This window comes from Quercus robur, chromosome 6 (genome assembly GCF_932294415.1).
Source record: "Quercus robur chromosome 6, dhQueRobu3.1, whole genome shotgun sequence".
Lineage (NCBI taxonomy): Eukaryota > Viridiplantae > Streptophyta > Magnoliopsida > Fagales > Fagaceae > Quercus > Quercus robur.
This window is the reverse complement of record NC_065539.1, coordinates 32,208,115-32,280,203: the sequence shown is the minus strand read 5'-3', so window position 1 is coordinate 32,280,203 and position 72,089 is coordinate 32,208,115. Positions and strand designations below refer to the sequence as shown.

Sequence of the window (72,089 nt, the reverse complement as noted above, 5' to 3'; positions counted from 1 at the left end):
TACTGGGAGATTCGAACTTGGTCGTCTGCCAGGTCAAAGGAAGTTTTTCCTTAAAGGAGCCTAGCCTAGCCCCGTACAGAGCGATGGCCCAGAGAATGGAAGAAAAATTCTCAACCTTTGAGATAGAACATGCTTCGAGAAATGAAAATCGGTTTGCGGACGCATTAGCTGCATTGGGTTCGCAAATAATCTTTAAAGGGAATAACACTAGTATAGAAGTCAGCAAGAGGGAAGAATCCATCATTGAAGTGTTGAAGGAAAAGTTCCGGGAGTAACAGGGCGAAGGGGATTGGCGAATCCCTATAAAGGAAACCTTGGTGAAGGGAGACGATGCAGCAGAATTGAAGATATTAAAAGACTATGTCTTGGTAAAAGAAGAGTTGTACCGCAGGATGCCAGGTGGGGTTTTATCCAGATGCGTGGGGCAGGAGGAAGCCCAGAGAAAATTAAAAGAAATACACGACAAGACTTGCGGGTCTTGCGGGGAAGTCCATCTTTACCGCAGACTCCAGAAGGCAAGCTTCTATTGGCCAAGCATGGGTAAAGACGCAGATCAAGTCCAAACCCAGTGTGGGACCTACCAGCTTGCGGCAGACAGGGAGGAAAGTTACGCTGTGTTCATCAGCGAGGATTGGAGAAGCCTTTTCATGCAGTACCTAACAAAAGGTGTCCTGCCACAAAGGCACAGTGAAAGGTACAAGCTTAAGAGGTTGGCAACACGTTACTTCTTGCATAACACGGTCCTTTTCAAAAAAGGATATGATGGAGACCCTTTGAGGTGTTTGGGCCCTGAAAAGGCTAAAGAAATGATAAAAGAAATACATTCAGGGGAATGTGGTGAATATCAGGGGAAGAAAAAACTTTACAGATGCCTGTTGCAGATGGGTTACTACTGGCCAACCATGAAGAAAGATGCGACAAAATTTGTAAAAAAGTGTCACAGTTGTCAGGTACAAGCCAACTTGATTCATACCCATCCACAAGGCTTGCACAACATGGTCACCCCATGGCCCTTCCACACTTGGGGGCTAGATTTGGTAGGGCCAGTCAACCCACCATCACGTGGATACATATGGATATTAGTGGCTACAGAATATTTTACTAAGTGGGCAGAAGCAGTGCCACTCCGCAAGGCCACAGGGGGAGCGATGACAAACTTCATCAAAGAAAATATAATTGTGAGGTTTGGGGTGCCCCATAGGATCATCAGTGACAACGGCACACCATTTGTCAACAGTGATGTAAGGAGAATGCTAGAGTTCTACCAAGTCAAGCACCACAGGTCATCACCTTATTACCCTAAAGGGAATGGGTAGGCAGAGGCAATAAACAAAACTCTCATAAAAATCATCAGCAAAATGAGCCAAGAGTATACGGGAGGATGGGCGATACACCTGCTAGATGCTCTTTAGGCTTACAGAAAATCACCAAAGTCAGCCACAGGCTTTTCACCCTTTTCCTTAGTCTACGGAACTGAAGTAGTGAGTTCGGTAGAAATAATGACACCGTCCCTAAGGGTCATGCAGATGCGAAAAAAAGAAAAAGAGGGAGAAGTCTTCGTGGCAAAAAGGTTCGAGGATCTAGAAGAGCTGGATGAAAGGAGGGAAGAAGCTCAGGAACGAAGTCGAAGGTACAGGCAAAAGATGACTGAAGCTTACAGCAGAATGACCAAGGAAAGAGTGTTTGCGGAAAGACAACTAGTGTTAAAAGTGGCAGACTATGTCAGGCGAAGTCTGGCGGGACCATCCAAGTTCGCACCAAAATGGGAGGGACCCCTTGTGATAAGGGAAGCGTATCAAAGTGGGTATTATCGCTTAACTCAAATGGATGGCAGGGACTTGATGGATCCCATCAATGGAAAATGGCTGAAGCGTTATTTTACTTAGAGAAGAAAGTTATGTGGTTGTCCCTTTCTTTAGTTTTTTGTTTACGTTTCCTTCATTTTTTCTTTTTTTTTTATTCCTCCAAGTGACTGTCACGGAAGAAATTGTAACGTGCTTTCATGAGTATGCAATGAAAAAGTACGAAGTATTAACATCATGTCATAGCAATAGTAAAGAAAAAGTAGCAAAGTGTAGCATTATTACAAACCCAAACTGTGGCAACCACAAGCCAAGTAACTACGGCAGGAAACATACAAGTGTTTTGTGTGACATAACAAAAACAGAGAAACAGAGAAACAGAGAAAAAGAAAGGAAACCGCGCCATCATCAATGAAGTCCGGAAATGAGACTCTGATCTCCAAAGCGACTAGACCCACTAACGCCGGAAAGAAGACGCTCACGGCGACCCTCCAAATCCACCACCTCTTTCTTCAAAAGCTCGATTCGGGCGTCTATGGCATCAACGACTGGCTGAACTCTCCTCATGAAAAAGGCTCGGGCAACCTCATGTAGATGATGAAGAACAAACTCCACGACGAAACCCACACTAATTAGCTCTTGAATCACGGCCCTCTACTACAGGATCCTCTCGGCAGAAACAGAGTCAATAAAGTTATGCTCAATGTCGTTCAGCACACACCTCAGCATTTTCATGAAATGCTCCCTAGCAGAACGAACAAGGCGAAACTACTGCATAAAGTTGCCGTGACGGCTGTAGATCATCACTAAGTGAGAGATGCAGTCCTCAGGGACTCAGAAGCCATAAAAGTCTACATAAGGAGGACCGAAAGCCCAGAAGTCTGCCGGACCAAGGTCGTTAACCTCCGGCTAGTCAAAGCAGGCAAGGAAGGTCACAGCATCATCCGGGACGGCGGCAGAACTACTACTCGCCTCAAACTGAGAAGGGATAGTAGGAAGTGGACCTATAAAAAAAGGAAACGCAAGGCAAATAAAAAAAAAAAAAAACCATGGCACGGGAAGAGAAGACTTGCAGAAAAAGAAGATGAAATAGGAAGAAAAGGAAATTTGCCAAAGTTACCAGGAATGGGGGCTACGGGTGTAGCAGAAACAAGTACTGCAGGCACAGAAGAAGCAGGAGTAGTAGGTACGACTGAAATAGGTGCTGAAGGTGCGGCAGGAATAGGCGCTATAGGTGTGGCAGAAGCAGTCATTCCCACGCCTGCTGCAATTTCTGGCCCCTTAGAAGTTTCTGCAAGCGGGGAGATAAGTATGCAAATGAAACGCAAATACAACCAAAAAAAAAAAAAAAAAAAAGAAGGGGAAGGAAGACACATACCTATGAAGTCAGGCTCGTGCGAAGCACTCCCCTCTTCATCGGAATCAGAAATTCTCTTTTTCAGGACGGGTGCATCATCAGGATCCTCAAGAATGTCATCGGATCCCTCTGAGGATAAGTCTGTATTAGGACCACGGGTAGCGGAATCGGGAATGGAGGAAGGAGTAACAACAAGTGAGGCACCTCTCTTTACAGCCTGGGAGATAGCTGCGAAAGGGTCACTAGTCGAAATCACAAGCGGCAGAACGGGAGAAGTGACCTTGGTTTGAACAGCGGCAGGAGGAATGGCGCCCTCTGAAGGAGTGGGTCTCTCGGCAGGCAAAGGTGTAGTCTCACCAACCCCTTCGACATGAGTACCCTCTCTAGGTACCGGCTCGGCAGAAGGGGTGGGAGTTTTGGCAGGAGCCTTATGTGCAGCAGTAGAAGGAGCGGGCATTGCGAATATTGCATCGGTCCCATCAAAAAAGCCTTCCATGGAACCCATGGAGGCGGAAATCTCCTCGGTAGTGGGGAGATATATGGATAGAGGCTCAGGCTCCTCCTAAAAAAAATTTTTTTGTTAAGCAAAAAAAAAAAAAACAAAAGACCCATGGCAGAGGCGTGCGAAAAAGAAAAAGAGGAGAGAAGTGAAGAAAAGGGACTCACCTCAAATTCAGGCTCATCAAGCAAAATGGGGCGGGTAACTGATGAGTCTTCCTTATGCTTGGACTAAAAGAAAAAGAAAAGGCAGAGGAAATTAGCAAGTTAGCCGCAAGAAGGTTAAGAAGTATTGTCAAAGAAGAAACAAAAAAAAAAAAGGGGAGAAGTAACTTACCCTCCGTTCAGCGGCAGATACGAGGTGAGGAGTAGTTTTCCTTTTGCTACCATGAGTTCTGCTAGCAAAAGGAGCACCTGTAGGAGGTAGTGGTGTGGCAGGCTTGGTTTTGCGGCGGACTTGGGTTTGGCAGACGCTTTCTTGCTCGGTACGGAGATGTTTATTACTTTAACTCTTTTCTCCCAACCAAGGGGATAGTCACCAGCATGCCAGAACCATCATTTCTTCTCTACATCCCATTCAAAGATGGCTGACCAGCTTTGTTTTCTAGCATACGCCAAAACAGACTTAGAAGGAAGCAGCAGGTGAGGGTTAACTGAGACAACCATACCTAGCCCTTCAGGAGGAATAAGGGAGAAGCCACGACTCCCCGCTAACTCAGTCACAAATGTAGCCATCACTGCATGCCAGTAACCGTGCATGGGAAAAGTACAGACACCCTCCCTTAGTGAACCGGGAACTGTAACGGCGTTGAAACGCTTCCTCCAAAACTCAAAGGCAGTGTGCCGCATGAAAGGACGGACTGACGTAGGAGATTCCATGAGGAAAGAAATGTCATCGGGGATGTCTTGATCCAACCCAAACTGCCTTCTCACCCGGTTGGCAGGATAGTGAACAAACCTAATGCCTTCATCAGCTAGGTAAGGCAACCATTCGGCATTGGTAGCAGCAAGATAGGTAATCCTAGTTTCATCAAAGCTAACCAATGGGGAAGTAGTCCTAATGGTGTCAACAAACGAACTCATGGCAGAATCCGCACAAGTGTAATCTGCACCCAAATTTCTATAGGCTCTCCAAGAGAAACCGACGCCCTCATCAAAAGATTCAACCACAGAATAGCCAATTGGCTTCAAACCAGACCAACGAAAAGCAAGTGGAAAATCGGATTCAAACCTGCCACAAAAATCGGTAATCACTCTCGGACATGTCTGGTACTTCTCTCTGGTAAACCGAGCGGGTCTACACTTTGTCAAGTACTGAGCACAACGCTCAAACAACAGCTGCTGAAGTATTGTACAGTGAACGGAAGAGGTAACAATGTGGCAGGACCCAGCCTGACTCTCATCACTACGGAGAATATCTAATTGAACATACAAGTGCCCCAGGAACATGGGGGCCAGCGGCAGGCTCACTCCAGCAGATATTTTGATAGCCAAACGAAAGTATAAAGGCTTTATGGCGTAGTGGGGGTGGGACCCAAAAACAAACTTGCAAAGCCAAAATGCAATAAAAGCCGCACGGCGGGCAGCAACAGAAAACTTAGAGGAAGAACTCACCCAGTAAGACAACTTGGCGTTTTCGACCATCATTTTCCTCAGTTTAGCCTCAATGGTCTCTTCCTTCGGAGAAAGCTCTAGGGTGGCAGGTCATGGTGAGTTCGTCGCACGAGAAAAAGAAGGTGTGGGTGGTGGTGCACCATCGCCGGACCAAATGACGGAGGTTATAGAGGTCCTGAAAATTCAACAAGTAGTGAGATAAGACTATAGCCTTCAAGACGCCGGCTTGCTACAACAAACCCATAAAGCCCGTGTCGGAAAGCTCACTGTCAACCCATTCCTTCCAACCCGAGGCTATGCCGGGACCCAAATTCAAAATGAAGGGGTACGGGAAGCGAGGTACCTTGGCGAATGGACAGATCAAGGATTGAAGATGCTAAAGGAGCCCAAGAGATGTCGGGGTTTCGCCGGACAAGGGCAATCAATACACGACCCGGCGGCGGCGGTACATAGTCACCAGGGATTTTTGGGAAGTGAGGATTGAATTTGTACCATGGGTCGATTAAAGGAGCGCATTCGTTGTCGGGGTCGTGCTGCGTCTCTTCCTCAGCGGACCGCTCCGAATCGGAACGTTCCATCTCCTCGCCCACATCAGGAACGGCGAGAGAATCGGAAGCAATCGCCTTCCCTTTGCGGCGGGAAGAGCCTTAGCTTTTCACTGGTGACATGGTGAGGAGGCTTAGTCAGAGAAAATGGGTATGGGTGTTTGAAAAGAAGAAGGAGAGTAAGAGACGGAGAGTGTGTGTTCTGGGAAAAGAAAGAGTTTGTGATTAAAGTGCAGAAGGATTCTTCCTTAAATACCCAGGTCATTAATAACAGCACAAAAGAAGGTGACGGGTCAGCCATCAGAATGGGATGAAATTAAAGAAGCGGCGGCTCTGTTTCGAAAATAACTGCCAAACTGGGAAATTCGAAGAGACAACCCTGTTCGCGGCAGGAAGGAAAATATATATATGTATAAGAAGGGGTCCACAGCTTAAAAAAGACCCGCAAAAAAGAGAAGAAGAAAAAAGATGAGAGAAAGGCAAAAACGCCTTTTCATTCACATATGAATCACAAGAACATTTCATATGTTCAGGGGGCTAAATGTTGAGGGCCATTTGTGGAAGCCCAGGCAGACAGAAAGAAAGCCCAATAATGAACGCAACAAAGAATTGACAAAATAGATAGAAAAACCCATTAGACCCAAGCGGCAGGAATAATGGATCACAGGCCCAACAAATAAATAAATGGGTCTTGAAGAGACAAGCGGGCTCTAAGAAGCCAAGAAAAGAAAGAAATAGCATCCCATGGGCAGTGTATGAGGTAGAAAAGTGAGAAAGGGCCACTGCAGGCCCAAGGCAATGCAAACTAAGAAAGTAAGGGGCTTATGGCAGGCCCATGAACCCCAAGGATAAGAATAAGGTTATTGGGCCGGGGAAGCCCAATGAAGTTAGTAAAAAGCCCATGGGAGTGTGGAATTAGCAAACGAGCCAAGGAAGCCCAAAGAAAGCAATCGGGCCGTGGATGCCTAAAGGAAAAAGGGACATAGGAGCCCATAAGTAAGAGCAAAACAGTGCCCGTGACAAGCCACTGAGAAAAGGAATAAGTGGCTGGCCCAAAAGAGGTCCAACAGGATTAAGTTATCACGGTAGGAATAACAGTTCAACGTTGCAGGAAATAAAGAAAATCAAGAGTAGACCAAAGAAATGTAAGGCCCATCATCAGAAAAAGCCCAGCTCTTGAATGGAGCAGGAAACCAAGGAAAAGCCCACATGAAAGGTTAGAAAACACAGATGGAGAGTCTCCAGATCACGGCAAACACATGAGCAGCAGGCAGACTCTTGGACACATCTGAAAGGGAAGCACGCGCAAGGCCCAGGCACCACCAGCCTGTACCTAGCCAATATAAGACGTGGTGGGGCCATGGGCTAAAGGTAAGAGGTAAGGGGGGTATGGTTTGGTGGTGGGGAGAGGGGAAAAGATCTGTTTTGCGGCTCCTGCCTAAGCCCTTTTGGGAGGTACGTCCTGCTGGGATGACAGACTACCCAAAAGAGGCAAGTTTGAGGGGGAACCGTTGGGTGCATGCCTTGAGAGTAGAGAGAGAAAGCATTTATACTGTGGCAGGAAAGAAGTGTTACGGTAGACTGAGGAACAAAACAAACCTGCCTCTGTCTGGCAAGAGTGAATGTCGCACAGACTTGGTGGTTGGCAAGTACGCCCAGACCAGACAAAGGCGGTTAAGGGGCAAAATGGTAAAAGATCGATCACGGCAGGCACTATAAAAGGGCTCTTGCCGTGCCCTGAGAAAGAGATCGAAAAACAGAGCATTTACGGAGTAGAAAGAAAAATAGAGTAAAAAGAAGAGAAAAAAAGATAAGAAAGAAAACAAAGAAGAAAATAGAGAAAATTAAGGAAGAATGAGAGGTAATACAGTGGGCATGCATCGATAGATCGGTTTCCCTCTCTCCCCCTTCAAATCTTGCTCTCTTCCAAAACGTAAACAAGGACTCCTTTTTGGGCAATAACCATTCAGGTCCGACTCCCTCAAAGCCATTAATCCCTACGGCAGGATCTTTTTCCTGGGAGATTATTTGCATTGAGAAGAGGCATTCTCCCCTCTTTGGCTTTGCTTCGGCAGACTAGACTTAAAACTTGATTTATGCCCATTTGATTAGTTCATATTATTTTCTTTACTTTTTCTGTGATTGACATCATCATGACTGTAATCATGCTTTATAAGTAGGGATTACATAGTCATTTATTTAAATAGTTAGAATAATCTGTTTTGATTATTATTATATATCTGCCTGCCGTAACTTGTCTGCAACAGTGTTGCTTGCCGTAAGTTTACTCCTGGCAAACAAGGCATAAGTTTGTACACAAACCGGCCCAAGTTGAGTTACAATTGGACCGGCCCCAACTCCCTTACTCAGAAACATTCGGGCCCATCACCGTAGGAGGCAGCCTAGCCCAACACACCATACACAAAACAGGCCCCTACACTATGTTCATATTATTGTTGATTGTTTATGTTATTATGCTTGTTTCCTTAGATGGGTATTGGAACATCTCCTATGACTTGTGTGGGAAGTACTCTTAGGGGGAAGAAATCTCATCTCACCTAGGCATCTAGGGATTTTTACTATTCTTGCTTTTAATTTATGTCATATCATTTATTTTCCAAGCAATCTTTTTCCTCTTTTACTTTATTGCACTTATATATATATATATATATATATTATACTAGACTCTTAAATAATTTTTTTTTTTCTCTAAAAAGTATTTTTTATTTCATCCCTCTTAAATGGTTTTTAAACCACCAATAAAGCACAATATGGGTATGTCTTCTAGGAATGGGTGATGGCTTAGAACTCCCATTTCCTTGTGTATAAAATCTAAGGCTTGAAAGAAATTAAAATCTATTTAAGAGAAAAAAAAAAAAATTTCAATCAGCCTTTACAATATTTCAACCATTTATTTCTATGCTCTTTACTTTTATGTCATTTAAATTTCAGCTCTTTATTTTTATGTCATTTAAATTTTAGCTCTTTACTTTAATGTCATTTAAATTTCTACACTTTATTATTGTTGTTTCTTTACATTTCTCATTTTTAAAGTTGCCATAAAATAAATATGCTTGGGTAAAACATTATTTATTTATTTATTTGGTTAAGAGAGATCTTTATTGAACTTAAATAGCCATGAAAGGCAAAGTATTGGCTACACGCCTTACATAGTACAGACTAGTGGCATCTTCATTAACTAAAGCTACAATATCAGGGGTAGGGGGATTAAACAAAATAACAAAATCTTTTTGCTGCATACATCCCTCCTTTGCCAATCCATCAGCTGCCCTGTTTGCTTCTCGATAGGTGTGATTCACCCTGGTTTGTTGGAACCTGCTGAGAAGGTACCTATAATCATTCAAGAGAGAGTAGTAGTCCTTGTTAGTGACTGAATTAGACAAAACCAGGTCTACCACCACATTATTGTGGTTTCTTTACATTTCTCATTATTAAAGTTGCCATAAAATAAATATGCTTGGGTAAAACATTTCCCCTACATACTATTCTAAAAAATGCTTTTTCAAAACCTTTTCTCACATTTTTCTATAAAAAAAAGTTTTTCCTTCTTCTTCTTAAAATTTTTCAAAACAAATATAATTTTTTAAAGCTTTTCCTTTTTTTCAAAATAGATTTCAAAGCAAATTTTTTTTTCATGCTTTTTTCCTTTTTTTTTTAAGTTTTCAAACATTTTTTTTTTTAAAAAAGGGCAATCCCGAAATCTTTAAAAAAAAATTCAAAGGATTTGAAAAGAAAATGCTTTCAAAAAACAAAATGTTCTCAAAAAACGTTTTCATACATAAAAGGTATTTTTTTTTTATTCTTCAAAAAATAAATGTTTTCAAAAACTTTTTACCACGTTGAAGAAATTTGTTTTCAAAAAAAAAAAAAAAAATTGTGATCTTTTCTTCCTTAAAGGGAGCCGAATTTTTGCCAAAAAGAAATGTTTTCAAAAATAAATGAATTTTACCATGTTGGCTTTTCACACAAAAAAAAAAAAAAAAAAAAAAATCTTTTGAAGAAAAAGTGTTTTTACCACATAAATTTTTTTTTAGAGAATTTGTTTCCAAAATCTTCTTCCTTTCTTTTTTAAGAAATCTGAAAATTGTGTTAAAAAAAAAAGAGAGAATTTTTCTTTAAGGAAAAAAGAATTTCTTTTTTCCATGTTGGATTTCCTTTAAAAAAATATATATAAACAAGAGTCTTAAAAAAATGTTTTTTCTGAAAACTTCTCCATAAAATCTTTTCTAAAAAAAGCATGTTTTTTCAAAATAATAAAAGTTAACGTTGTAACTTTTTATTTTTTATTTTTTTTATGCACTTTAATTTCAAACCTTTTTCTTAGAGTAGTTGTAGATTTAGGATTTGTGTTCAAGGCTCATTCTCTTGAGTCCTTGAACGCCCATAAAACTTACATTGTCCCTATCATTTCTTGACACTAATGAGTTTCATTTGTCATCTTTTTTACATGATAAAAAATAAGAAAATTGTGAATGACAATAAGGTGCTATTCTTCCAATTCCCTCTCTTTTTTACGTTTTAATTTATTTTTGTGTAGTATTCATTGTAAGATTTTAAGAAAATTTTATATGGCCCACATTTAAATGATAAATGAAAACTCATGTTTTAATGATTTTATTTGTGAAAGACGTTATGATAAATAACAATTTTTAAGTAACTCTCAATTGGTATAACCCATTTGGTTAATAAAAACCTTGAAATTACAAGTTTTAAACTCCTTGATGAAAAGAGGGTTATGGAATAAATCTTAATTTAAAAGGGTTCATAGTCTAGCTTATAGATATTGCCTGTCTCCATCAAAAGGAAATATGTGAGGTAAAGGCCATAGACTAGAAAACACTTTTTATATACACTATCATATAGTGAATCTTGTTTTTCTCTAAACACTTAAACAACTATAGCTAGAGCCTAAAGGTATGTTTATGTTATTTATTTTCCGCTACAACTTTAAATTTTATCTTACATTCACATGATAGCTATATAGTAAATAAATACTCACGTGCTAATGTATAGTTTACTTGCATGATCTTTCATATATTACCTATGTATATACCTCACATGTTTTGATTGCATATATCCTTTGGAATTAATATTCACATGTTAGCCACACGTAAATTGTGCACACCCAATATATGGTTAACAGGCTCAACCTATATTTGAGCTCACAATCTATTTATATTGGGGGCTTTGAGTTTCCTACTATGGGTAGTCCTATGCTTGGAGACCCAGTTGCACACTCTTGTTTTGCAAACCCTTCTCTTTTTTCTCACAGAGCTGCTCCCTTTTCTCTTGATATAGTCGCTCTTTTCTCTCTATTTTCTCTCCAAAATTGCCAACCCCCTAACCTCTCACTCTATCCTCCTATTTATAGCTTGAGGTAAGTGGAGGTGTTATGATTATTTCCTGATCTCACTCATGCGGATGGGGGTCCAATTCCATCACTTCTAAGTGGATGTTCTGTTGGGAACAGTGGTAATGGCATTGGAACTGGTTCCTGCCTCCAAAAGGCTGTTCAGCAGCGATATTCTCCAAGGCAATACTGGGCCGTCGAGACCTTGTATCCCCGAGCAATCACACTCCCGACCAAGTTGAAGTTGATCGGGAGGGGCTCACTTTTGACGTTCAAGACATAATGGTCCCATTATGGTTTTTGGGTTCAGATTGGGCTCTAAGGTGTGTTCGGATCAAGTTCATAGGTTTGACAAGGATAGGGCCAGGTGTTGTATCTCAGGGCTAGGGCCTAAGGCCTAACGAGCCTGGGGCCCTGCCCCGTACGGTACCACAAGGCTAGGATCCAAAGCCCAATGGGCCCAGGGCTCTGCCCCATACATAAATATTTACTCACATGCATATATACGTATATTATTTGCAAAAACCTTTTTAAAAAAAATTCAAAATGCCAAGTATTCTATTTCTTCATAAAAAGTTAACATTTGAAATAAATTAAAAGGAAGTATTATCTTCGGATAGGCGTTGTGGGGTGCCTAACACCTTCCCCACATGTAACCAAACTTCCGAGTCCAAGATTTTTTATTCAAAAACTTTTGGTATACCTTAATTAATGAACCTTTGAAATTTGGTTTAGTTAATTAGATAACTCAAAATAAATTAGACATCTAGGTGACCAATTACACCTAATACAAATCCAATGATTGGTGGTGACTCCTAAAATAAAAATAAGAAAAGTGGACTTCCCCCACCCTAGAAACACAAGTACACAAGAGTCAAGTTGCCAAAAACCTAATGTATGACCAAACCTAGAAATTCCCTCACCCATAATTTTTCCTAAAAGGGTGGCATCCACACTATTGCTAAGGACCACAGCTAAAAACACACTTTGCTACAACTCATCTATATTGTAGTTGTGAGTTGTAGGTTGGGTTGTAAAGAAAGCTATATAGTGGGTGACTACTAAATAGTTAGTCTCAGTCGCAACTTTAGGATTTTTTTTTAGGTGATCATTAAAAAATTTAAGTTATACAAAATTTAATAAAAATAGAATTTAAATATATTGACATCCAAAAATAAAAAAACACATACACATAAATACATGAAATTCTCAAGCAACCCAAGTCCTCTAGATGGCTAATCCCAACGATATCCACCAATATCCCACTTCTGAGATTTCCTTTAATGTATTCTTTCCTTCTTCTTGAAAAAATTCGAAGATTAAAATGAACACATACTAAATCTTTAGCACCTTTAGGAGTAGTTTTGTTCCTCTTTAAACAATAAGTAAAACCATGTGTGCTCCACTTCCTCTCAATGCATGATGACAAACAAGGTTGTCCAAGAAACTTTACAGCTATGCTTTAAAGCATAGGTAATTTGGACCCATGGACTAACCACCAAAGCGATGAATCTAAGCTCCACCTTTCTTCCCTGCAATCATCATCATAGCTCAAATGTCTTGAAAATAAACCAAACTCCACATTCACCTTCTTTTTATCATTAGGATTAGGAAAAAAAAATCTTTTGAAACACTTGTTTCTCTCCTCTAAAATTTCAACATCCTTTTGTGGAAAAACACAATCTTTTGCTTCATCAATCCATTGAATGATGGTATAATAATTAGTTAAAAATAAATAAATAAGTAGTAATAATAACAATAATATTAATGAGTTTTATTTCAAAAGGTTGAAAAGGAAAATATTAAAAAGATAGAAAACTAACTTAGGATTCAAGGAGCAAGCTAGGCAATGAAGTGGTGTGTAATTTATGTTCCACCAATTAATGAGTGTATTGTGTACCACCTCATAAAATGGAGATGACTCATATTCTTGATTGCCTTCATGCTAGTATATTTCATTCTTCACTTGTTCTGTCATTAAATCCCACATTTCATACACCTTATGAAGAATAGGTGCATTTGTGTCAGCCGCTCGAAGCATCTCATAAATAGGTCTTGTGAATCGAAAAATATTGTCAACCACCCACCACGTATCATTCAAAACAAAATCTCTCACAGTTTGAACTTTTCCATAATCATCTTCTCTATAAGACATCCATTGGTCATTAACGACCATGGCTCTAAGATTTCTTTTTACTTGTAATCTTTTAAGCATGGTGATTGTTGAAGCATATCAAGTTTCAACAACATGATGTAATTTCAAAGGGGAAAATACATTAAAATTTCCCAATCTCATTGAATGATTCATGATAAAAATATGAATTAAAGATGACTCATCAGCAACCTACACAATCCATTGACATTCATTATGTGTGACATCATTTTGCGGAGAGCATTTAGGTGCACTTATATTCTTCAAAGCCAATTTGAGGGTATGCACAACACATGGTGACCAAAATATATTGGGATATTATTATGATCCTAGAGTCCTACATGTATTAAATGTAATCTTAACCATGTGTATATAAGTTCTTAGACACCTTCCTCTTGCAAGCCAGTTTTTAAGGGTGAGTTCTACCCATGAGTTTGTAATTGTATCACTTGGTATCAGAGCCAACCACCACGCCGAGTAATAGAACATAACTTATTGAATATGGAGTCAAATCAGTTGCGACTTTGAGGTCGAATCTCAGATGGGACGACGTAGAGGCTAGATTAAAACAACTGATAGATGAATGGAGTCGCCAAAAAGAGAAAGGACTACCATCGAGTAAGTGTCGATAGAGTGAATCGTCGTAAATGTCGACTGCGGAGCATGGTGGTATGTTATAATCCTAATGTCCCACATGGATTAAGTGTAAGGTAATCCATATGTATATAAACTCTTGGACGCCCTTCGCTTGCAAGCCTATTTTCAAGGGTGGATTCTATCCATGAGATTGTATCATTATCAGATATCTAACTTCAATAATAGATCTAACCGACTTCATAACAACTGCATTATCAGTAATGATTTGGACAACATTTTGATATCGAACCTCAGGTAAGACCTCTAGAAACAACCTAGAAATGTAGTTCTTGTCTTTGTACTCTTTGGTACCATCAATGGCTTTTATAAAAAGGTAGATGGAGCCATAAAATTGATAAGTTGCCTTCTTTGGGCATTTGTCCACCCATCACTTACTATGCTTAAACCCATTTCTTTCCAAGTTTCTTTAATTGTCTTCAACATCTTGTCGATAGTGCCATCTCTTTTTGCAGGAAAGTTGTTCTTAATTTAAGGTAACTTAGAGGAACATAGGCTGCTAAATTAGTTACTAATTTAATCATCTCACAAATATGTGTTCTTAGCAAAGTGAAAAAAGTAAACAACCAGAAAAGAATGTCATAATAACAAAAGATTGCAACATAGTTTGAAAAAATGTGTTTTTTGGCTATTTTTTCCCTTGAGGCCTTCCTACATATCAACTTGAATCCATAGCCTTTTATTACTGGCACATTTATTGATCAATAGATGCCACTAGCCACCCCTGTTGAGGTTTATAAAACACCTTGGTCCAGCCTAGGTGGTGAAGGCCCAATTGTATAGGCGTGTCCTTGTTAGTTTAATCTTGGTCTCCTATTCCAAATAGAAATAGGGGAAGGCAATGATATATAAGCGACGCTAACGTAAGAGCAACCGCATCAGAGGATGTAAAATTTCTATCTATCTTGCAAAAGAAACATACTTGTTCTATTTTACACACCCATTTTTATAAAACACTCACATCAGTTTATTTATTCTAAACATTTATTCAATAAAATATTCATTCTTTTACATTTTTTTATTATTTCCTTCAACAATGCAAAAAAGAGAGTGAGGCGAAGGAGAGAGAAACAAATAATAAAATATTAAAATGCACGGTTACTGTAGCACTTTTGTATATATGCACAATTTTGCAAGCACTGATGTGCATGTTTTAAAATGTGTAAAATTAATCACTTTTTGTATTTTACAAAATTTGGCAACTTTTTATGCGATTACTTTAAAGGGGGTTTTATGAAAAAAGGAGAGGCAGTTGCGTAAAGAGAGAAGTAAAGTGTTCAACCTAGAGTGAATAAAGAAAAAGAAGAGTAGCCAGGTGTATGATGCAGTGAGACAAACACAAGAGAAGATTAATTTGAGATTTTCTCGAGGGATAAGTTTTTTGGATACTACAACCACGAGTAGTTGTTTTATTTTGAGTGTGACTAAAGATTTTAGGTGAGTTTATATTATTCCTAGAGTATTATTGTATTTGCTGTGGATCTTAAATTAGACATAAACTTGAAAGGATTTGGTAATTGATTTGATAATAGTGAAATATCTACAGCTCTGTGGACAAAGGTACATTATCCAACCACGTAAATCTTGTCTTGTATGACTATTTTCTTTAGCACATATTTATTTTTCACATCTCATATATCTAGAAATTGGGTTAAATATCTAAGAACACCCCACCTTTAGAGAATAACTTTTTTCTTCTTCTTATTTTATCCCTTTTGGAATGCCCATTCATCCATTTGTTAACACCCCATTTTGTAACCTGCATTTAACCTCACATGGAGGGTAAAAGGATAATTTTGCCTTGACAATATAGATCTTGATTCTGGTCATTAAATCCTTAATCTCATTTCACCAAATTGGTCTTGATGTTGTAACGATCAAATTGAGTGGTCATAAGCCTTGATCGGACCATCAGATTGAAAGTTATCATCAAATCAAGTTTTAATGGCCGAGATACACTATCACAAATTGAGTCTGACTATATGTGATTATGAACAATTGATTCGAATTGGTTATAATTATAATCAATTTGAGATTAATGACGTGTCATAACTTGATTGGATAGGACTACATTTTATGGTAAGGTTGTACACACTTAATTAATTAAATAGTTAATTATTAATTATTTAATGAGTAATTCGTGCAATTATCTTTTTAATTAGGGTAAATTTGGAACTAATTATTTGAAATGGGAGTGATTGGAGCCTATTAATGTTAATTGGAACTAATTTAGGATCTATTAATGTTAATTGTGCTGAAATTGATTTCTAACAAATGATATCTGCTCACCATTTCGTTGATATCTATTTTAATATTTTGAATTTATGAATGAGGTTAATTTTCCCAGAAACTAGACATCCAGGGCTTCAATTTGAACATAAGAAAGAGACAATTTCGATCATAATTGAGTAAGATATGATTTTTTGAATTTGGCTCTACAGGTTGTTACAGTAGTTACGGGAAAACCAAATTTTGATTGCTCCTCACTCCCACCAATCTTTACATTTAATGCACTCGATTTCCTCAAAGACTAAAATAAGGTTTAGGTTCATGATTCTTTGTCAACCTTCATTAAATGACCTCCCATTCATATTCTTTCCACCAATACTATATAAATCTCACTCTCCTCCATTCCAAGATACTAAAAAAAAAAAAAAAAAAACTCCTCTCTTCTCCTCTCTTGAGTTCTAGTGAAGTAGAGTAGTTTTGTTATATCTTAGTCTTTCGGAGACTCAAGGTATTGAGTGAGACTCATTCTCCCTCTCCTAGTTCTTCTTTTCCTTCCACCCTTAAGACCTCCACCAAGAGTCTCTTCCTCCACTGTATGGATCTTGCATGAATGTATAATCTATTTCTCTAAGGGTCTGTTTGGATACCGTTTATTGTTGAAAATTGAAAATTTATTACTAAAAACACTGTAACAAAATAATTTTTAAATGTGTGAATAGTGCCATGAGACCCAATTTAAAAGCAAAATTTGTCAGATTTCGTACTTGCAAGTCCCTTGAACAGTGCATGAGACCCAGGGAAACGCAAATACAGATGCAAAAAAGCAGTATGCAAACGCACACTAACTTGTTTTTTGTGTTGTCATAATGAGAATTTAAGATTAAAGCATGATAGTAATTATTTAAATTCCCTTGAATATGTTTGAATGTTCTTAAATGTTCTTATATGTTTTTCATATGTGCTTGGTTGTTCATCATATGTTTATGCATAACACTAGTTTTGATCTTAAATCCACATCAAAAATATGAAAAAAGATGTTTGTTTCACAATTCTTTCAAATCCTTGAATCTAGGATATCACCAACCACCCACATACACTAGAGTTTATTTTTTAATCCAAATGCAATGCTTAGTAAATTAAATTAGAGTTTATCACACACACACACATTTTAAATTCAACATGCTAATTGATTGACATATTGGATGATATGATATGAATGTTGGCCACCATAGTATAGAATACTGTTTTCACTAGGCAGGGTGGGTGCCTAACACCTTTCCACCTTGTAACATAGCCTCTGAGCTTAGATAAAGGATCAGTAGATCAAATGTTTATCCATGTAATTTTCAATTTCTAGATTGTAACTAGGAAACAAAGTCATGTACTTTATCTTAGATTGTATTTAGGACCAAAGCCATGTAATTTCCTATGATCAATGTAAATTCATTTGCAAATCAATAAAATGAAGAATTTTTCAATTTTGGTTTTCTTATTTTTTCCAATAATTAAATAAGTGGTGACTCCATTGTAAAACCCTTAATCTAAAGGGAAAAATATAACTAGTTGAACTTCCATTTTGAGAGGTAATAACATGACTCCACCCATTCATGTGGGTTTGGCCCAACATTCAAAAAGGGGCCGGGGGCACGGTATCTTAAACCATTTTAACACTTTCATTTATTCTATGCCTAGTTTTATGAACATATTGTTTCTTGATAGCCCAATAATTTCATATTGTTTGGTGGAGGCCTAGTGGGCCAAGTCTAATATATTGCAAAGGTAGAAGTCATGTTGGGCCAAGTCTCAATTAACCTGTTGGTGTTGGAATGCCATCCTTTAAGAGAGTAAAGTTATGTCCTTACCTTCTTCTTTTTTTCTTTTCTTTTTTTAAGAAAATTGTGTCCTTACCTTTAGCTAAGCTTTATGGGTTCTAATATCACTTATGAGATTGAGAGCAATTCAGCTCCTAGAAAGAGCTGAGTCAATCTCTTTAATATAAATTTTCTTTATTCACCTAAACTAAGACTTTTTTTTTTTTAAATAAATAAATAAATAGTTGCATTGAGATAATTAAAGATATGGATATTGAAATTTTATTTTTATTTTTTTAATTATTAGAAGAAAAATGACTGCGGATTTTTTGGTTGAGAGACTTAGAGATCAATATGGCATTTGTCGTTCATGCAAAATAATGTTTTTCTTTAGTTTTTATTATTCTTGTGTTTTACTTATATTGACTTACATATGTTTAGAAATAAATAAAATTAACCACCGCACACCCTTGGTGCGATGGTCACTTCACAAGTATAAGTGCTTGTGGGGTGTGGGGGGTAAGGGCCGGGGTTCAAATCTCCAGGAGGGAGCTTCACACACATATACACTTAGATTAGGCTAGAGTAGAAATTCTATCTTGTATCAAAAAAAGAAATAAATAAAATTAAGTTTATTATTATTTAAATTATTCAAAATTCATTAGATTTTTATATGTTTCAAATTGTTTAGATCTCTTAATATACTCTAATTGTGTAACCTATAATTAATTTTTTTTTTTAAAATCTTGATCTAAAAAGTTTAAAAAATATCCATATGATTTAAAAGATATTTCATAGCTTACAAATTGGTTAAATAAATAAAAAATATTTTTAAGTAATGTAAAAATACTAACTTTTGGGAAATAACATGTGTGAAAAAAAGTATATATATAATAAATAAATAAAGAGGATTCTCCTCTTTCAACTGAATTTTTATGTGGTTCAAAAATACCCTCATTAATGAAGGGTAACTTCATTTAGAAATATGGTCATAAATGTCAAATAAAAAATTTCATTTTGAATTCAAAAAGAGAACTCCTAAAATTTAGGATTTTTTCCCTTCATATTCAAAAAGAAATTACAGTTACTATTTATCTTTAAAGTTCATCATTTTTATTTGTTTGAAAAAATATATATATATATATATATATTTATAAATTATAATAGATAAAAATTATTAACTTTTACAAAAAAAAAAAAAAACAAAAGAGCCTTTGAGTGCGTGCTCTATATATATATATATATATATAAAACCAAAGCCTCTGAAACTTCCACAATTTTCCACGTCAGCACAATATTTAAATAAAATTATTTTTGTTTAGTCAAAACTTAATAAGGATTGAAACTCTATCTTTCTAACAAGTCCAACTTAAATCAAACTCAAACTTAAACCGAAGTCTTTGACTTTTTGTTGATCTCTCCAGAACTTGTCACATCATTATTTTTTTTAAACAAAATTATTTAAATTTTTTACACCTCATTATAATTTATTTTATTTTTTAATTTCTTCAATTAGATTGAAAAAAAAAATAACAACTAAAAAATACAAACATAAATTGTATCAATCCAAAGTAGAGTTCTAACGAACACAAAATTTCATGAAAAAAAAAAAAAAAAAAAAAAAAACCAAATAACCGTGTAGATATATATACATTCTCCACTTAAAAGGAGTCCAAGTAAAAATCAAATACCTCAAAATTCTTGAACTCTACGTTAATACTGTGTATATATCAAACATTTTGTTTTTTATTTTTGGAGGGGGGATATATACAAATGGAGAATGTATATAATCAGGTTTTTTTTACTAAAGATGTAATAAAAAACTGGATAATACTTCGAAAACCACTTTTTTGAAACCCTAAGATTGAAAGGGTAAAAGCAAACCAACATCAAAATCTGAATCATATTATTAAACAAATAGAAAGAGTTTTTTTTTTTTTTTTTTTTTTTTTTGTGTATATAATAATTGAACTCTTCGAATACTAAAAGATCGTGATATATTAGAACTTTGGGAGACTAACTACTTGGTGGAGAAATTATTGGCACCAACAAGCATAGATGGCTCTCAGTGGTGACTGCTTGATTGGTGAGGAAGAAAAAGAAGTCGCATCATATATATATATATATATATATATATTGAAGATAACTAATATTTCTTTATTGTGTAGCCATATATATTTTGTTTTGTTTCAACAATTCCTAGGTAATGAATCTTCTGATTCGTGAATATTTTAAGTTTTGACTTCTTCATCAAATTGTAACACAAATTCCAATCAGATAGGAGCAATTTATGTAATTGTATAGTTTTATAATAAATTTAAGTTCCCGTGCATTGCACGGGTTAGCGGTTAATATATATATATAAAACTGAAACCTTTAACTTTTGGTTGACCTTTCCACAATTTTTCACATCAGCATTTTTTATTTATATATATATAATAATAAAAATAAATTTTAAAAAACATAATAGGTTTTTCTTGCAGGAAAAACAAAACTCGTCGGTTTGTAATTAGATAACTCTCAATGTTTTATTTCTAAAGAACTTCTCAAATTTATACAAATACATCAATGTTTCAAAAGCATAAAAATGGGACTTCCGACTAAAAACAAGGACTCCAAAGTCCATCAACTTCTAATTCTTTATATATTTTGTTCCAACCGGTTTGGTTTAGATTTACGTCTCTTGTTAGGACTCTCACTTATATAAATATATATATATATATATATATATATATATATATATAAATAAAGCATTTACCTTTATTTTCTTTGTGCTTTCCTTTGATTTGATCCCTTATGTGCAGCTTGTATTCTACAAAAACATTTTGCTCTAATGGAAGACAATTGCATAAGAACAAGTAGACTGATCTCACTAGATTTTTTATAGAAGAATCTCCTTTGGGATAGACCTAAAAAGAGTTACAAATAACAGTATAACAGTTGCTAAGTTCAGAAAAGCAAGATTTTCATTTTTATAACAATGTTTGTTTTTGGTTTGTGTGTGCTGCAAATACGTTTGGTAGTCTTCTCTTTGATTTATGCTCTATGGAAATTCGTATTTGGTTTTGGTTTGTTAGTTTGAGTCACAGATAAATATCTCTTTGAAGGCATTGATAAGCAATGTAAATTTCTCTTTGTTTTAGGTGCAACACTTAATTTTTGAATCTGTGAGGGAGAGCTATTTTGGTTTGGGTATTTTCTCCTTGATAGTCTCTTGTATTGATTTTGGTTCTTAGAGCACTTTCAAAACAAAGGTATGTAAAGAAAAAGTTTTTATTTTAATTTGAAAAAGTTCAAGGAAACATAAAAAGAAAAAGAACTAAAGAACGCACAATCTATATATATATATATATATATATAGTGACTGTATTAGGCAAAGTTTTTTGGTGATTTTTGTTTTTATTTTTGGAATTCTTTTAGTTCATGTGTATGTATGTATGTATTGGGTTTAATAAAATTGGAATTATCTTTGAAACTTTGATTTTGATTGAATAATGAAAGAAGAAGTATGTTCCAATATTTGGAGTCTTCTGCAATCCGTATATGTATTGTTGTCGTTTAAACTTGGTATTTGAATTGTTAAATTGTTAATTCACAGTTTCATTATTCATCTATTAATCATGAATAATAATATTGTTATTTTCAACCATCTCGATACGGTATCAATGATGTGATTATTCCGAATTCTTTTCTTTAGAGTTTAGATAGAGTTTGCATGCAGTTTTGGTGTTGGCATGTGAGTGTATTCCCTTATCTTATCCCTCTTCCCCTATATGTGTGTGTGTGTTTATCAAATAAAAAAAAAAGAGTTTAGATAGAGTCTATTTTATGATTAAAAAAATTTATAATTAAAAGACTTTTGAAATTAAATTTTTTTAAAAACAAATTATTGGACACGTTAGATCTTAAATGATTTCTATTAAACTCCATCCTTTATGGTATCATTAAAAAAGAAAACTCATATGGACAGGCATTAGGATATTATTTAGAACAATCATAATATATTACACACAGCTAACTATAATATTCTATGCTATAAAATAAAAATTGGGCCTATAGCTATCTTCACTTTTAGGTGAAATAGAAACTCTATTAACTAAGTTTTAAGAAATTTAAAATTCTATTTCAAAAAATTTCCAGAACATTAGATTTTGTTTTAATTGTTTTAATCATCTATCATAATAACATAAATTAGATTGGTGGTGGATAGTAAATTTAATTGCAGTTGAGTATTGTGTGAAATCATCACCATAGAATAGCTCACACAAGTATGTGTTATGTATACATAACACATTCCAATGTTATGTAAAACCAATGATATGAAAGAAAAAGAATTTTTCTAAACCATGATATTGAATAAAAAATTACTTATTTTCATTCATTTTCAAGTTATACATTTTTTTATAAGTCAAGTCATAGACCTTTAAGCAAAATAAATAATTTTTATTTTTATTTAACTATTCCGTGTATAGCGCGAGTTAGTGACTAGTATACTATATAATAAAAGTTGGGTTTATACGTCGTGATTGTGCCAAGTGGTTGCATCAAATTACAAAAAAAATCATTAAATTTTTTTTAAAAAAATAAATTTAGTTGGTTGGTGTCATACAACCACTATGCTTAAGAGAGAACTAATATATCCAAAAAAAAAATTGTTGGTGAAGATAAAAATTTGACATGTGGAAGTTTCATACATATGATAGAAACTTAAGATTTTTTTTTTCTTCTCTTTTAAAAAGTTTAAACGTCCCATAATTTTTTTTTTTTTAAATATAGAATTAGAGTCCCACCTAAATTGTTAAATTTGAACAACATGCATAATGGTATGTAGCATATCATATACTATATAATAAAAGTTGAGCTTAAAAGCCGTGATTGTGCCAAGTGGCTTAACCAAATTATAGAAATTTTGTTAGATTTTTAAAAAATAAATATATAATTTTTGTCCTTATTTTCTTCTCCTACAATTTCTAAGTTGATAAATTTTTTAATTTGCTTACAACTCTAATCCCTTTTGTGTTCGTTGTTTGCAGTAAATTATTGGATGAGTCAAACAGTGCAATAAAAGCTATGAATGAGAAGCAAAGGACGGTGAGATAGGAACAGTATCTATCCAGCAAATATTTTTTAACTAAACCAAATAATCCATCCAAGTTTAATTAAATAATAATACTCCATTAAATAATGGTAAGGACTCAATTTGTAACGATCCCAAACTGGTATTGGGTTCGTACATTAAAGGCCCAAACAATAAAATTTGTAGAGCGTGGGCTGGAAGGCTAGGCCTTGGTCACCGAACAGTGGTTGGTCATGGTGTTCATGGCGGGCGCACAGAGGTGAACTAAGTTTATTCAAGGATCTTGTCCATGAAGCTTCATGTTCTTACTATTCCTCTCTCTATTTGGATACCATGGTTCCAGCCCCCTCCCTTTCGGCGCATTAGCCCTTGCATTATATATCCCTTCCCAGTTGATCTTGACCTTCTATCTGTTAATCAGGCAGATACCTACTCGAGTGCCTGTCCCATCAGCTGCCTCCCCCCACTTTCTGTTAGTTGCAATAACTGAAGCCACACTGTTCAGGGGTCTTTTCCCATCAATGTGGCTAGGACGTTTGTTGGCGCATTCAATGCGAAGGTGACGTCTTCTCCTTGAACCAATCCCACACTGTACCCCCGTGCGTGTCCCATTCTACTCGCCTTTTCTTCTGGGAGTGCTTTGGAGGCTGCCTTTGATGACGTGTCGTTCTTCCCTTTTAGGCTTTGGGATGCCGAGGACATGGTCATCCTCGGCTGCATTCCTAGACTATTTGGTATTTTAATACTTGTCCTCGGCAACTATTCTCCTCGACGTAAGCCTTAGGCCCTAATGGAAAGTGGGTTGGGACCACAAATTCTCTGGCCCCACAATAGCCTCTCAAAATCCTGCTGTCCGGATCCTCGGACGGAGAGGAGGGTTTTGATGACATCAGGCCTCTGTCAAAGCTTGTCAATCCTTGTCATCTATCAGTTCTAGAGACTCTTCGTCTGCCCGAGACACGTTTTTGGAGCCTTGGAAGGTGAAACGTGTCTTCATTAAATGCAGGCGGCTCTGTGCTTCCCACGTTCAACGGCGCGATGGTGATCTAACGATGGAGATTTCCTTACCTTTATGGGCGGGAAAATTCGTGCAGCTACTTTCGATGGGAGGTATAAATAATTTTTGGAACGGATTTGTCTCTTCACTTTTGCACTTAAGAGTTCTAGCGCACATATCCTAGGTTCAGCCAAACTTTCATCCAAATTCAAGTCTATCTCCAGCACAAAAAGTCTATCCGAGGAACCTTTCCTCTTTTTTGTAAGTTCTTTGCCTTCACTAACTCGTGCTTTTTCTTTTCTGGATTTATTTTTCTCTTGTTCCTCTCCTTCTCTCGTCATCTTTTGAGTTTGTTTAGTAGTTCTTTAGAGATGGTTAAATTGAGAAAATTGGTTGAGACTGAAGAGGCGATGGAAAAGTTTATCGCCGACTATAGGATTCCCCCTAATGTAAGTTTGAGGCACTGCAAGGTAGGGGAATGGCATCTTCAGAGAAGGACGGGCGAAGTGGTAATTCCCATTCTCGCCTTCGTAGAGGGGGGTGTGAGAATCCCCATGGGGCCGGTAATGAGGAGTTACCTTAGGCATTTCCGATTAGCTCCCACCCAGTGCGCTGCTAATATGTTTAGGATTCTGGGTTGTGTGGATGCCTTAAACGAAAAAATGGGGTTAAGACTAACCCATCATGATGTAAATTGGTGCTACAATCTCCAAAATTTGAAGGGCAAATCCTACTACATGAAGACGAGAGACGATAGGGTTCGGCTAATCCAATGCCTCCCCGACTCCAACAAGGGGTTGAACAAGGACTTTCTTATCGTATCTAGAGAATGGCATGATGGCCTTCCTTGCCCAATGGTGGAGGGAGAACCAGGTGGGGTATAGAGAGTAGGAGGGTGTCAATCCTTTGCGTCGTTTTAATTTGGTGTAGATTGGTTACTAACCATGTACATGCCTCTTTTTGCAGATCCAAACGCCTTTCACCGACACTTTCATCTGGTTAACCGGGTTGATTTGGAGACAGTTCTTCAAGTGGCGGTTTTTGTAAATGACGAGGATAGTCAAGTCAGAGCCGCTCACAAAATCTTAGGGTACAATCCCATCCAGAAGTCATTTGCCAACCCAAAGCACGTGATCAGCGCTAACAATCCTCGGCTTCCGAAAATCACCATAGTCGAACAAGGGTTTTTGATCTCCGAAGGATCTCCTATCCCAGAGGGCATCCCATTGGTGGACTCCTCCCCGTCTTATCAGACAACGGAGGACGAAGGTGATTTGGGTCTGTCCGAGGAGGGATTTGGGGCATTTGACCAAGCTGACCCATCCGAAGATCCTTCTGGTGATCTGGGTGAACCTGACTTATCCAAAGCGGAACTGTTGTCAGTGGGAACATCCTCTAGAGTCGAGATGGGTCTTAAGAGAAAGCCCCCGACCAGCTTATTCGACCTCATTGAGGGTCAACCAGGGAAGGGTGCACAGGGAAAACCGCAATCCGGTGCTCCAACTCCCCCATCTCAGCCCCAGCCCGTCTAGACTAGGTCCTCATCTACTAAGTCGCAGCCACAATCTCCCCGCCCCAAACTTCCTGCTCCTCCTCAATCAGCTCTGCCTCCTCGGCCGGAACCCGCTAACTCAAAGAGAAAGAGGAGTCCCAAGGGTAAGGAACCCATGGATGGGGGAAATCCCCAATCCTCTCAGGAGAGGGACGAAACCCCGCGAGCTCAAAAACAGTTAAAGATTGGGCACCAAAGCAAGGGGAAAGGGATTGAAGCCCAATCCACGCCGAGTGCTTGGCTTCCTGCCTCAATGCTCCACGGGGAGCCATTACTGGAAAACGCGTCCATTAAGAACCTTGGAGACGGCAATGGTGGTTATGTGGCCGACGCGTTAGGGAGAACCATGCTGCTTCCTACTGATATGGAAGAGTTGAAGAATATGAGGATGAAGGAGGTTTTCCTCAGCGTGAAGAGGTACCTGGGTATGGTAAGGCTCCTAAAATTTATAACTCCGTCAATTCTTGCTCCTAGATTCTCGTTCATAATGTGTTTGTTTCAATTGACAAGCTATCCAGGCTACCTATAGGATGGAGGAAGAAGTTAAGGGGTAGAGTAAGACCGCCGAGCTTGAGCGCAGTAAACGAATAGATGCTGTGCGGACCCTCAAAACTTCCGAAACTGACCTCGCGAAGGCCAGGGAGGACTTAAAAGAGGCTACTCGAGCCAGGGATAGTGCCGCGGCAGGTTTGACTGATGCCCAAAAACAGGCCGAGGAACAGACAAAGTGCCTACTCGCTACCAAGGAGCAATTGCAGATTGCTAAGGAGCAAATCAGTGATTTAAAGAAGAAACTTATCGAGGCAGACAATGCTAAGGGCGTGGTGGAATTTGCCAAGGACGAAGCCGTGAGGGCCAAGCAGGAGGCTGAGCTTGCCAAAACTGAGGTCGAAGCTACTAGGAACAAGGCCGTGGAGGAGGGTTACGAGGCGGGGGTGGCTGAAACCCAGGCCTCCCTTAAAGCTCAAATCCTTGGAGTATGCAGGCTATAATGCTCCTAGGTTTGGGAAGAGGCCCTCAAACGAGCTGGGGTGGAAGTTTCGTCCGACTTGTGTTAGGCGGAAAGCGTATTTTATCCTCCAGCCATTCGTGAGACCGCCTCCGCCAGCTCCGAGGCTATGAGTGCTCCACAGGAGGCTGAGGCTGCTCAGTCAGAAGTTGCTCAGATCATCGTCACTCTTAGCGAGTCGACTGAAGGAGGAGAGCCTCATGATGTGACAGAAGCACCTGGAGGTCTGAATCCTGAGATGCCTAAAGAGGGTGCCGAGCCTACGGTCAGTGCTCAGATCTCTGGTGCCAAGGAGCCAGCCATCTTTGTTCAGCCCCTACAGGCCATTCCCCTTAATGATGTCCCCAAAAGCACCGAAACTGATCCTGCTCAACCTTCCCAAGAAGGGGATGTCTCCCAGGGCCCCGAAGCTAGTCCTGCTCGGCCTTCCCAGGATGTGGCCAAAACGAGATCGAAGAAGTAGAGGCCCTAGCCAACTTTTGTATTTGTTTCTAGTTTAAATGTTAACTAGTTTCGCTTTTTTTTTAGGACTTTAGAGTTTGCTTGCAGTTGTACTCTTTGACCACTTATATGAAATTCTTTTCTTCCTTTTTCCTTTAAATTACATGTTCGTTGCCCTTGCCGATATTTACTATTGTTGCGAATCTCATGGTTTTTGAACTAGTTATTTTAACATGTATGAATGGTTGTGCATATGATTTATTTGGGATTACATCCCGGAATTCTAACTTACCCATGCCTATGAGGCGTTGAACTTGTATCTGACCATACTTCTGGGGAGCCAATGGTATCATCCGAGGTGTTGAGTGTGTTGTTAGGCCGAGTCTGGTACTTAGGTTTGGTTCTGTCCAAAACTTAGATTTTCTTTAAGTTTCGAGGATTAGCCCCTCGGCCAAGGTGTGGGGCGTTGAACTGACGTTGGAAGCCCCTAGAACTGCCCGTGCCACTGGTGCTTCGAAGTGTAGCCCCTAGTGGAACTTTATATTAGGGTAACAACAGCAAGCTGTTGGAAGTGATGGAAGGGCTTCCGCAGACCCTTGTTTGACAGGAGCTCGACCCTACCACCACTTGGGCCAACGCACAAGCCTTTCCCACAGACGGCGCCAATTGTAAGGACTTAATTTGTAACGATCCCAAACTGGTATTGGGTTCGTACATTAAAGGCCCAAACAATAAAATTTGTAGAGCGTGGGCTGAAAGGTTACGCCTTGGTCATCGGACAGTGGTTGGTCATGGTGTTCATGGCGGGCGTACAGAGGTGAACTAAGTTTATCCAAGGATCTTGTCCATGAAGCTTCATGTTCTTACTATTCCTCTCTCTATTTAGATACCATGGTTCCAGCCCCCTCCCTTTTGGCGTATTAGCCCTTGCATTATATATCCCTTCCCAGTTGATCCTGACCTTCCATCTGTTGATCAGGCAGATACCTACTCGAGTGCTTGTCCCATCAGCTGCCTCCCCCCACTTTCTGTTAGTTGCAATAACCGAAACCACATTGTTCAGGAGTCTTTTCCCATCAATGTGGCTAGGACGTTTGTTGGCGCATTCAATGCGGAGGTGACGTCTTCTCCTTAAACCAATCCCACACTGTACCCCCGTGTGTGTCTCATTCTACTCGCCTTTTCTTCTGGGAGTGTTTTGGAGGCTGCCTTTGATGACGTGTCGGTCTTCCCTTTTAGGCCTTGGGATGTCAAGGACATGGTCATCCTCGACTGTATTCCTAGGCTATTTGGTATTTTAATACTTGTCCTCGACAACTATTCTCCTCGGTGCGGGCCTTGGGCCCTAATGGAAAGTGAGCCGGGACCACAAATTCTCTGGCCCCACAATAATAATACTAATAATAAATACAACCCAAATTCTTCATTTAATCATTTTTTTATTCTTAATATTACAATCCAAAGTCTTTAACATTTAATTTCTTATAAAAAAAACATTTAATTTAATTTATTTTTATTTTTTAAAAACACCCCATGATAGACACAAAATTATAATTATTCTTATCAACTTTTTCTATACATCTCTATCAATTTTTTAGATAAATATAAAAATTTAGTTATTGTTATTGAAGAGGAAGAATATTGGAGGTGATGGATCAGATTATATGGACGGCCTGCTAAACAAATGGGCCAATAATAGACGGATCCTACATGGACGGACAAAAGGGGTGGACGGACCAAAAGGCCACATGGCACTTAGTTGTTCATTATGTGGGCCCCAAGAAATCCTAAATGGAAACAACTTGTGTCTCACGGTTAACCCTAATCTATAGAATCCCAATACGAATAGAATTCTAATACAAAGAAGATTCTGGAAGATACACTCATTAATGAAGATCTTTCCTATATGGAAAAGACTTGCTACGCAAGCATAATAGTTCAATTCTACACCACTATAAAAATCCAAAGACCCTCAGAAAACAAGTACGTATAATTCACCTCAGCTCTGGCACTCTAGAGTTGCGAACGCTCGGTGACATTTTTCAAAAATGTTTTTCATATATATAATATTGTATATCTATATTTAAATAATTTTTCAAAATATTTTGGAGTTCAATAGAAATTATGAAATCAAGAAATTAAGGGTTACATAAGCTAGGAACATGACAGTGATATTAATCTAGTCCTAGTGGCTTGTGGGAATATAGTATGGTGGAAGGACATATATATAAAATTGTAAGCAATAGGACCTCATTTGTAATTCTCTAATCTTCAGGGGTCAATTGCAATGTGTTGATGGATATTATTGCAATCTGTAGAAGTTCAAATATTTTCTTGATATAGTTGAGAAAATTAAGGAATAATTTTGAAAGAGTTTCAAGATAAGTCAATAACGTTCAAAAAGTTATTGATGAATCCTTTAGCTGAAGATTAGGATCCCACATCCAATCTCTCTCTTGGGTTTTAGAAGTCTTAAATAAAAAATAAGATTTTAAAATATCATATCAATTGTTGGCCATTAGAACTATTGAGTGATACTACAATCTTCTGAAAACTCAAAAACAAACAGAGGGAGAGATGTGAATACCTTGGGAGGCAACACGCTTGGGTTGCTAAGAGAGGTATGCAATTTTGTTCTATTTAGAATCCATGGTTGTGTGTTACAACGATTTTTAAATGAAGATATAAATTTTTGTTTTATATTGCTTCCGCAAAACTTTCACAAAGGCGACATGCCCAAATCACCATACACAACCCCAATGCTCTGAAATGCTAGCTTCATTATGCTTCCCCAATCCAAGGCCTGCACTTAAACACTTCAAATATCATATTTGAAATGAAATAATAACAACAATAATAATTGGATTAGTTTTTTTTTTTTTTTTTAGACTAACTTATTACTTTATTGCTTATCTAACATTATATTATTCCTATAATTTTTAAAATAGGCTATATATATCATAAGAATAACAAGATAAACGAAAAGTTAAAAAGTGAAAACAAAAATAATACCTGAGAAGATCCAGGGGCTTGATTGGTGGTGAATCTGTCAGCGTCCAAATCAAAAGAATCAAATCTAACAATATTTTTCCAAGAGAGTTTTTTACATTTGAGACCATTGTAAATCCCAGGTTGATCAACTTCATGTTCTTGTTCTTTTTCTTCTACATGATTTTTTTCTTGTGAGCTTTCTTCTTCTTTAGCATCAACACCCTCCATCTCACTCAAACTTACAATCTTATGACCTATCTAAACTCAGGAGTTAAAATTGAAATGAGAAAGCCCTTAATTAAGCAAGGTAATTTATAGGCTCTAATTGCCGATTAGTTTCCACAAAATAAAAATTAAAAATTAAAATTAAAATCTCTATACCATTGAAAGCTTAAATATATATCCTACCAGTAACTAGTAAGTCCTAGACTTCTAGTCCTACTACTACTAGTAATCTTTGCCTAAAAAGTCTACTCTTGAACATATATGCATCAACTATTTAAACAGAAGGATAAATATTACAATCAAATAATTTCGAAAATTACAAAAGAATAATTAAAAGTTTTTTTTCTCTCTAATGTAGAGGATTGAATTTCGTATTTTTTTATTTATTATTTATTTAAGTTTAAGGCTAATCCTGTTTCTTTTAGTTGTATTTGCTTTACTTCGTGGAAGGGATTGACAAGAAAGGCCTGGTTATAGATAGAAGTTTATATTTATGGCTTGCGTGATGATATCAAGTAGTACGTTTGTGATAAGCCACACTGAATTACCAGGGTCACACACACGGTTTCCACACATAATTTTAATTGGTTCTTGGTTTCTTAATCCACACAACACAATGCCACTCAAATATGTGTTTGAATATAAATTCAACAAGTTGTGTATATATTTGTGTTTTTTGACATATGTATTGAAATGAAGTATTTCGAATTTTTCATCTTTTATGCATATCTTTAATTTGTTAGTATAGTACCTAAATATGGTGTTTGAATTGCAAAATAGGTTAATAAAAAATTATTATTTAAAAAATTATTATTTTTTTAAATTAAAAAAATTTTAATAAAAAAAATAACCTATTGCAATGAGATTTTCAAACTAAATCGTTGCAATATATGGAATTTTGCAACGAAAATCTAGTGTTGCATAAACTTATTGCTTTTTTTTAATAAAAAAAATAACCTATTGCAATGAGATTTTCAAAGTAAATTGTTGCAATATATAAATTGCTGCAATATATGGAATTTATTGCAACGAAAATCTAGTGTGGCATAAATCTATTACCTCGGAGTTTATTACAACAGCTTGCATTGACTTTTTTGTCGGTGCAAAAACACCTTTTTAAAAACTACAGTGGCTGCAGTGGCATCAAACACTACATGGTATTTGAAATGGATTTTCATGCCATTAGCAAACCAAGTTGAAAGAAAATCACAACAAACTGATCAAAAAGTCTAGACCTCATAAGTCATCCCCACCTTGAGAAGACGATTGTGAGGAATCATGAAAACTTCATCTGCTTGTCTCACACATCTTTTCAACCAATTATAGGCCTAGTTTATAGCTAACTTCTTCAAAAGGCTAGACCCCATTGAAGCCATCACTTCATTTTCACCCATTAGATAAGGGAAATTCCATGGACAAGCTCAGTGTAAAATAGGGCAACACCCGGAACCTGATGGATGCTAGGATTAGAGGCTACCTCCACCAATTTACGAGTAGAAACTTTGTTTTCTAGTTCATACTTGTACTTCTTCCGGTAGCCATAGTTCCATAAATACATAATGGTCATAAGAGTCAAGGTAAAAGATAGAGGAAGGTACCCTCCATCAACAAACCTGTAGAGTACTGAGCTAAAGAATAGGAATTCCAAGAGCCCTATAGTTAGAGCATACATGATGATCAAGTAGATGTTTGTCTTCCATATCATGACCATCACAAGGAGAAGAAATGAAGATGTGATTGTAAATACAAATGCCACTGCAATTCCTGTTGAAAGAATATCAAGAAAAAAAGTTGGAAAAACTTGCACATGTAGAATTCAAAAGGAAGCTAACAGAAAATGATTTCATTCTTCACAACACAACATAGTAAAATAACATATTGATACAAAGAATACAACTTTAAGTGTTCGTTTGAATGATTTGTATGATGGAATTAAGTTGTTTATTATGTTTATTTAGCTTATGTACAATGTTTTGAAGCAACTTTTTCCTCACTTAATTTTAGAACCTAAAAAGTCAATGAAAATAAACTCTCATAAACAAGCACAAAAGACATTTTTTGACTACTTTAACTTCATTTTAGGACACTTCATTGCTTTGAAACATCATCATCATCATGGGAAGAGGATTTTGAATAAGGTTCTCTCCAGGTAATGCTTGACGCTAAGCCACAAGACTCTTAATATTTTTATGGCTTTTGAGTTTCGACAAGTCTTAATTCATATCAACATCCAAATAAATCCAAAAAATTGTTCAATTGTCTTTTACTACCTCTCAGAATTCTAAAATTATATTAAAAGATAAAGAAAAGTTTGAGGTGATTTACCATAAGCGTTCCCTATCTTCAATGTATTTTTGAAGCCAAGAGTGACACCCACACAAGCCAGCATGAGAAGGTTGTTGATCTCTAGTACATAAACTTGCCCTTTGTATTTAGTGGATGTGTGCACTACGTTAACCCATGGGAAATAGCCAAGGGCCAAAGATTGTTGGATGATGGAGAAAGAAGTGGAGATTAACGACTGACTAGCAATGATGGCTGCCATTATAGCCACAATAAACATTGGCCAATACAGTGGTTCTGCATAAGAGAGAGTCATATGAAAATAAAGATACCACCTCAATATGATAGCAAGAGGGGAAAAAAAAACACCATATTATAAGGAATAGTAAACGTACTTGGAACAAAACTATAGAAGGCATTGCTAGCATCCTAATTAGGTTTTCAGAGATATGAAGCTTGATCAAAGTAGGCAAGAACAATCGAGGGAAAAACTATAGTGCATGAGCTTATTTGAATTGAACGAACACTGAAGTGACCAAGATCTGCAAACAATGCTTCAGAACCTGACATTGTTTGACCAAGTTCACCACATAAGTAGCATCTATAGGATTAATCCTAAACAAATAAGCAAAACTAATATTTTTTTAGTTTACAATAGTAAAAAAGAGCATGAGGTTTAGAAAAATTTCAAATGGATCCATTATACTCTTGGTTTAGTGTTGTTGGTTCTTAAGATATCAAGAATGACAAAATTGATCCCTTCATCACTTCTGTCAATTGTGACAATGAGACTAATGTTCCTCAGTAGTCAATAACATTAATTTAAAAGTGCGAAGAGACCTGTTTGAACTTAACTTAAACCTCCAATGAGTCTGTTTTGCATATTTCCATAAATTTATTGGTTTATGAAACTTCAAGCAATACTTAAGAGAACAATCATCTGTTAGGACTATTCAAAGTAAGTTCATAGTCTTGGACAAGACATTTGTAGAAAATTCAAAGCATGTTCTTAATAAAGGAAACCATTATTTGCGATGAAAGCGCAATCAGGGATAATTTGGGATTTGAGATGGACTGATAATGAAGTTGCACTTAACCATTTTACTAGGAGCATTGTGCTTGGATCATCAAGGATTTTTTCTAATCAAAATTTACTATAATTTTAGAAATAATTCCAATCACTACTGTAAATTGTATGTTTCTAAAGCTGAAACCTGAGACAGTAGCTATGCAACAACCTAAGTCCATTACTACATCTCATTTCTGTACATTCAAAGTGCTTAAACAATGAAATGAGATTATGATACACACCTGTTAGGCATAGGATGACGCCTCCAAGAGAAATCCATGCATTGTTCTTATTCCTAATGAAATTGTCAACAATATACATTGGATTGATTGCCTTGATAACCCCTGGATCATGCTTCACAAAGTTGTACATGCCAATAGTTCCGATGAAAATAAACCAAATTGTTAGTATTGGAGCAAAACTTTTAACCAATTTTAACTATCCCAAATCTCTGAACTTGGAACAAAATACTCAAGATTCCTACTGAAATCCACATGATCATATTATCAGTAAGCGCACTAGTAGCTTCCTTAACTTCCCCCCACTGCTGACAATACTACATAAAGGAGGAAATCATAATGTAAATTATTATTCAGAATATTAGATACAAAGAATTCATGAAATGTGAAGTTATAAATAATTGTAACTAAGCTAAATGAATTGAATAAACAACTTAAATTTTACACCATCTTAACCAACAGTAAAGAGATAAGTAGGACTTAGGAATATCACTCTATTGTACCTGATATGCATAGTGTGAGGATGCCATCTCTCCAATCACCATGGAGGTGCCAAGCGTGGTCATGAACAAGATGAAATACTTTAGTATTTGGTTACTCTCAAGCATAGATTTGATAAAGGATGCTCTCTTTAGCCGTCGGTTTGGCACATCTAGTCGGTAGTTAGACACTTCTTTGTCTTCAGCCTGCTAGTTGGGCGTCAAGCTGACCTTGGCATAGCGGCATATGAGAGAATATAGAGCGAAAGTTCCTCCTGCAACAATACAATTTCCATTATAAAATAATGAATAGTTTGATGACAATGTATTCCTTGCTAGCAATTCAATATGTAACATATCAACACCATTCAAAGTTCAAAGCATTATTATTGACACACTAATATAACATCACCCAATGTCATTTTTATTTTGTGTGCAAGTCTTATCATCAAGAAATATTAATTTCTTTCTAATTATCATCTAGCAATAAAAATGAAAATCCAAGAACTACAATAACTAATCTATTAAAATAAATTGCTAAGCATGAGAGAAGATTATCAATTTCCATCGCCGTTATCGTTGGCTGTCAGCACAATGAAAACATACTTGATCAAAGTAATTAACATGAGTGAGTAAAAGATTAGAGACAACACACCAAGTATATCATCATTGTGCTTAACCCCAGTAGGAAAAATGCTCGATAACACATACAAAGGCGACGTGCCCAAATCACCATACACAGCCAATGCTTTGAAATTCTAGCTTCATTTTGCTTCCCCAATCCAAGGCCTGCGCTCAAACACTTCACATAAATAAATGATTTATTTATTTTTAAATTAAAAAAAACATTTTTTTAATAAAAAAATAACCTATTGCAACGAGATTTTCAAAGTAAATCATTGCAATATATGGAATTTTGCAATGAAAATCTAGTGTTGCATAAACTTATTGCCTTTTCTTTAAAAAAAAAAAAACCTATTGCAACAAGATTTTCAAAGTAAATTGTTGCAATATATGGAATTTATTGCAACGAAAATCTAGTGTTGCATAAATCTATTACCTCAAAGTTTATTACAACAACTTGCATCGACTTTTTTGTCGTTGCAATAACACCTATTACAACGACATTAGTTGTTATTGCAACAACTTTTTTTGTTGCATTAAGTCTTTTTCCTTATAGTGTATTGTAAGAATAATAAAATTTGAGAGAGAGAAATAAAATACCTGAGAAAATCTAGGGACTTGATTGGGGGTGAATCTATCAGCCTCCAAATTGAAAGAGTCAAGTCTAACAAGGTTTTTCCTAGAACGCTTTCTACATTAGAAACCGTTGTCAGTCCCATGAATTGATCAACTTCATGTTCATGTTCTTCTTCTTCTACATTATTTTCTTCTTGTGACCTTTGTTGGGTTCTAAGACTTTAGGTTTAAATGTATTAGAATTTCATTTTGTAATGTTGGCAAACCATGATCAAAACGTTTAGTCTTGTTTTAGACTTGCTCAAAGTATGTTTATGTGTAAAACTGGAATCGAGTGTACTACAGGATTTACTGTGTAAATCCACCTGGCTCGATCGATTGAGAATTAGACTCGATCGATCGAAGCTCATGCAGATTATTTTCCTGCAAAATTTTCCAACTCAGCCCAAGCCCGTTTGATGTGTAGGGTTTTATGTTTTGCCTTAAGTATAAAAGGAAAAACTCTAGCCACATTTTATAGTTGTTGTTTATGCTGTGTATGTGAATCTCTTGTAAGATCTAGAGGTGTTTGCCTTCACATATACTTAGGGTTATCAAGAATCAAGATTATGTCAAGAACTTGATGATAGTTCGGTTGCTGCATAAAGAGCTTAAAGATACACAAGCAGGAGTGCTTGTACTTGCTGTGAATCCAAGAAAGAAGTAGTCCGTGGACTCGGAGCTATCATGTGGCCGTGGTAGTAAGTTTCCTACTCGAGGTAGCAATAGGATGTTAGTGGTCTAAGTCGCTATTGTGTAAACTTCAATTCTTTCATAGTGGATCTCTTTTACCTTGAGGATAGCTAGGTTAAATCCTCCCCAGGTTTTTTATTGATTTGGTTTTCCTAGGTTATCATATCGTTGTGTTATTTATTTTCCGCACTTTACAATGATATGATATATTTGTGTTAACCTAGATTTGAATAATTTGACTAAGTAATCACTTGGCTAATTGACTAGGTCAATCTGGTTGTGTTTTAAGAGGTCTAAAAATGTACAACCTTTCTTCTATGAAGTCACTATCCTCTATCCCAGTCGAAAACACAATATTTTGACCTATCTAAAGCTTCAGGACACAGGACTTTTGATGGAAATGAGAAAGTTCTCAAAGCAAGTTTATTTATGGGCTCTAAAATCCTCCAAGTAATAGCCTATTAATTGATAAGTCTATTTCAATTTAGTGATATTTTTTGCTTTTCTTTTTAATCATAATTTCTGTAACTATCAAATTCTTATAAAGAAAAATAGCAACCTTGTTAGATATTTAAATTTTGCACTAGCCTACATGGTAGAGATTTAATTCTGTATGTAGTCTAATATTTGTTACAATAAATAAAATAATATTATGATTTCCAAAAGCGACTCATTTCTTGTATTCTACTTTAATTGCTTTACTTAAATGCAAGGGGTTGAGAAGTTATGGATAGGAGTTTTTATATGGCAAGCATGGTATATATATATATATCAAGTTGTGCTCCACCAATTGTAAAATGCCATAGGTCCAACTTTTATGGGCAGAATTTTTATTCCTTTTTCTCAATTTCTCTTTATTTATCAAATGGATAGATAGTGGGAGAGAGGGGGTGAGGTTTGAATCATATGCATATGACACCATAACGAATGTCATTATTATTGAACTATAACTTTGTTCAATATTTAATGTTTTACTTTATACTAAACTAATTGTATAATGATATTTTTCTCAACCAAAAAAAAAAAAAAATTGCATAATGATATGTATCCGATTTTTTTTTCTTTTTTCATTTTATACATTGTTTATTTTATGAAGAAAGAAAAAATAGTATGCAACAAGTTTATTATATAAAGTGGAGTAAAAATTAAATTTAAAAAAAAATGGAACACGAAAAATTGGATAGAGAATTTTCATTCTACCATTGACTAGTCATGATAATACAAATTATTTGTATCACTTTTTGTACTCCACTTTATTTTTTTAAAAAAAAAATTGTATTCCACTTCGTACTCCATTTACAACTTTATCATGTATTCTTTTTACTTCCCTTATAAAATCATTGAATTTAAAATTAAAAAAAATAAACACATGACATACCACAATTGATATAGTATAAAGTAAAACATAAAAAATGGCAAGGTAAATTTGTATTCAGTCCCACACACACGGTTTCACTCAAAAATTTTAATTACACCTTGGCACTTTGTTTCCTAATTTTCACCATGCTATTCTTTTTTTCTTGTGCATTTAGATACGTTTATCTTTTTATTAAAACTCTCTCAAAAAATGGAAAAAAGAAAAAGAAAAAGAAAAAAAAAGATACGTTTATTTTCATATATAAAATGGCAGAGAAAAAGGGCCCTTTGGCCTTTAAAAAAAAAAACCCCCTCCTCCTATATTTGTTAATAAAAAATTTAAAATTTTGTTTAAATTTTACTCAATTAACACCCACATATTTTATATAAAAAAATATTAATTTTTTGTTTTTGCATATTTACCTCATATATGAATGGAATTTTCATCCTTTTTCTCAAAAAAAAAAAAAAAATTGACCACCTCATTTTTTTTTATATAAAAAAAAAAGTTTAAAAGCTCAGGAGCATTAATGTCTAATCTTTTTCTTGATAATATTCACTTTTATTCTACCATATATAACTCATAAATTTCATGAGTTTTTAAAGCATACATTCATGAAAATATATGAGTAATGCTACAAACACAAACTATTTTACAATATTATTACAAACTACTGATGTGGCTTTAGAATTTTCCAAATAGCTATTATAAGTAAAAATGAGATGTTAGTGATGGATCGATCCATGTTAGAACAAGTAAAAATTTGCTACATCAGTATTTTATAAAAATGTTGTGAAATAGTTTGTGTATGTAGCATTACTCAAAATATATAAGTATTAATAGGCCTCTTTTTATATATATATATATATTAAATGTATTAATACTCATTTAAAATTAATTAAATCGTACTACTACTCATTTAAAGTATTAATATCTCACTAGCTGCGTCATTTTGTGACTATCTTTTGTCTTAAGACTACGCATGTAACCAGTGTCTTCCTATCTTGAGACTGTGCGTGTAACCAGTTTCCTCCTAGTACTCCCAGTGACCATCTTTTAATGGACAACAACATCAACGTCAGAGAGTATGTATGGACTGACAGTAGTGACTCCAATTTCAGTACTGATTTGTTTGAAGAAGAAATGGAGTCTGATCTACTATCAAGCGATGAAGATGAGGTGCCTTTTGCAAGGCATGGTCCTTTGGTTATACTTGATGCAAAGGATGTTGCAAGTCAAAGGGAATTCTGGAACTTTTGTGCCATTGGGTTTATAATGGACTATAGAAAATTCTCCGTTCATCGTTTACAGCACATTATCAACCATGTATGGCGGATCAAAGGGAATGTAACTATTGTTGGTAGGGATTCTTACTTCTACATTTTCCATTTTGAGTTTCTGGAGGATCTTCACCACATCTGCCATGAAGGACCTTGGGCTGTGGATGGTGCCCTTTTGGTGGTAGAAAGGTGGAGACCTAATCTAATATTAGGGAATTTGCAAATTAACTTCATTTTCATGTGGGTTCAGTTACACGGATTGCCTTTAGAGTACCAATACCCTAAGTTAGTGGAGAGAATGAGGCAGATGATGGACAGAGTGGAGCATGTGGATTGGGAAGATACTCTTCCTAGGAATATTCGTTCCATGAGGATCAAGGTTCGTATTGATCCGTGGCTACCATTGATTGTTGGGTTCATGCTCCGTTTGGATGATAGGTCAAGGGTTTGTATACAGTGTCATTATGAGCGTCTCCATAAGTTGTGTACGAGATGTGGGCTAATCGGGCATACAAGGGGGCATTACTCTCACAGTTTGGATGATGTGGAGGTAATATTGTTTAGACAGAGGCTTTGAATACAAGAACTATATCAAGTCCAGTACAGGTTTGATGAGCTTCAACCTCAATTCACAAATGAACTTCGTGCTTTTCATAATCATCGGAGAAGATGGACTACTCAAGTTCGTTTTGGACAGGTAACCTAAAACCCTCATCAAGCTTATAATCATCATCTCTTTAATGAATACCCTGATCCCAGTACACCTAGCACATCCCATTTCCAACATGCAACCAATTTACCATCTAATCCGATTCAAGCCAATCCCACTTCCATCATACAGACAGCAATTAACGTACTGAACCTTAACATCACGGACCAAAATATCCAACCCTCTCAGAACATACCTATTGAACCACCCACTGTACCCCAAACCCCTATTAACTCCCCTACCACAATGGAATCCAACCAAGAGCATTTAAATGACATTCTGGGTAACCATAATACCCCTGTTGACACCAAAATACCACTCATCTCAAATAGAACATCTTGGCAACCACCTACAAAATCTAATTTACAACGGGCTTGGATCAGGGACGGACCAACACTACGCAAGAGGGGGGCCATTCCCCCCCCACAATTAAAAAAAAAAAAGTATAAAAAAATTAAGATTTGCCCTTATATATATATATATATATATATATATATATATATATATTTGTCTATTCTCCTCTAAAATATTTAGATATTGACCTACAAGAAAATAAATAAATAAATAAAATTCATGTCCCTTTAACTACAAAACCAAAATAAAAAAATATGGACTAAACAAAAATCGCACACAAAATCTTATTTTGTATGTTATACTTTGTTAAAGTGTTTTATAATATAAAATGTTTAAGAAATACTTATTTTGTAGGTAGTATTTTGTTGAATATGAAATAGATGTTAGTTTTTATTTTCATAATTTTTTTTTTTTTTTTGGTTTTAAGCTTTGCCCCCCCCCAGGTATGAATCCTAGTTCCGTCCCTGGCTTGGATAAAGGGCAATGATCCTTTCATCACTAATGGACAGAGCTTTAACCCACATTTTGTGGACTCAGAATCAGGTAGTGATACTACTACAATCCTGTTCAACCTGGATAGATTAAATGAGACTCGTCCAAAGGTCATGCAGTGCCATGGTTGGGAGAAAGGATGTATTCCTGAGTCCCCAGACTCCTACATTGAAAACCTAGTTCAACGGGTAGACAGAGGGAGGTTTAGATTTGAATTGGGGGATTTAAGTGATGGGCCTAGGTTGATGACAACACAGATAAGAAATTCTGGTCAAGGAGTGACACAGGAAGGCCTTCAGGGTGGGAATTTGGGCAGTGATGTACCCATTGAGTTAGGGCCCAATGTAAGAGATTTGGGCCCATTTGAACAATTGACCTTGGGTGCAGGACCTCTCACTTCACACACAACACCCACCCCCACTATCCAAACACCTAGCCTCTGGTGTAATGAGTCTAGACCTATGCTGGATGGAATGGAGACTTCAAAATCTTGCTCTAGGAAGAGAATTAGAAAGGAAATTGGCAAATTTGGAAGGAATATCAAGCAGAGAATTCTATGTGTTGTGTTTGACAAGGAGATGACACATGAGGAAGGGGATTCAGATCGAATGGTATCTTTTGAGGCAAAATCTAGCTCTAGTTCAAGGCTTCGAGAAGCTGGCCTTCAACAGCTTCCCCAACAACCATGAAGGTCCTAAGCTAGAACTATAGAGGGATGGGCAGCCCCTCTACAGTTTTGTAATGCCAAAAAAAGGCCCAAGTAAGCAAACCAGATATCATATTTTTGATGGAGACACGGCTAAGTAAGGACAAAGGCAAACAACTTTTGGAAAAATGTGGCTTTATGGAGGGTTGGGAAGTCCCTAGAGAAGGCCTTAGTGGTGGACTACTTCTGGGAAGGATGTCACCTTACAAGCTAAGCATTCAATACAGCTCCAAACACCTGATCCATGCAAATCTCCTTGATAACAGACGTAACCCACTATCTATTTCCTTTATTTATGGGCATCCAATTCAGTCTAAGAGAGACATAGTTTGGTTAGATTTAAAATCTATTAGTAGAATTGCTCAGAAGAACTGGCTAGGGATTTTAACCAAATCCTCTCCCAAAATGAGAAGTTTGGGTTTAAATCTAGAAAGATTGAGGGTGCTGAATTACTCCAACAAACTTTATTTGATTTGGAGCTTTGTGAATTAGAAGCTAAAGGCCAGAAGTATACCTGGACGAATAGGCATGGGGATGATACCTTTGTTATAGAAAGGTTGGACAAAGCCTATGCTTCTATTGATTGGATTAATACTTACCCTCACTATGACCTTCAAAACCAACCTATTATAAGATCTGATCATGGGGCCATTTTGTTAGATTTTGATCTAAGACAACCTTTTAGGAAGAGACCTTTTAGATTTGAGAGGATGTGGCTCACTCATGTTGAATGTAAAACTATGGCACAACATGCATGGACTACTCACACACAGGGGTCAAGGGCCTCCAGACTGCAACAATAAATAAAAAATGTTAGGAGGAAGTTCATTAATTGGAATAGGAATACCTTTGGAAGAGTGGTTAGGGATTTAAAAGAAAAATAAAGGAAATTGCAAGAAATCCAAAATGCAATCTCCTCTATTAAGGATATTAAAGCTGAAAAAACTTTAAGGGAAGAGATTGAAAATCTCATGATTAAGGAAGAACTTATGTGGTCACAAAAGGCTTGTAGTGATTGGATCATCCAAGGTGATAGGAATACCAAGTATTTTCAAACCTTAGTGAAACAGAGAAGAGCCAGGACTAGAATAACAATGCTGAAGAAGTCTGATGGACAACAAATAGAAGATTTGAATGAAATTGAGGCACTCTTGGTTGATCATTTCAAATCCCAATACAATGAGTCTGATTCAAAGGATATGCATAGCATTTTAAGGGAATTAGAAGCTCTTTCAATACCAAAACTAGACCAATCCCAAAAACAACACCTTGATAGGCAAGTGACAAATGATGAGATTGAAGAGGCAGTTTTTCAATTGGGATCCAAGGCTCCTAGCCCTGATGGATTACTAGCTCTATTATATCAAGAATTTTGGAGTGTTGTAAAGAAGGACATCTTTAACTATGTGCATGCTTTCTTTCACTCGAGCACCATGCTTAAGTCCCTTAATCAAACCTTCATCACCCTCATTCCTAAGACCTTTCCTATTGAGGAGGCTACTCAATTCAGACCTATTAGCCTCTACAATGTTACCTACAAGATCATATCCAAAATCCTTGTCTTTAGACTTAAACCTTTGATGGATCAGCTTATAACTCCATATCAGAATGCCTTCATTAAGGGTAGGATAATTACTGATAATATTCTGCTTGCACATGAGATTTTTGACACCTTGAAAAAGAAGAAAGGTAGGAAAAAAGGATATGGATCTTTGAAGATTGATAAGGCCATTTTTCTATTCCCTTTCTAGCGTCTGACCACTTTTCTTTTATGTGTGCCATAGACTACGCTACTGTTAAACGTAGCGAGGCGCAGTTTAGGTTGAGGCATCTGGGTCAGCAGCTCCTCCCTCCCGTTCGGCTCCATCTTGATCTGCTCCATCCATATTCGCTCCCTCCTCTTCTACGAGCGATGTGTCACTCGGAGACATCATGGCGCAGCTTCAGTGCATGGATGCTCGCCTTGATAGACTCTCTACAGAGCTGTATCAGGTGAACGTTCGTGTCGGCTGTATTGCACTGCAGCAGGCATGGGTGGCTTCACTCCTGAGGCTTCTCCTCCACCTCCTCTAGTGGCTTCTGATTCTGAGGCTGAGGATGATGATGATGGTGATGACGATAATGCTTTCGATAATGGTGATGACGATAATGCTTTCGATGATAATGATGATGGAGATGCTAGCTCTACCAATGAGATGTCTACTTGACACTCTTACCCTTTGTCACTCGTGATAAAAAGGGGAAGTAGTTTTGGATATGAGAGTAGTCATTCTTAGGGAGAGAGTTAGTGTTGGACATTTTTGTTAGGGGGAGTGTTGATATCTGAGGGATGTAGTGAGGATTATTTGTATTTTTTCTTTTCTCCATTTTAGATACATTTATTCTTATACATGGGTCTTGTGACCATTATTGACATATATTGTACGTATCTTCTTTATATATTGATGTATGTTTCTTTTACCTACCCTTACATGTGTTGTTTCTTTTCTCTCTTTATGCACATGCTTTTTATTACTTGTATGCAATCTATTATTTCTGTTTCACATAAATATGTCTTGCTAAGTTTTGTTTAAAGTGTTTTAGAAATACAAGTTGTCAAAGTCTACTTGCCATAAACTCTCTTCTTGCAAAGTTTTTCAAGAGTTTGTGTTAGGATAGATTTTATTGTATTCAACAAGTGAATATGAGTTGAGTGATTTATGACTTCTCTCATATATTCATTTGTTTGTTGTAATTTTGTCACGGATTGCCAAAGGGGGAGATTGTTAGAACATATGTGATTCACTTGTTAGGAACATATGTCACTATTTTATGTAATTGGCTAATCTTTTGACAAAACGCACTTTACTTGCATTTGGGTAGATCTAGGATGTGTTTAATACTTCAAGAAACTGTGTTTCAAGATCAAGTGTTAAAACCATGCAAGTCTGTCCAAGATTCAAGTTGAAAAATGCAAGTTCATTAAAACTCGACAGCTAGCTCAATAGCTAGTTATCTATTGAGCTTGAAGAGCTGTTCCAGCCCCGTGACTCAACAACTGCTCAACAGTAGCTCGACAAACAGGCATCTGTCAAGATTTATGAAAAACAGAATTTCAGTTCTGTTTTGACTCTAATTAGTGATTATGTGTTTGAGCCTTTTTTTCTCACAACCCTAAACATATAAAAGGATTATTTTAAGGGTTGTTAAAGTGGACACAAGTTGCACAAATGTTGAGTAAAGTTTGTTCAAGCAAATTATGACCAGAGACAGAATTTGTCCTGTTGGTTTTTAGACCCCTTAAAAATACAATTGTATTAACCTAGGTAATTAGCCAAGCTGTTACTTAGTCCAATTTAACAAAACTAGATTATCACAATCAAAACAATCATATCATGCAAAGCAGCGAAAAAATAAATAACACAAAGATATGATCACCCAGGAAACCAAACCGGTAAAAACCTGGAGAGGATTTAACCTAGTTATCCTCAAGGTAAACTTGAATCCACTATCTTGAAAGAATCGAAGTTCATACAATAAGACTTACAAGCCCCCACGCTCGACTTCTTATTCCTACCCACCAATAGAACTTACTGACACGACCACGTGCAAGCTCCGAATCCACGGACTCCTTCTTTCTTGGATTCACCACCAGATACAAGCACACCTGCTTGTGTTTCTTTAAGCTTCAATGGCAGCAATTGAGTTAATCATCAAGGTGTAGATAAAATCTCCTCCTTGAAAACCCTAAGTTTGTGTAAAGGAAAGTTTCTCTAGATCTCACAAGAGATTTACACAAACAGCAATATGAGCAACCTTTAGAGAGCCTTTGGGTAAAAACCCCTAAATACAAAAAGAGGCACAAGAGGCACTCTAATCTCTCTAAAACAACTTCTGAAAAACGTTCTAGGGTTTCCCTTATATATAGGAGAGTTTTACTTGAACCCTAATACGTTTAAGTAGAGTTTGGGCTGAACTGGAATTCTGCAGAAAAATAAATCTGCACGTGGTTCGATCAATCGAGTCTAATTTTCGATCAATCGAGCCTTGCAAATTTAGTCCAATAAATTCTGGAATCACTTGATTCCAATTTTACAAATAAACATACTTTGAGCAAGCCTAAATCTAGACTCTATGTTTTGTTCATGGTTTGCCAACATAATACAAATTGAAATTCTAATACATTAGTTCATAATTTTTTAGAACCTAACATGCCCTAGTTCATCGTTCTTGTGAAGAAGTTGCTGTGTTTGTGCACCGTAGGGTTTTGTGACCAAGCATCTTTTTGATCTTCATTGTTGGGATGACCTGAAGAACTTTGCAGCCAACAACCTTCTCTAGTTGGTGATTGAAGTCGCGTAATAGGATCCGCATAATTGGTAAATCATGTACTAGGAACCATGCATTACAATGAGAGATTGTCACTATAGAACAAGTCCAATTGGGTATTGGGGTAAGGGTTCAACTGTAGGTTGGTATAAGGTACTGAGATTTCTTTACTTGTAACTGCTTGTTGTGATAATAGTGGATTCTCGAAAGTAGTGACCTTAAAATCACCCGGTGGGGTTTTTGCCGTGTTGGTTTTCCCCATTCATAAACAAATCACCGTGTCAATTTATTTTCCGCTGCACATGGTTTAATTGATGATTTTTTTGTGCTACCATGCATTTTCATGTTAATTTGATTAATTAATAAACTTGGCTAATTATTCACAAGGGGTCAATTCGTTTTTGGCCTATCACACCTCATGACAATTTTCACCCAATGCTTATGGAATCCTAGCTTTAACATAATTTGCTTCAAGCACTCCCACTTCACACGGTCATAAGCTTTGCTCATGTCCAACTTCAATGCCAACTCCCCGCTTTTACATCTCCTTTGTTTGCCAATGTGAGTCATCACTTCATGTGCCACTAAAACATTGTCTGTGATTAACCTTTCTGCTACAAAAGCACTTTGGTTTTCACGCACAATCTCCTGCAATACTAACTTCATTTGGTTTGCCACCACTTTTGAAGCCAATTTGTAAGCCACATTGCACAAGCTTATTGGTCGGTAATCCATGACTCTTTCTAGATTTTTTATTTTTGGAATGAGCACAATATGAGTCTCGTGAAACTTGGGCAGTGCTATACCATGGTTAAGAAAATTCAAAGCAGTACATACACTAATAGATCTAACAATAGGCCAAAAATGTTGATAAAACAAAGGGGGCATACCGTCGAGGCCCAAGGCCATCATGGGGTGCATCTGCTTCAAGGCTTTCTCCACTTTCGGAGCTTGAAACTCCCTATTTAGTAAGACATTCATTCTGTCCAAAACTTTGGGTTGAACGACATCAATAAGCTCTCTCTCAATCTGAGGCTCTAAGGTAGTAAAGAGGTCGTCAAAATACTACATAAACACTCGGCCAATCTGCTCCTCATCTTCTATCCACATATTGTTTGACTCCAGCAACCTACTAATAGTATTACGCTGCAAACAGTTGGATGGTTTGGTGTGAAAGAAAGTTGTATTCTTGTCCCTTGCTTTCAACCAATTATTTCTTGACCTCTGTAACCACATATCTTCCTCAATGGCTAATGCTTTGTTTAACTGTAATCTGGTCTCATGGATGTCCTCCAAGGCCGAGGCACCCAAGTTCATATTCTCCAATGTTTGGAGCTTCTACTACAAGGTCGTGACTTTTTTACCCACATGGCCAAACACGTTTTTGTTCCACAACATCAATGCAAACTGGCATTCTTCCAAATAGCTAGTAATTGGCCATTGAGAGCCCATAATTTTGCCTCTTTCCCAAGCTTCCTGCACAATCTCACTACACCCTTCATCTCTAAGCCACATGTCTTCGAAACGAAAGAGTTTAGACCTCTTGTACTTTTGCCGAGAAGAGTTGGTTTCCTTTAGGAGAAGTATACTATGATCAGAGGTGGAGGAGGCAATATAAAATAGCTTGGTACGTGGGAACATCCCAACCTAATTGGTTGAAACTAGTGCACGGTCTAACCGTTCTTGGACCCACCCACGATTGCCCAATCTCCGACTCCAGGTGAATGCCGAACTGTTATACCCTATGTCCCTGAGATAGCATCTATTAATATCCTAGAATTGATTCATCTGGCCCTCTGGTCTAGTATTGCCACCATCCTTCTCACTTGCAAACATGAGCTCATTGTAGTCCCCCATACACACCCAAGGTAAGTCACTGCAAGTGCTGAGTCTTTCCAACAAAGCCCATGATTCATGTTGTCTACTAGTTTTGGGATGTCCGTAAAAGCCAATGAACCTCCATTTCCTTGCACCTTGCTCCTCCAACATGATAGCATCTATATGAATGGGTGAGTATGTTTGCACCTCCACAATTGTAGAACACCTCCACAATTGTAGAACACCTCCATAGAAGGGCAAGTCCACCCCCTCGATGAACACACGGTACAACAAGCCCCTTTTTCTGTCCAACTTCCTTTGAATTCGCTTCATCTTTGTAACATCATATTTAGTCTCCATTAAAAAGACTAAAGTGAGATCTTCCTCCATCACAACTTTGTGGAATGCGTTAAATGTGAGGGGGTTCCCAAGCCCCCTACAATTCCAACTTATCGCACTCATTGCTCCCAGCGGGGCTGACCTACAGCCACCGCCGATCCAAGTTCTTGAGCCATGAGTTTGCTAAAGGCCATGACTTCCCTTCCAACCTGGTCCTTTCCACGTTCTCTACAATACCTGAGATGTCTTCTAGAGGAGGCGAGGTCTGCATTTACCACTCTGATCAATAAGTTCAAACTCCATCATATTACCCGTTCCCAAGTTTGGTCCTCTCCTTCACCTCTGTCACGCTACGAGAACTATTCTCTTTTCCTTGCATGGATAGACCTACTCTACCTTTCTTCTGAGATGCCTGTTTAGAGCTTTTCGACTTGGACTTGGTCGAGCGAGACGGTGAAGTTGGGCCTAGTGTAAAAGGAGTATTTGTTTGAAGTATTACTTGGGCCTGATCCTCTGACAAGTTAATCGTTTGTAGCCCAGCTACTGTATCCATAGTATTATTAAACTCACCATGGGGCCCATTGTGACTAGCTAAACCAATATCCTTCTCTTGTGCATGAGGAGAATGGAAATTATTACATAGTGTATCAACCATACCCGTAATGTACTCTGCATGGTGAGGATTAGTTGCACCAGCCATATACCCATAAATTGCGACATCAATCTCCTTTAACTGCTCCTTAAAATTATGAAATCACTGAGATTGAGGGATTCTAGGGATTTCCTTATCGATATGCACCAACACACTCTCCACGTCAGCCCTACCTCCTTTGTTATCCTTTACTGCTGCCATTTAGGCATGGCCTCCCTCCGCTGCACTTTGTAAGGAAGAATCCATTACCATGGCAGGCTGAGCAAGAATGCCTGTGTTTCGTTGTGTCTCTCTGTCACTATCTGGTGGTGCCAAGACTAGTTGAGGCTTCTAGAGCCTTTCTTGAGTTGCCCTCATCCACGAGCCAAATGGCTTATCCTCCGAATTCAACCTTTCTATACGACGAAGCCTTACCAGACAATCATTTTCATTGTGGTTCACCATGCTGCATAGATAGCAGAATATTGGCACTCGTTCATATTTGCAATCAACCCATATCTAACTCAAGCCTTCCAAACAAACCCTTCGACCCCTACATAGTGGAATCGAGATATCTATCATCACTCTTATACGCATGAAGTTTCCAAGACAAAACCCTTTTTCATTCACGTCTACTTTTTCCACAGTTCCAAGAGTAGCTCCAATGCTATACCCCACCTCCTTGGTTTGGTACATGGTTGAGATGCTGTGAATTTGAATCCAAAATGACATCCTGTCGAACCTGACCTTGCTCACCACCTCCCTTGTTTCCAACTTATGCAAGGCAAGGAGGTATTTGTCAAAAGACCACGAACCAAGCAACAAGACTTTATCTACATCATCATCATTTTGGAAAAGAAAAAGAACCATGTTATCTCTTAAGTCACTAACCTCAAAATTCTGAGTCGTTTTCCAAACTGATCTCAGAACCCGCGCCACCAATTCCAGATTAACTCGCCATTTCATAAAGAACTTCCCAGCCAACACTCTACGACTGTCTATCATTGGAGCGCCTATAACAATCTCTGTTTCCTCCTTCTTTGATAACTGTAAACCCGCGCATCTATTCAAAATATCATCCATAGCCTCCTTGAGAAGTGTTTAACAGCCATTTCTACCGTAAAGTGGAGAGAGTCGTTTGTACTGAGACGATAGAGTTTTCACCTCTAGGGCTCTAGAGAGAACCTAGAGAGAAGACATCATCGGAGCACAACTTTTTTAAATGAGAGTAGGCATGGATAATTATAACGTGGTCCCACCTAAATTTAGACAGATGGTCCAAAATTGGAATCCAATTTCATATTAGAATTGAACAATTGGAAGGATAATTATGGTGTGGTCCCCACACAAATCTAAACACATGTAACAAAATTGGAACTCTAGTTTGGAATCTAATTTGAGTTTCTCTCAGCTTCACCTATTATTATTATATATATATAGATATGGATGCATCGCAATTTCTTATAGCAACATTCTTAAGAAACCAAAACACATGTATTACACCTATATGCAAAGCTTTTTTTGTGTGCTCTTATCCTTATACTTTCAAGAATCGTAAGCTTTGATTTATAACCATTAGATTTTTTCGAGGATCTTCACTTGGAAATTAGATTGAATTGTTCTCTTGACCGTTGTATATAAGACCAATAATTTTATATCTATTTTCAACCAGTATTTTGAACTATAATTATTGATTTTCATTTGTTTTTAACTCATTGTAACATTATACAAAGTGAAGATCTTTAACATTTGCTAACTATTCGTTCATCGCACAGGTTAGTAACTAATATCATATATTATTATTATTATACAATAAAAGTTGGGTTTAAAAGCCGTGATTGTGCCAAATGGCTATTTTTACTAATTAGTAAATTAATTCTATATTATTTATTAGGATATATTTCCTCAAATTAAGGGATAATATTTAATGTAGGGTTACTAGGCCCAGGAGCTCATTTTCTATGTATATATTGGGCCTAAGGCCCAAGCCAAGGACTAGGGGTCGTCTGAGGATGTGTAAAAGTTGTCAAAGGAGTCCGTATTAGTGGAAGAAGAAGTTAATTTTAGACATAATGGCCTAGGAGGGTGGTCCGAGGATGAATGCCTCCTCAGCTAACCATAGCCGAGGTCCGAATAGGTAGTATGTCATCCAGGGGATCGTTCCGAGAAATTCTGTTGGTACGAATTAGCATTGCACAGATACATGACAGGGGGGAGTCCTAAAATATCTAAGGAGAAAACTGCTACCACTGCATTAAATACTCTGCAGCTAACTCTTTGGTCGCATTAAAGTGGAGGTGATACCAGAACAGTGGTTTTTAGCCTTACATCTACTACATGAATACTTTAGGAAGGTGCTATGGGATAAGTATCAGTACCAACCACCTGGCCAGCACATGGAGAGGAGAGATAAAAGGAGAAGAGAGTATAAAAGAGGAAGGAAGCAATGGGAGAAAAGGATCGAGAGAAAAAGAGAAAAACACTGTAGCATCAAGAACTGACTTTGTAATCAAACCTGAAAGGAATATATAAGAGCTGATCTCCTCGGACTGTGTCGAGGACAATTTTCTTTAGTATAAACTTGTCTATTTTCATTCTCTTGTGATCTGAAATCCACTTTAGCGCTTGTTTGATTCATTAAAGTCCAGTTTTTCCAACCTACTCTCTACAAATTCATTGTTTTAGGCTTTTTGGATCTAAGTCCACCTATCTTTTGGGCTAGAAACTCAAATTTGGTCCTTACATTTAATAACGGTTTAATTTAGATAAAAACTTTATCATTTAAATTTCAACATATTTAAATTTTATTCAAACTAAAAGTCTATCTTCAAAATTTTCTAAACTTAAATCCCACATAACCCATGTTTTTTTTTCCACTCAAGTTGCATTTTATTAAATTAATATTTTATTAGGATATAAAGCTAGAAGGCTCTTGACTAAGGGATTCTATTCAAACTAAATCTATTATCAAAATTTTTTAAATCTCACACAACTCACATTTTTATTTATTTATTTATTTATTTATCCTCAATGCATCTTATTAAATTAATATTTTATTGGGATATTAAGTTACAAGGCTCTTGACTAAGGGATTATATTCAAACTAAAAGTCTATTAATAAAATTTTCTAAACTTAAATCCCACACAACCCAAATTTTTATTTCTATTTTTTTTTTCTTAAGTTAATTTTATTAAATTAATATTTCATTAGGATATTAAGCTACAAGACTCTTGACTAAGGGGTAAGATTTAATAATAATTTAATTTAGATAAAATGCTATCATCTAAATTTTAGAAATTTAAATTCTACTCCAACTAAAAGTCTATTATCAAAATTTATAAAAATAAAAAGCAAATTTTAGCTTTTAAGTTCAATTGTATAAATTTTATTTTAAATAATATATTTTCATCATCAAAATATCTATTTATTTTTCTATGTATTTAATTTCTCTTTTAGGATGAATCATTTGAAAAGAAGGTTGTTGAAAATGGCGTGTGCCCTTTAATCAAGTGAAAATAAATAAATAAGGAGAGAGAAAAAGGTGGAAAGCAATAACAATTAATAACGTTTTTTTTTAACCATTAAATTTCTTATAAATCTATGATGTAAAAATGTGTAACTTTACAAAAGTTACACCAGATACAACTTGAACTCATCTTATATATATATATATATATATGGGTTCAAGTTGCACATAGTGTAACTATAAGCAATACTACATCACCCAATAACTTGTTATAAAATTCATATTTTGAAAATTCTACCATTGAATTACATGTTCTATATATTCTTAACATTCATGCCAATTTTCATATTAATTGAATGTTATTTACCATTCAATCCATAAACTCACCTTTTATGCATTATTTTAAATTACAAAAACTTGAATTAAATAATTGATTGATGACATGACTATTAAGATCACCTTGAAATTTTGCAAACATGAAAAATATATAAAGATAATATAATCTAACAGTGGTTTTGTCAAAAAATACATCCAATTAAAAAAAATTGAGTGGTGTAACATTACTTCAAGTTACACTAGGTGTAACTCTAAGTAATGTTACACCACCAAATAACTTGTTATTAAATTAATATTTTGAAAATACAGTTGAATTACATATACTATATGTTCTTGACATGCATGCTAATTTTCATATCAATTGGATGTTATTTACCATTTGATCCATAAACTCATCTTTTATTTATTATTTCAACTACAAAAACTTGAATTTTAACAATTGATTGATGACATGGCTATTAATCTTTGATTACCTTGAAATTTTACAAACATAAAGAATATACGAAAATAATGTAATTTAATGGTATATTTGTCAATATTTGCATTTAATTAAAAAATATTGAGTGGTGTAACATTGTTTAAAGTTACATCAAGTGTAACTTGAACTCAACTATATATATATATATATATATATAATTGTATTTAATTTGTGAGTGTGTTGATTTTTTTAATTAGACTATCACTAGGAAAAAAAATCGGTATTAAGGAACTTTTTTTTTTTTTATTGTTTATGTTGGCTAAGATATAAATTAAATATAACTCAAATAGGAATGTTCAAACTCATATCACATCTCATATTAAGCAATTAACAAAAAGCACAAATATAATTTTAAAATATAAAAATAGATAAACACTGATAAAGTATAAACTCTAAAAAATTAGAACATAAAGTAATTTTTTACTTATTTTATAATTTATTATTACTATTTATTTAATAACTTATTTTTAATTAATTAAAAAAATTAGCTTACATATGAATCTTCATAAAGTTGTTAATCGCACAGGAATAATACTAGTATATATATATATATATATATATAGAGAGAGAGAGAGAGAGAGAGAGAGAGAGAGAGAGAGAGAGAGAGAGAGAGAGAGAGAGAGAGAGAGAGAGAGAGAGAGAGAGAGAGAGGTCACTCTTTAGATTTAAATTTCTTTCATATACTAGTGAAAGTCTCGTGCATTGCACGATTTTAGTCATGAATTTTTTATATATATAATGAAAAATAATAACTAAATCAATTATTATTACATAATTTTAAAACTCTTTTCTAACTAAATGAATTATTATTATTATTATTATTATTATTATTATTATTATTGTAAGGACTCAAAGATCAAGCAGCCCAAACCCATTTAGAATAGTGAGGTCTGTGCAACCCAGTTAAGCCCAAATCAATTGATATTTAAAAAGTGAGTGGGGTAAAACAAGGGAAGGGCTTAGCCCAAGGATATAAACAAAGAAGGAACAACCGGAAGTCACAGTTTAATGTATAAGAGGCTCTTTACAAGCTCGCCCGAGGACAAAGCTAAAACAATAAGTGATTCGTTGTTCACTTTCTCTCTCTCTCAATGTTCTTTCTCTAATTTCTATCCTTAGAATATTTTTCTCTGGATCCCTGTCATCTGGAAGTTCCCTTTCTTTATATACTCATCGGCCCATTGCATCCTGGCTCTTCGTCTCCACTTACCCAGACTCTCCCTATGACACTTGTCCCCTTACACTTCTGTTAAAGGTGGTAGAAGGAACTGCTCAGCTGTGAATTCCACTATTCAGGTCACTTCCTCATCAATGTAGCTGATAAAACTGTTGCCAGTCATTTAATGCAGAGGCAGTAGATGGCCTTTCACTGGAAACTTCCTTTACCTACCATGATTCTCTCTCTAAACCCCATCCTCCTCATTCGGACTTCCCAGGAGTCTTTTGTCTCTTCTCCTCCTATCCTCTAGTAAATCCTCTCTTTGGGCTCACAATGCTTTTATAGTGATGACCACATCTCATTGTCTCATTCTTCGGTTCTAGGGCCCCCACAATTATTATATAAAATGCATAATTTTGTATATTTTTCCTTATATGTAATATATCTAATTAAAATGGTCAATAAAAACTATTCTAATTATTTTTTTTTATAATTTCTTAGTTATTAATGCATAAATAAGGTTATCGTAAAATAATTAATTCCAAACTTAATATTAAAAAATCAATTGTATTTGTACACCTAAAGGAAATTTCATTTTTAAGTCTTGTTTTGATATTTAAATCATTTGTTTTAGTGTTGATTTTCTTCAGATGATTAACACCCTAACTTATACAACTTAATTAATGTCTCTAATTATATTGTGCTTTACTCTTTAAAAGCACATATATTTATGTTAAAATAAATTTAATAATTAAAACATTTGAAAACAAAAATAAGAAAAAATCTCAATTCATTAATGAAAAAAATCCAAATTTCTAAACTTTAAAAAAAAAATGAAAAAGAAGTTAAGTAAAGATAGACTTAGATAAGAATTTGGACCGATGGATATAATTTAGCCAAATATTGTTTATGATCTAAAAGGATATAGGAGGAATTCTAACTTGAATTTTGTTAGACATTCGAAGAAATATAGTCATGAAAAAGTTCACATGAACCTTAAATTATATATATAGGGGGAATTTCCTGTACTAAGAAATTAACAAAAATCACAAACAATTTTAAAATATAAAAATAGATAAACATTGATAAAGTCTTAACAATCAATAAGTAAAAGTAACTTGAAATTAGATTGCACTACAACACAAAAAAGATATGTTTTGAACTAGATTTTTTGTAGTGATAGTCAATTGAAAAAATCAAAACACTTACAAACTAAATACATAGAATAACCAAAACCTAAAACACACAAAATAGTTCAAAAGTTGACAAGTTAAAAAAATAAATAAATAACTTACTTAAGGAAACCAAGAACTGAAATGGGTGTCCCTTATTTTGCTTCTTTATAGAAGACTTCCTTTGACACGATATCCGTACATGAAAATTAAAAAACAAATAACAATAAGTAAGATGAATTTCATTAATCAAAACTATCATATACAGATACATATACGTAAGTTGCAACTTGAAAAAAAACAATAAACAAAAACATGGGGTATAAGAAGGATTCTATGAAAAGATCATTAGTGAATATATATAAGTTTTAAAATTTTGATAATAGATTTTTAGTTGGAGTAGAATTTAAATTTCTGAAATTTAGGTGATAAAGTTTTAGCTAAATTAAGTTATAATTAAATCTTATCCCTTGATTCGTGGAAATATATCCTAACAATTAATAAAATAATTTTTTAAATAATTAATAAAACGTAAGATGCAAATTAAGGTAAAAAAAAAAGGCACGGGGTGTTGTGTGCAATTCTGAATTTCTGTTTAGAATTGATTTTTTTTTTCCTAGGGAAGGAAGTTAAAAGAAATTATAATAGACTTTTAGTTTGAATAGAATTATATTTGTTAAAATTTAAATGATAAAGTTTTACATAAATTAAACTATTGTTAATTTTATCCCTTAATTTGAGGAAATATATCCTAACAATTAATAAAAAAAATTAATAATTAATGAGAGTAGTTGTTTATTAGGAAAAAAATTGAGAGAGAGAGTATCACAGAAATTTATCAACTCCTATGAATCTACACAACATGTATATCATTCCAATATATATATATTAATAGCCAAAGTTGAGAGAAAATCCAATTAAATTATAAATTGGAGTCTAATTTTGCACCACATGTCTCATCTAATTTTTAAATTTGTGTGTCAAGTGAATTATTAGGTGAAAAAATCAAAGAGTTTAAATTCAATTAGATTTTAAATTGAATTTGAATTGAAGTTCAATTTTATGCCATGTGTCCCATCTAATTTTTTTAATTTTTATGGCAAGTGAATTATTGAGTGCAAAAACCAAAGAGTCTAAATCAAATTAGATTCTAAGTCATATATAATTGTGATTTTTTTTTTAAAAGTACTTGTGCATATGCACAGGGTTACACATGTACATATAATATGCGTAAGTTGCAACTCAAAAAAACAAAACAAAAAATGTGGGGTGCAAGAGAGATTCTATGAAATGATCATTGGTGAATATATATATAAGTATTGAAATTTTGATAATAGATTTTTAGTTAGAGTAGGATTTAAATTTTTGAAACTTAGATGCATGTTGCATGCTTTGTTAAAACACTTATTGTTACCTTATATAAAGAAATTAATTAGAATAAATAAGTTGTCATCTTTGTCACCTAAAACTTAAATGTATGTTGTATGTTTTGTTAAAATACCCTTCTTACTTTATTTAAAGAAATTTATAAGAACTAATAAGTTATTATCTCTGTCAACTAAAACTTAGATGCATGTTGTATGTTTTGATAAAACACTTATTGCTACTTTATCTAAAGAAATTGATAAAAAGAAATAAGTTGTTATCTTTATCAACTGAAACTTAGTTGCATGTTATATGTTTTGTTAAACACTTATTGTTATTTTATCTAAAGAAATTGATAAGAACAAATAAGTTATTGTCTATATCTAAAAAATTGTTTTTATCTAATATATTGTTGTAATTTGTTAAAACCACTTGGCGCAACCACAACTTAGAAAAAATTGCTGCAATTTAGTAACCACAACTTAAAAAAAAAAAAAAAAAATTAAATTCTGTAAGGATGTGGTATATAACTCATGTTTTGCCCCTCTAATCCCAACATAACATGTCATCTTATTACATATTTAAAAATAAGCACAACCACACCTAATCAATCTAATATCCATATATAAATTCAACCAAATTAGGAATTTATTGAGATGTTATTAGGTGTAGTAAGATGTATTCAATTTTAAGTAAAATGCTGATGTGACAATTTTTTATTAGATAGTGTAAAACAAGAGTTTTATACCCCATCCATACCAAATTCGGACTTTAGTAAAAATTGCTGCAATTTAATAAATTCACTTGGCGCAACTATAACTTTTGAGCCAACTTTTGTTATTTATATTTATACATCACTAAAAACAGGATTTCCTGTTTGTGTTTCATCATTTTGCATGCTAAAATATCTTCACACAAATTCTTAAATTTACTAAAATGCCCTTATCTTTTAGTTAAATAATTTTAAATTTAGAAATACAAACCGATTAAAAGAATAATTTACTATTTTTAAAAAAGTTCATAAGTTTTAGGTTTTTTCCTTTCTCTTCTCCAATGTGAATTACCATTTTTTTATTTTAAATTCAAATTTTAAAACTTTTATTAACTCTCATGTAGAGAAATATTTTAAAAATTAAGACACTATCTCTATCTCATATTTAAACATTATTCCATGTAAAAAATAAAATAAAATAACACAAAGAAAGATTCTAAGAATTAAGACACTATCTCTATCACACTTTTAAATATTATGATACTAAATCAAAATAAAAAATAAAAAAAGTCACATTTCATGCACGAAGCGCATATGGTAAGACTAGTATATAATATAAGTATATGATTTAGCTTGGCCCTGATATATTTATTTTGCTATGTTGCTGCTAATGCCTACCAAGTCTTTTATTTATTTATTTAAATTTCACCAAGACATTCGTCCTTACACAAAACAAATTGTACTATTACTAGAATTAATATCATTTTTGAACTTCCAACGTAGGAAAAAGTATTTTATATCAAATGATATCACATTATCAGTATCAAAATCTAATAAACGAGAGACCTGTGTGCAAAAATAACTACCATTGACATATGTCTTTCAATTGTTAGTGGGTTAGTTATTTTTTGTTGACATGACTCACACTTATTGGATTTTGATACCACTAACATGTTATCATTTAATACAAAATACCTTCTCCCAACATAAGCATTTATCTCATTTCCGAACTAGCACTGAGACCATCGAGTAGCTTGTATTATTAATCTGTAATAATAAATGCTAGTATTATAGCCATGCGATGCACGACTTAATCAAGAATCATGTGTAAATTGAAGAAAATAAGAAAATGTTTTTTAATTTAATTAAAATTAAATAATAAAATATATTTAATTGGTAAATTTAATAGTTAAGAATTATAAACAACCCAAATTACTAAGCATTAAAAATTTACATAATAGTTGAATTTTTGTATTTGAAAGCGAGGGAGGAGGCACAAAATTTCAACCTATAAAAACAAAATGTGTAAATATAAATTTCAACAAATTTTTTGGAGAAAAACTAAGAGTTAAGACCTGGTAATAAGTTTGCATCAATAATTGAAAATAGCTTCATTAGCATTGAGATGTGATGAAAATTAAAAAGTAATACTTTTTGCGAGGTCCTGCATATCCCTCTTAGGTTAGTTTTGTGAACAACAATCTATATTATGATTAAATGATGCATTTGGAATATAGATTATAACATCAGGTGTTTAAAACTTCAATGGATCATGCATATCTTGACCAATATCCAGGTGTTTAAAACTTCAATGGATCATGCATATCTTGACCAATATCCTTCAATAAACTCTATACCTTCAATAAATCTCATTTTAACAATTATTTTCTTCTTTTATTCCAATACTGTATATTTCAATTGACTCAAACTTGCTAAGCCAACTACATTTTTATCTCTCTTGAGAATCCTTTGTTGCGATCATATCCCAATAGATTATGGCTGATGAAGATCTAATTAATTATGTTCTGACAATTCAAACTTATAATAACTAAGCTTTTCAAAGTTTCCTTCAAACTCTATAGCTTCAAAGAGTCCAATATAGTTACTTGTAGTATAAAAAATATGATGTATTTTATGAACATAATGAAATAAAAAAGAAAAAATGAATAAAGGATGGAGTTAAATAACCTTGGAGAGGAAAATAGAACTTGTAGCTTTCATTGTTGGCATCCATAAAGTATCCACACAATCTGGCCTGGTACAATACATTGTGGTGCTTCCTTTATAGCTTCCATTGCTAACCCATTTCCCATTGGATAAGGATGCTGATACACCTAAAAACTTAAAAATCAATAAACCCATTATAGAACAAAAACATCCAACTAAAAATATACACAAAAAAAAAAAAAAAAAAAACTAAGAATACAAAAAATATAACCTTCATGATAGAGAGAGCATAGTCTGAATGAGCAGTTCAAGGGAGGTAGAGCAAAAATATTTATAATTTAATTTTTTTTTTCCAATTGATTTATTCCCTATGATCTAATCTCAAGTTTTAGATATACTTGAACGTAAGCAAAAAATTGAAGCAATTTTTTGAGATAGACACAAAATCTTAATTGTTCTTATTAACTTTTCCTCTACTAATTTTTGGATAAATACAAAATTTTAATTTTTCTTATCAACTTTCCTCTATTTATCTTTGGATAAACACAAAAGCTTAATGTTGATATTAACATTTTTTTTCCTTCACTTTATGAATAATTTTAACATGGTGGGAAAGTTTAGTTATTAAGAGTTTGAGTTTGAGACAAAGAGTTTAATTAGAATTGATTTTACTTTTTTGATGGTAAGACATCTGGACATGTACTCAATACTCACTCCCTAAGAGAGATTTTTTTTGGATAGACCAAAGAGAACAATTATTATTATTATATTATATATATATATATATATATTTAGATAAAAAGAATAGTTGTACATTAAATGATGCAAGACATCTAGACATGTACTTAGTACTCACTCTCTAAGAGATTTTATTTTGGATAGACCCAAGGGAACATTTTTTTTTTTAAGATAAAAAGAATAGTTGTACATTAAAAGAAAGAAAGTTTATTCAAAATTACACTCTTATATTATATTAAAGATAATTTGCTTGAAAATAAACTTTATTAACTATATGTTGTTGTTTTATTTTTACGTGTAGTAATTAAAAAATAAGGATTAGATGGACCAAAACTTATACTTTTAAGATAAGGATTAGATGAAGAATTTGAATTTTAGTCAAATTAAGATTTTTATTAAATTAGAAATTATAGGAGAAGAATATAAGAATAAAAAAAATATCTATTTTTTATAAATCTAAAAAAAAATTGCAATTTTTACACGAAGTAATATAATTTATCTTTTATATATATATATGGATTAGATGGACATTTTTTAAGTAGGATTAGATGAAGAGTTTGGATTATAATCAAATTAATATTTTTATCAACTTAGAAATTATAGGAGAAGAAAATTTATATATTTAAAAAAAATTCAAAAATTTTCTGCAATTTAGTGAAGCCACTTGGCACAACCACGATTTCTAAGTCCAACTTTTATTATATACTAGTAAATGTCCCGTGTGTTGCACGGTTTTAGTCATTAATTTGTTCTATATTTTTTTTAGGAACTACAACTAAATGAATCATTTTTTTTTATGTGAACTGAATAAATCATTATTACATCATTTCATATTTTTTATCTAACATAATTATATATAATCTAACCCCTTAAATTATATGACTTGAGTAATGTCTTTAGTTGTATTGTACTTAAAAAATTATCGAAATTTATAAGCATTAACAAATATTTAAAACATTTTTTTAGAAGAGAAAAAAATTAAAATTGAAGGCAAAAAGAACAACACACACATGACAAAAAAAATTAATGATTACAAACAACCAAAAACAAAATTAAATAGAAATCTCAATTCATTAATTAAGAACAATCCATTTTTTTTAAGAAAAAAGAATATTTCAAATTTCTAAACATTAAAAATATGAAAAACAAATTTAAGTTAAGCAAAGAGAGACTTACATAGGAATTGGACTGATGGATCTAATTTATCTAATTTCTTTTTCTCTTATCCAATTTAAATTGACAGCAAATTTTTCTTTTAGAAAAGCTAGAATTAAATCCACAATTGCAACAAATTGCAACAAATTAAATCCACAATTTTGATGTCAATAACATATAAAATAAAAATAAATGATAAAGCTAGCATAATTTGTAAATATATACATACATGAAATTTTAACCTATCTATAAAATGAACAAATTCAATAAATAAAAAAGAGAGAGAACAAAAGAACCACTTTATTCAGTTACGGTTCCTAAGTCCAACTTGTACTTCCTTCAATATTGTAAAACCTACTTACTTCTCATTTGCCTTGCACATCTATTCTAGCATATTTACTTAACTAAATAACATTAAAATTTATATACATCTTCAAAGAAAAAAGTTATATTTTTATTTTTCTCAAAACGTGATGTTAGGATATATGTGTTTCACATGTTAAGAACATAGGTCATAATTTTATGTAATTGACTTATCCTTTGACAAAACGCACTTTACTTGTATTTGGATAGATTTAAGATGTGTTTAAATACTTCAAAAAACCATGTTTCAAGATCAAGTGTTGAAACCTTCAAGTCTATCCAAGAAAACAAGTTGATAGTGCAAATTCATTAAAACTCAACAGCTGTATCTATCGAGCTTAAGAAAGCTATTCTAGATTCAGTGTGCTCGACACCTGCTCGACAACTACTCGACACCTTCTATCTGTCGAGGTTTAAGAATTTCAGAATTCTAATATGATTTTTTTGGGATCCATGAATATGTCTTTGGGCTTTCTTTTCTCCTAACCCTAGACGTATAAAAGGATTGTTTTAAGGGCCATCAAATAGTTCACAAGTTGCACGAGCATTGAGCAAATTTTGTTCAAGCAAATTGTGACCAGAGACGAAGTTCTTGCCCTAGTTCATCTCTTTCTCTTGAAGAAGTTGTTGTGTATGTGCATCGTAAGGTTTTGTGACCAAGCATCTTCTTGATTTTTATCGTGTGGATGAACTGAAGAATTTTACAACCAACAACCTTCTTAGTTGGTGATTAAAGTCACGTACTGGGATTCGTGCAATTGGTTAGTCACGTACTTGGGAGTCATGCATCAGAAAGGGGAACTGTCACTATAGAACAAGTCCAATTGGGTATTGGGATAAAGGTTCAACTGTAGGTTGGTAAGGTACTTGGAATTCCTTTACTTGTAACCGCTTATTGTGATAATAGTGGAGTTTCGGGAGTGATGACCTGAAAATCACCCGGTGGGGTTTTTGCCGTTAGGTTTTCCCCATTCATAAACAAATCATCGTGTTATTTATTTTCCGCTGCATAATTAGTTTATTGGTGATTTATTTGTGCTACCACGAGTTTGCATGATAAATTGATTAATTAATAACTTGGCTAATTAATTTCTATCACAAGGGGTTATCAGTTTGTGGCCTATCACGTGAAATGGAAAAGATTCATCTACATGTTACCTGTAGAGGAAATTGAAGTCAACGGCTTTTCAAATGATAGCCATTTTGCGTTTAAAGTTTTCTATATCATGGTTGGTATATATATACATGTATGTGAAAGAATTAAGTATGTCATCTTTATCCTTACCTCTAGCATAACATATAGAGTTTGTTCTTATCATGTAAACCATGCATGTTATCAGGTAGAGAGAAGAGAAGAAATCCATATAATAATTTTTTTTTTTTTTTAAACCTTTCATGATTTTTAGATTGAGACATAGTTATCGATTAAGGGAATGGATATTATTGTAGAGAGTGTAGGTGTGAAGCCGAAATTCTAATCACCCTAGAACTCATAACTCATAAATCAAATAAATCTCCAATTGCTAATTAAATAAATCAAAAGTGAGAGGACATGTTAACGATAACTATGAAGAACTCAAAAAAATATTAAAAGTAATTGTATGGCATAGGACATAAAAGGTAGGATATTGTGATATACATCACGTTAAATATTTAATTTAATTTTTTAATATTTAGTTTAATTAATTATATGATTTCAATTGTTATAAAAAGTTGATAAGAAGTTGTTTCCATTTAAAACAATAATTTTAAGTTTTGAAGAAGTTGATATAAGCAAAAAAAAAAAAAAAACTTATTTAAAATCAAATACCATAATTAATTACAATTTTTTTTTTCTGTTATACCGTAAAAATCAAGTTGTTATTTGTTAACGTTATTAACTTCTTTTTTTTTTTTTTATCCAAAAATTTGAAATTTATCCAAATAAAAAAATTATAACAAAATATATTTGGGAAAAAAAAATAGATAACAAATCCTCCCGTGTGCTGTGTGTATCCCAATGAAATTGGTTTTTTTTTTTTTTTTTTTTTTTTTTTTTTTTTAATTCATGGGATTAGCTATATACTTCTACATCACAACTACACATTTTAATAGTTTATGCTTTAGATGATTTTTTTTTTCTTTCTATCCTATTATTTTAGGCTTTGTTGATAATATTTAGATAAACACTTGAAGGTTTTAGCAGTATGGCACCAACCAACTAAATTTACCTCTCAAAGAAAAAAACCAACTAAATAGGTGTAGTGTAGTAATAAAAAATAAAAAAGTTGCTACTTTTCTTTAATAATACACCATACGAAAGAAGAAAAAAAATTGGATTATAATACACTACACTTAAAAAATAAGGATTAGATAGATTAAATGAAGAATTTGGATTGTAATCAAATTAAGATTTTTACCAACTTAGAAATTATAGGAAAATAAAAATTATATATATATATTTTAAATCTAATAAAATTTTTGCAATTTGGTGAAGTCACTTGACGCAATTACTGCTTCTAAGTCCAACTTTTATTATATAGTATATAATATATATATATATATATATATATATATGATATGATGTAAAACACATAACCTTTACACTGTTCCACAAGAAATGCTTGTTATCTGCAAATTCTTAAGCCTTTACGACACTTCAATTTCAATAATTTTAGTCATCCAAGTATTGTGTTATCCTCCTAACACCCTAATTAGGGGTCACGCCTTTTATTACCAAAGCCTTATACCTCTCATGACATGAAACTATCAGGGACTCACATAACAAGTACTAATACTGACCTGTTCATCAAAAAAGTACTAATACTGACCTTCCGATTTTATCTATTTTAATATAAAAATCTATTTCTTTTATTTTACCTAACTACTTTTGAGAATACCTACATCAAATTATTTATTATAAACTCTATTTTATTAAAAGTCTTTTATTTTTTATTTTTTATTTTTTATTTTTTATAATTATTTCTCTCTTTTACACACCACAGCTACTATCTATCTCTTCTTTCAACTTCAAAAAATGCAAAGAAAGAATATAAATTGAAATATATAACAATAATGCTTGTGTATATTTGCACAAGTATGATAACAAAATACATTTTGCACAATAAATGCATAATAAATCGGATGATTTTTGTGGGTTTGGTTGCAAAATTTGGGACTTATGTTATTTTACCTCCACGAATGCTAGGGATGGCTCTACATTGATGTCAAGGTGGTCACAGGATCGCCTTGACTTGGAAAAAAATAATTATTATATATATAAAAAATAAAAATTTTATGATCATTTAACTTAAAAAAAAAGAAAAGAAAAAAAAAAGTGATCATCCTAAATTTTTCTAGGCCCAATGTAAATAAACTTTGGACAAAATTTTGCAACAAACTTGATTGTAGATTAAGGCTACAACTTGACTTAATATTTTTTTTTTATTAAATGTGAATTTTGAAAAATGCACCGTTAGATTTCATTTTCTTCTTATATCCTTCATGCTTGCAAAAAATCAATAAAATCAAAGATCAATAGCTATGTCATCAATTAAATATTTAAATTTTGAGTTTTTTTAGTCTTAAATTATACATAAAAAGAAATTTATGGATCAAATAGTAAATAACATCTGATTGGCATGAAATTTGATATTTTTTAAAAACATAAAGAAAATACAATTTTACTATTAGATTTTCAAAATATGTAGTCATATTAATTTGTTTAGTAAGAGTTGTAGCCTTAAGCTACAATCACGTTTGTATAGCCAAATTTCTTCTCCAAAAAAAAAAGTTTATAACCAAATTTTATCCTTAAACTTTGGTCTCCTTAACAATATATTAGGCCTTTACAAACAAAAAAGAAAAGCCAAAGAAAAATTTATTAAACTTTTTTTTTTTAGAAAACTAAAATTTTGAAAAAGATTTAGTTTGTAACATTGATAATGAGACTATTATGTAACAATTTCAAAAAAAAAAATCGTAGAAGGAAATTGCAAAATTTTATGTATTTACATGTTTTTTGTCAATATATAAAATTCTTTTTTTATTCAATTTTGTATAATTTAAATTTCTTAATGACCACCTTGCAAAATTTATAGAGCCATCACTGTCCAATACATATAAAATTAAAAAAAAAAAAAAAAAAAAAAAAAAACTTCTACCGTGTGACATATTACACAAGTGTCCAAAATTTGGGGGTGATAGTTTTGGAGTTGTCATGCACGGGTACACAAAATACAAAAAAGAGAACAGTCCAAATTCCAATACAAAGGGTTTGGTTGTTGTTGTTTTGTTTGGTAAGTGAGACGGGGAGAGCAAACTTAGACCAGACCACCAATAACAAAATCATGCGGTGGGTTTGAGAGGCAAACCTACCAAACCCACTTGTCACGTGCCAGCCTGCAGCCTTACTAGTTTGTAGTAGTTGTTGGAGTTGGGAGCTTCACATAAGGCATTGGTCAAGCACGTGATCCCAGCTACCCTCCCTTCCTCTCAAAAATCCTATATATAAAAACACTCCTTCCCAACATATTGTGACACCCACAACTTAAAATACAATCGTAGCCACTGCAACTAGCTAGGTAGAGAAGGTGCTAAGCTTTGAGCTTTTCTTTTAGAGAAAGAAAAAAAAAATGGTGACTGTTGATGAAGTACGCAAACTTCAAAGGGCTGAGGGTCCTGCCACAGTCATGGCTATTGGAACTGCTACTCCTCCCAATTGTGTAGACCAAAGCACTTACCCTGACTACTACTTCCGCATCACCAATAGCGAGCACAAGACTGAGCTCAAAGAGAAATTCAAGCGCATGTGTAAGCAGCTCTATCACTTTTTTAACTTCTTGTAGTTTATTAATACTTAGATTCTGGCTGATCAAATACCATATATTGTTATATACATATACATATACATATACATGCATATGGTCTATATGTTTTCAGTTTAGAAAGCTGGGTGCTAAGTTGTCCTTACTATGACGTGTGAATAGTGAGGACATTAATATTAAGAGGTTACTCACTTAGTAATAAATGAAACAACGAAGAAAATACATTCAAAAGGACAAAGTTTGGGGTAAGTGTCCAGTTGCATTAGATTCGTTACAATGGTGACACATGTTTACTTTTGACCCGTATCATCATTCCAATAGGTCTAATACACATTTTATTAATTTTTTAAAATTCAACATAAAAATTTTAAGATTTAGAAATACATATTGATGTAGTATTGATTGGATATGGGCGAAATATCAAGAAAGTTCCACCATTATCCGATTTAGCATTAACTTATTTTGCTTCTTCCTTTTTTAACCAAATAAGTTAAAGCATATTTGTACTTTGAAAAAAAAAAAAAAAAAAAAAAGACTTTGATAAGTTGTATATAAGCAAAATAAGATAAAAGCTAAACAAAAATCCTGTAACAAAACTTATAGGTTAAATCATTTCTTTTAATATATTTCAATTTAATGGCATACTTCTGTTATTTTAAGAGAGTTTTATAAGAAAATATTTTAAAAGGCCAACTATTGTAATTAAGTAATTAAATATATTGAGTACTATAAGAAAAGAAATAACATATTTTTTCTTTATTACTTTTCTTCAAATTTTGGTCATATACTTTCAAGAAAAGTAATACTGGAAAAAAATATATTTTATGTTAAGATCCAATCATCCAAATCATGATAGAAAAAAATCAATAGAATAAATATATGAAATCATTAATTTAATAGTTCATTGATCAATTATAGAAATACAATTTGATGTAATAAAAAACTATATGGTATATCCGTATATACAGACAATATTAAATTTAAACTTAATAATACTTTTGTACAAGTATAATAATAAAAATAAAATGTGTATTATGTTTTCAGATACAAATACAAATATCCCCAAAAAAAAAAATATTTTTCGAAATATTTTAATTTCATACAATATATAGGAGTTTATATAAATACGTGAATATTAGTTTAAAATTTTTACTCATAAAATAGGGAAGCGGCATATTGATCAATTGTTCATAGCTGCCGAGCTAGCAAAACAAATTACTTGAACAAAACAAAAGAAAAAAAATATTTAAAAAAAAAAAAAAAAAAGGATAATGTGTCCCCCTTCTTATAGAATTCTCTATGACCTATATATTAAGGCTAACATTCATCGCAGTAGTGGGTAATTAATCAATTATGTTCAGTCTGACAACCAAATAACTTTAATTAGAGGTTTCAAACAAATGAATGGTAAGAAAGAAAAAAAAAAATCTCAATTATGCTTTAATCAAACAAAATTTTTTAATTCAATTTAGTAATAGAAATGGTTGGTAATTATCATATGCAGGTGACAAATCCATGATTAAGAAGAGGTATATGTACTTGACAGAAGAGATCCTAAAAGAAAACCCACATGTATGCGAATACATGGCACCTTCATTGGATGCAAGGCAAGACATGGTGGTTGTAGAAGTACCAAGGCTGGGCAAAGAAGCAGCCACAAAGGCCATCAAGGAATGGGGCCAGCCCAAGTCCAAGATTACCCACCTAGTCTTTTGCACCACTAGTGGTGTGGACATGCCTGGTGCTGATTACCAACTCACTAAGCTTTTGGGCCTACGCCCTTCAGTTAAGAGGCTCATGATGTACCAACAAGGTTGCTTTGCTGGTGGCACAGTTCTACGTTTAGCCAAAGACTTAGCTGAGAATAACAAGGGTGCTCGGGTACTTGTTGTGTGCTCTGAAATCACTGCAGTCACATTTCGTGGACCTAGTGATACCCACCTTGATAGTCTTGTAGGTCAGGCTTTATTTGGTGATGGTGCAGCTGCTATTATAATTGGGGCTGACCCAATTCCTGAGGTTGAGAAGCCTTTATTTGAATTGGTCTCTGCTAACCAAACCATTCTTCCTGATAGTGAAGGAGCTATTGATGGGCATCTTCGTGAAGTTGGGCTTACATTTCATCTGCTAAAGGATGTTCCTGGCCTCGTTTCAAAGAACATTGAGAAGAGCCTAGTTGAGTCATTCCAACCTTTGGGTATCTCTGATTGGAACTCCCTTTTCTGGATTGCACATCCTGGTGGGCCTGCCATCTTGGACCAAGTAGAGCTCAAATTGGGCCTCAAGCCCGAAAAGATGCGTGCCACACGTCACGTGCTTAGTGAGTATGGCAACATGTCAAGTGCTTGCGTTTTGTTTATTTTGGATGAAATGAGGAAGAAGTCTAAGGAAGATGGGCTCAAGACCACCGGTGAGGGGCTCGAGTGGGGTGTGCTATTTGGGTTCGGCCCTGGGCTCACCGTCGAGACTGTTGTGCTCCACAGCGTCTCTGCTTAAAGCCCCATATTGATTTATTTTGGTCCATTTTTACTGCTGTTGCTTTCTTTGGCTGCTTGTGTTTACCGCTTTAAAGCGTCGCTGGGTATGTTATATTTTATTTTAATGTTGTAGATTGTTTTATTACAACAGAGCCAGCAACCATGTATCAACTTATATTATGATATAATAATTTCTGTTCTGTTTTATGATATGGTGAAGTAAATTTTATAATTCTTAGCCAATGAAGGGTTGAAAACATACCAATTGATGATGCCGAAAATATCACCAATAGGTCACGCAGCACTTGCGACTCAAAACGAACCTACACAACAAAATAATCGAGAAAAACCTTAGAGAGCACCGGTGTGGTGCCGGCCAAATACTCTCCGAAGGTCAAGTTAGAACTATTCTCACAACTCTAGAGTGCTAGAGAGGGTTAATTATGTGTACCTTGATTCGCGAGGGTATTAGGGCTTTTATAGTAGTAGAGAGTCGGCTTTTCCTTCTTGGTGTAGAAGTCTTTTCCATATGGGACTCTACTTCAAGTCTTTCCGAGCGTGGTGAGCAAGGTTTTCCTTATAGAGGAGATCTATTTTCAGCGTGCGCGTCTTCTAGAATCACCCTTGTGCTCGGATTTCCATATTGGGATTCTAGGGCGTTTCTAGGCAATGAGCGATAGAGATCTCAGATCATGGGCCCTTACTGTGTCCTTCAGCGATGGGCCTTCAATGAGCGTTGGATCATCTCTACATCGGCCCAACAGTTCCTATTCGTCAGGCCCATTACCATAGGCCCGTCAGGATCATATTTTATCCTCTTCAATTGCCCCCTTCACCCCAAGGGTACGTCAGCTTTAGGACAAAGGAACCATGGGGTGACGACCTTAAGGTAAGGGCGTGACAGATATTTTTATGACGGAATGAGACCAATAAGACAAAAAAGGAGGTTTTAAGGTTATAGTTACACTGGGTTGATGGATTCATGCAAGCTAGAATGACGGTGCAAACGAGGAGACCGTCGACCATACCATCTACAGACAGGCTGTACGAAAGTCATTAATGATGATGACACGTGTCATAATTTGATTGGGTTTTATCTCGGATCGAAGCAACGCTTCGACTTCCGTGCATCTCCCTTATAAATAAGGGAGTCTTCCCTCTCATTTCTCCAATTTCAACAAAAATTAACCTGTCAGAGCTTACTCGTCACACCTGTCAGAGCATACCCGTCACGTTTTGTCAGGGGCTGAACCATCCAGTTGCTTCAATCGTCAGTGCTATACTTCCTCGTTTCGTTCATAAAATTGGTAAATGCTCTTCTCAAAGCCAATCTTGTTTTAATTTTCCTTACAATCCACACCCGTTATGGACATATAGACCCGTCAGAGTCTTAGGCTCTTGTCATTTCATGTAGGAAATGTCTAGTGCGTCCAGTAATCAGTTGGTTGTTCGTGACGGGCTGGATTACGAGGAAGTATATCCGTCCGGTCATAGAGAACAAGATAGTCCTGGTGATGATAGGAGTCCGTCCTCCTCCTCCTCGTCCTCAACATATGAGGATATGGAGGTGGTTGAACAAGACGAGGGCTCTGACGACGGTGAGGAACAGATTGTTAGATCCGTCGTTGGTGCTGATGGGCTCAGGGAGTTCGTCATGCTACCAGAGTGGACGGTGAATTACTTCTCGTCTGTCATTAAAGAAAAGCACTTTAAGACATTTAGGGATAACTATCAAATTCCAGAAAATATTTCCATCCGTCTACCCTATAAATCAGAGAGATATTATTATGAAGGGGTAGAGGGTGTCGGGGTATATGAGCAAATGTTGAAGGCCGGACTCAGGTTCCCATTGAGTTCGCTTCACCGTGAGCTCCACCGATATTTGGGATTATCCGTGAACCAGATTTCCCCTAATGCTTGGAGGGTCTTCATAGCGATGGAGATCTTGTACGGCGCAATGTCCGACGGCGCCAAGAGGCTGACGGTTAGGGAGTTCCTTCATTGCTACCGTCCGGACGAAATTGATAGGTCTAGGGGAATATATAGCTTCATCCCCAGGAGTCCGCTATTGAAAGTCATCTATGACACGCTGGACTCAAATAGGGATTGGAAGAGCCGTTACTTCTTCCTAGAAGGTGATAGTTGGATGTGTCGTCCAGGGGACACGGATTACATGCCCGTCGACACTACTTGGGGCATATTACACCCGTCTAGTATGGACCGTCCTCAACATTTTAACTTTATTTCAATATGTATGTTTTAAAACAATCTAACCGTCCTTTCTTCTTTGCAGTTAGACAACGCCCCCAAGTCGATATTAAGGAGTTCGCCTTCCTTGAGAAAATCTTCTCAAAGACCCAGCCGGAGGAAAGGACTTGGGCGAAGTTGGTGACACTTAAGACCATTCATTGGTATTGTGATGGACCAGAACCAATAGCAGCAGCCATCAAGTACGAGGCACAAATTAGAAGGCATAAGTTCGTCACCCTATTCTTGATAAGTTACGTATCTTATTTTGATAACTAATATCCCCGTCCACGTTTCAGAAATGGACGACGCCAAGAGGAGAGCTTTGATTAGATCCAAAGCCGCAAAGAAGACCGGCGATGTTGCTCCCTTTGTGACGGCCCCAAGCAATCTGTCCGCTAAGAGGAAAACTCAGCCCAAAGTGGATCGTCAGGCCAAGAAGGCCAAAGTGTCCTTGGAACCCGTCATGGGACTTATGGCAGAGCCTCCGAAGACGGCAACTCCAATCAAGCACGGGGTTGACAAAGGCCTCATGAAGGGACCGTCGAAGGATCAAGAGAAGCCGCCCGTCCTTCTTCGGGAGGATTCTAAGCACGCCTTAGAACAGATTTCCTCCATCATATCGGCGGAGGATTATGAAGACCTAGGCAACCATTCGACGGAGGCCATGGGTGAGACGGGCCTTTTTGCAATACACAGGTAAGACGGCCCGTCTACTATACAAATGCAAATTACATCTTTTTAGCCCATAGTTCGTTTCATAACTATCATTGTTATTATTTTTTAGGCAATGGTCATGATGAAGGGGGTGATGGGACGGTGCCTCAGCCATGAGACGGCCCTGGATCATGTACGGGTGAAAGCGGAGCAGACGGAGGAAACACTACTTCAGTTGCGAAATTGGAAACCCAAGATTGAGAGGAAGCTTGAACTTTCCGAGAAGGCAAGGAAAAACCTTGAACAGGTGACGGAAGAGGCGAAGAAGACTCTAGAGAGCAAGGACAAGGAGATAGAAGATCTGAAAAATGAAGTCCGTCAGGCTAAGGACGTTGCGGTTCGTGAGTACCGTGACTCTGACGCCCTAATTACTAAGCTAGGTGACTCTTTCCATCAAGGTTTCATGGATGCCATCTGTCAGGTCAAGCAAGCTTATCCGGATTTGGATATTTCAAAGTTCAAGGTTGAAGACCCAGCTCAGACATCCGTCGTACCTGCTGCTTCAGAGGATACAGATGACCTCTTTGCTGATGACGATGCCCTTGGTTACGGGGAGTCAGCACCAGCAAAAGTTGCACAAGCTCAGCCTGATACGGAAACGGTTCCTCAGTCCGTCGTCAATGAGGACAA

The 72,089-nt window shown here is 35.1% G+C and overlaps 2 protein-coding genes and 1 pseudogene across 2 annotated transcripts; 1 reads left to right on the top strand and 2 right to left on the bottom strand.

Annotated features, from left to right (window-relative positions):
* Positions 1-2,711: 2,711 nt before the first annotated feature.
* On the bottom strand, positions 2,712-3,664 carry LOC126690095 (endochitinase A1-like). Its single transcript, XM_050385224.1, has 3 exons — positions 3,181-3,664; positions 2,923-3,093; positions 2,712-2,806 (listed from the first exon to the last, which is right to left on the bottom strand). The coding sequence occupies exons 1-3, from the start codon at positions 3,662-3,664 to the stop codon at positions 2,712-2,714; spliced, it is 750 nt and encodes a 249-aa protein (XP_050241181.1).
* A 27,890-nt stretch (positions 3,665-31,554) lies between these two features.
* On the bottom strand, positions 31,555-38,111 carry LOC126690094 (potassium transporter 5-like; annotated as a pseudogene).
* A 27,610-nt stretch (positions 38,112-65,721) lies between these two features.
* Positions 65,722-68,705, top strand: LOC126688454 (chalcone synthase 1). Its single transcript, XM_050383154.1, has 2 exons — positions 65,722-66,004; positions 67,523-68,705. The coding sequence occupies exons 1-2, from the start codon at positions 65,827-65,829 to the stop codon at positions 68,512-68,514; spliced, it is 1,170 nt and encodes a 389-aa protein (XP_050239111.1). The 5' UTR covers positions 65,722-65,826; the 3' UTR covers positions 68,515-68,705.
* The last annotated feature ends 3,384 nt before the right edge of the window (positions 68,706-72,089 follow it).

What these genes read in the sequence shown, in the direction of transcription:
- LOC126690095 (XM_050385224.1), bottom strand. Translation starts at nt 3,664, where the DNA reads ATGGGTTCCATGGAAGGCTTTTTTGATGGGACCGATGCAATATTCGCA. An exon ending in GCACGAGCCTGACTTCATAG is followed by an intron (nt 3,094 to 3,180) that starts GTATGTGTCTTC and finishes CCCCGCTTGCAG; the next exon opens with AAACTTCTAAGGGGCCAGAA. An exon ending in ACCCGTAGCCCCCATTCCTG is followed by an intron (nt 2,807 to 2,922) that starts GTAACTTTGGCA and finishes CTTTTTTTATAG; the next exon opens with GTCCACTTCCTACTATCCCT.
- LOC126688454 (XM_050383154.1), top strand. Translation starts at nt 65,827, where the DNA reads ATGGTGACTGTTGATGAAGTACGCAAACTTCAAAGGGCTGAGGGTCCT. An exon ending in AGAGAAATTCAAGCGCATGT is followed by an intron (nt 66,005 to 67,522) that starts GTAAGCAGCTCT and finishes TATCATATGCAG; the next exon opens with GTGACAAATCCATGATTAAG.